The 62,059-nt window shown below is 35.2% G+C and overlaps 9 protein-coding genes and 1 long non-coding RNA gene across 20 annotated transcripts in view; 5 read left to right on the forward strand and 5 right to left on the reverse strand.

The window, feature by feature from the left end:
• The first annotated feature begins 9,389 nt into the window (after positions 1 to 9,389).
• On the forward strand, positions 9,390 to 13,194 carry LOC131011878 (filament-like plant protein). Of its 3 annotated transcripts, none has more exons than XM_057939763.1 (5): positions 9,390 to 9,708; positions 10,148 to 10,289; positions 11,051 to 11,243; positions 11,344 to 12,605; positions 12,700 to 13,194. In XM_057939763.1, the coding sequence occupies exons 2-5, from the start codon at positions 10,179 to 10,181 to the stop codon at positions 13,054 to 13,056; spliced, it is 1,923 nt and encodes a 640-aa protein (XP_057795746.1). In that variant the 5' UTR covers positions 9,390 to 9,708; positions 10,148 to 10,178; the 3' UTR covers positions 13,057 to 13,194. The 3 variants fall into 3 exon arrangements, with proteins under 3 accessions (XP_057795746.1, XP_057795747.1, XP_057795748.1); XM_057939764.1 differs by having other exon boundaries at positions 9,404 to 9,708; positions 10,005 to 10,289; XM_057939765.1 differs by having other exon boundaries at positions 9,404 to 9,708; positions 10,173 to 10,289.
• A 2,742-nt stretch (positions 13,195 to 15,936) lies between these two features.
• Positions 15,937 to 17,111, forward strand: LOC131011879 (uncharacterized). The gene is made up of 3 exons (XR_009097132.1): positions 15,937 to 16,162; positions 16,295 to 16,349; positions 16,623 to 17,111. It is a non-coding gene; the product is annotated as an uncharacterized LOC131011879 (long non-coding RNA).
• A 6,890-nt stretch (positions 17,112 to 24,001) lies between these two features.
• On the forward strand, positions 24,002 to 27,911 carry LOC131011880 (chlorophyllide a oxygenase, chloroplastic-like). The gene is made up of 9 exons (XM_057939767.1): positions 24,002 to 24,281; positions 25,061 to 25,297; positions 25,487 to 25,591; positions 25,752 to 26,030; positions 26,195 to 26,342; positions 26,423 to 26,607; positions 26,693 to 26,805; positions 26,972 to 27,266; positions 27,354 to 27,911. The coding sequence occupies exons 1-9, from the start codon at positions 24,204 to 24,206 to the stop codon at positions 27,531 to 27,533; spliced, it is 1,620 nt and encodes a 539-aa protein (XP_057795750.1). The 5' UTR covers positions 24,002 to 24,203; the 3' UTR covers positions 27,534 to 27,911.
• On the reverse strand, positions 27,886 to 31,303 carry LOC131011881 (BTB/POZ domain-containing protein At1g21780-like). Of its 5 annotated transcripts, none has more exons than XM_057939772.1 (5): positions 31,162 to 31,303; positions 30,185 to 30,484; positions 29,964 to 30,109; positions 28,799 to 28,914; positions 27,886 to 28,694 (listed from the first exon to the last, which is right to left on the reverse strand). In XM_057939772.1, the coding sequence occupies exons 2-5, from the start codon at positions 30,304 to 30,306 to the stop codon at positions 28,074 to 28,076; spliced, it is 1,005 nt and encodes a 334-aa protein (XP_057795755.1). In that variant the 5' UTR covers positions 30,307 to 30,484; positions 31,162 to 31,303; the 3' UTR covers positions 27,886 to 28,073. The 5 variants fall into 5 exon arrangements, with proteins under 5 accessions (XP_057795755.1, XP_057795754.1, XP_057795752.1 ...); XM_057939771.1 differs by having other exon boundaries at positions 27,886 to 28,679; positions 30,191 to 30,360; positions 31,162 to 31,302; XM_057939769.1 differs by having other exon boundaries at positions 30,191 to 30,360; positions 31,162 to 31,302.
• On the forward strand, positions 30,930 to 31,849 carry LOC131011884 (acetyltransferase At1g77540). The gene is made up of 2 exons (XM_057939774.1): positions 30,930 to 31,323; positions 31,600 to 31,849. Exons 1-2 carry the CDS (start codon positions 31,087 to 31,089, stop codon positions 31,669 to 31,671), a joined length of 309 nt encoding a protein of 102 aa, XP_057795757.1. The 5' UTR covers positions 30,930 to 31,086; the 3' UTR covers positions 31,672 to 31,849.
• On the reverse strand, positions 31,793 to 36,398 carry LOC131011882 (F-box protein 7). Its single transcript, XM_057939773.1, has 11 exons — positions 36,225 to 36,398; positions 35,786 to 35,872; positions 35,521 to 35,630; positions 35,251 to 35,367; positions 35,066 to 35,162; positions 34,505 to 34,578; positions 34,094 to 34,147; positions 33,886 to 33,993; positions 33,638 to 33,696; positions 32,198 to 32,408; positions 31,793 to 32,089 (listed from the first exon to the last, which is right to left on the reverse strand). The coding sequence occupies exons 1-11, from the start codon at positions 36,232 to 36,234 to the stop codon at positions 32,030 to 32,032; spliced, it is 987 nt and encodes a 328-aa protein (XP_057795756.1). The 5' UTR covers positions 36,235 to 36,398; the 3' UTR covers positions 31,793 to 32,029.
• A 4,953-nt stretch (positions 36,399 to 41,351) lies between these two features.
• LOC131011885 (uncharacterized) lies at positions 41,352 to 43,247 on the reverse strand. Its single transcript, XM_057939775.1, has 3 exons — positions 43,118 to 43,247; positions 42,523 to 42,946; positions 41,352 to 42,394 (listed from the first exon to the last, which is right to left on the reverse strand). The coding sequence occupies exons 2-3, from the start codon at positions 42,928 to 42,930 to the stop codon at positions 42,212 to 42,214; spliced, it is 591 nt and encodes a 196-aa protein (XP_057795758.1). The 5' UTR covers positions 42,931 to 42,946; positions 43,118 to 43,247; the 3' UTR covers positions 41,352 to 42,211.
• Positions 43,248 to 45,910: 2,663 nt separating this feature from the next.
• Positions 45,911 to 49,522, forward strand: LOC131011886 (uncharacterized protein At4g08330, chloroplastic). Its single transcript, XM_057939776.1, has 2 exons — positions 45,911 to 46,349; positions 48,815 to 49,522. The coding sequence occupies exons 1-2, from the start codon at positions 46,270 to 46,272 to the stop codon at positions 49,212 to 49,214; spliced, it is 480 nt and encodes a 159-aa protein (XP_057795759.1). The 5' UTR covers positions 45,911 to 46,269; the 3' UTR covers positions 49,215 to 49,522.
• Positions 49,523 to 53,129: 3,607 nt separating this feature from the next.
• On the reverse strand, positions 53,130 to 54,625 carry LOC131011887 (uncharacterized). Its single transcript, XM_057939778.1, has 2 exons — positions 54,152 to 54,625; positions 53,130 to 53,601 (listed from the first exon to the last, which is right to left on the reverse strand). Exons 1-2 carry the CDS (start codon positions 54,375 to 54,377, stop codon positions 53,360 to 53,362), a joined length of 468 nt encoding a protein of 155 aa, XP_057795761.1. The 5' UTR covers positions 54,378 to 54,625; the 3' UTR covers positions 53,130 to 53,359.
• A 1,480-nt stretch (positions 54,626 to 56,105) lies between these two features.
• The window catches only part of LOC131011888 (long chain acyl-CoA synthetase 9, chloroplastic), a 6,195-nt gene continuing 241 nt past the window's right edge, over positions 56,106 to 62,059 (reverse strand). Inside the window, exons 1-13 of one of the 5 annotated variants that reach the window (XM_057939781.1) lie at positions 61,918 to 62,059; positions 61,471 to 61,529; positions 60,558 to 61,024; positions 60,182 to 60,262; positions 59,643 to 59,921; positions 58,954 to 59,085; positions 58,657 to 58,830; positions 58,321 to 58,550; positions 58,026 to 58,143; positions 57,697 to 57,828; positions 57,473 to 57,607; positions 57,005 to 57,211; positions 56,106 to 56,403 (exon numbers count right to left, since the gene is read on the reverse strand). The exon at positions 61,918 to 62,059 is cut by the window's right edge and continues 138 nt beyond it. In XM_057939781.1, the coding sequence (XP_057795764.1) occupies positions 56,236 to 56,403; positions 57,005 to 57,211; positions 57,473 to 57,607; positions 57,697 to 57,828; positions 58,026 to 58,143; positions 58,321 to 58,550; positions 58,657 to 58,830; positions 58,954 to 59,085; positions 59,643 to 59,921; positions 60,182 to 60,262; positions 60,558 to 61,001 (2,100 nt within the window). In that variant the 5' untranslated portion in view covers positions 61,002 to 61,024; positions 61,471 to 61,529; positions 61,918 to 62,059 and the 3' untranslated portion in view covers positions 56,106 to 56,235. Of the gene's footprint in view, positions 56,404 to 57,004; positions 57,212 to 57,472; positions 57,608 to 57,696; positions 57,829 to 58,025; positions 58,144 to 58,320; positions 58,551 to 58,656; positions 58,831 to 58,953; positions 59,086 to 59,642; positions 59,922 to 60,181; positions 60,263 to 60,557; positions 61,046 to 61,470; positions 61,530 to 61,717; positions 61,734 to 61,917 lie in introns of those variants that run through there. The other 4 variants (XM_057939783.1, XM_057939780.1, XM_057939779.1 and 1 more) reach the window with 4 other exon arrangements.

Consider the following 62,059-nt stretch of genomic DNA (forward strand, 5'->3'; position numbering starts at 1 on the left):
ATATTCTAGACAGGTTAACTATTTATTAACAACCCTGGAGACTCCGCTCATTGCAGCACCATCATCACATCAGCTCAACCTGCACATTTAGAAAACATATGCAGGGCTGAGTACAAAAGCACTCAGTGGGCACGTATGCCTAGGTATAAAAATACATGCTTCAAAACTGTAAATTGTCATGCCATCATAAACAGTACAGCAAGGGAGTTTTTTTCGCTAAAAAGGCCCAAGCTTACTAAATTCATTTGTGATTCTTAAAGTTCGACTGATCAGTCTAAGTTCTCTTGTAATCTATCATATCTGGAATTGTGTGCCGGAGAGGTGGCCACCTCTCACGGTCACTTGACCGGCCAACCCGCTAGATGACTCACGGTCACTGGTGTACACTAGCCCTGGCAGGATAGCTATCAACTGCTCAGGACTCGAATTCGATTGCATCATTGGCAAAGCCAAAGCAGATAGATATCATACTAAAATTTAAACATTTTATGGCAAGACAACAGTTGTAATATTTTCCAGTTCAAAAATTTGTAACGAAATAACTTGTTCAAAGGTAACATTAAACTCATTTGATAGATATATAAAACTGAAATTTACAGTTAAATCATCTCATGCATTCATTCGTATAAGAGGCCTACGACACGCAGGGGATCTCTATATACGTATAGTAAAAGTAATGCCTACCTCATTCCGTTCCCACTAGGGGCGTAGAGTTACCTCCTTCTTTAGCTTTCACTTCCCGTCTGGACCTTTATTGACGAAGAGTCGATAAGTTCGAGAAGAAAGTCGTGTAAGAAATGAAGATAGGTCTCTAAACTAAACTATCTCCTTTAATGATTTTAGGGTTCTAGCATCCATATTAATCTTGTCTCGTTCAAAACCTTAAACTCAAAACATTTATCACATAACTATCATTTAGGTTCGAACTATTTATTCGAACATCAACATGCGCATTAATCATAACTCGTTCTATTTATGTCATCAAGTCAAATATTCCGTCATTTTAAAAACAAATCCTATAATATCACATAGATAAATTATATCATTATAGATCATGCTTTCTCACATTTAAAATCATTTAATCATTTTCACATAATCCATATTAATAAGCCATTTGAAAAGAATTCATTAAATAAGAGTTTAACTCAAAATATTTTATTTTAAAAGTCCACTTATAAAAATACTGGAAATAAATGAACTCCATTTAAATAATTAATTTAAAGGTTAATATACAATTAAATTAATCAAGCTCAATTTAAATTAATAATTAAGAGCTCAAATACTTTAAATGGATATAAGCCCAAATTAATTAGATAAATTAAGCCCATCATATTTTTCTTTGAATAAGGCCCAAACAATTAAATTAAAGAAGGCCCAACCGAAATAAAAATAAATAAAAATCTCGGCCCAAATACTCATAAAAATTCGGCCCATGACTCGGCCCAAAACTAATTGAAATTCGGCCCATGACTAATTGAAATTCGGCCCATGACTCGAGCCCACTCCAAACCCAAACCTAAAGCCCAACACTCAAGCCCACCCCAAACAAGCCCTAGCCCAACACCTAGCCTCTTCTCCCTTTTCTTTCCCCCCTCTCAGCCGCTCACACACATACACATCAGAAGCCTCACACACCCTCTCATCTCTCTCTCGGACGTCTGCCCGGCGCCGCCGGCGAGCGGCTGCTCCTCTCTCGCCCTCTCGGCTGATCCCTCAATCGCTCACCTCTCTCTCGGCCGCTGGACCCAAGCGCAGCAGACACCACCACCGCGGTGCGCCGCCATCGCCGGCCGCCGCCTGCTCCCTCATTCTCGCGGCAGATCCGCCGCGGCCTGAAGACCACGGCGCCGTCGCTCATCTCGCCATCTCCATTTCCTTCTCTTCTATTTATCTCTCTACACGCCCTGACCCTCTCCCTCTCTTTCCTCGATCTGCCGGAACAGGACGCACGTCGCCGTCAAAACGGTGCGCCGCCGCTGCTGCCTCCGTCGTCCTCGCCGGTGGCTCACGGCCAGGAGCCGTCGACCGCCGACAACCAGGTATACCCCATCTCCCTATTCTCCTTTTTCTTCCCTCATCTTTTACCCCCTTTTTTTTTTAAATTAAAAACTGAAATCCTTCCTCTCTTTCTCTCTTGGCAGAACGGAACCACCGCGGCTCCGCCGCCGTCTCGCCATCGCCAGAGACGGTGAGCCACCGAGGCTGCCCTCCCCCTGACCTCGACTCACACATACAAAAACAGGGGTTCAAGCTTAATATTCAGTTTCCTCTTAGCAACTATCATACTTATACTGTAATTGATCGATTGTAAACTGTACACAAACATTCATTCATGTAAATTAATCCTTCATGTAATTTTAGTTCACATGTCATATCTTGTAAACACATAGAGAAATATCAAGAAATTGTATGTGGCTTTGGTGGTTCGCTGCACAGATTAACTGAAATAAGCTTAAGGAGAAAAACCTTAAGATATGTGGCGTATGTTGTTGTCTCTGAATCTGTGAATCTGCTGTGTAAACTTAGGCTGCAGAATTTAGAAATGGTGAAGTGGTGGGGTTTTTAGGTGAAAAATGGTGTGGGTTATAAAAGAAAAATGGGGTGGTGAGGATCGTGAAAATTCTTCAGCTTTAGTATGAACATGGACTTTCTCTTCAGCTTGATAAGTATGAATATGGACTTTCTTCAGCATGCTTGTGGAATTTTTGTCTCGTAAATCTTGCTGATGAAAATGGTTTGTAGTAGTTGAATATGGTGGTGTGGTTGCTTTGTGAACTTGCTGTGGAAATTGAGTGTGAAGGAGAGTGAAGAAAAATGTGAAGTGTTGGGGACGTCTTTAAAGATATAGAATAGGATAATAGTCTCTTAAAGTTGGCTGTGAGAAATTGGGCTGCGTAGGTTGAAAATGGTAAAGTGTTGTGGAAGACTTTAAAGATATAGAATTGGATTGGTGGTTGATTTATGACCATGTATCTCTTAATCCCATTTAGCAAAATATCTAAAGACTAAACACATTAATAATTATCCACATAAGTAAGCTCAATCTTATATAAACAACACGTACCTAATTCCCATTGAAGCATAAAAATCTATTTGGGTTTGTCAATTTAATAAATCAAATAATCACATAGGCTCACTTTAACAATCAATTAAAAGATCTATATTTAACACTTCGATGTTAAATTCTCGATAATAAATTAATGGACTCAAAATATATTTTGAGTGTATCATCCATTGAAAAAAATAAAAATGAAAATAAATCATCACGTATATAAATCATCAAATTCATATAAGTCCGTATTTCGTATTTTATTAATGGATGTCGAACCCTACTTATCATAATAAACCCTTATATTAGTCATTAGAAGATTTTAAATCCTCAATTAAAAGTCGGGTCATTACACTTATTGAGTTGGTCTTGGATATAATTGGGTTGTACTCTCACTTATACCCTAACCCACACCTTTACTCGAACTCGTATCTTGACTCGAACCGTATAAATAACACTATTTTGGATACAGATCAACCTGATTGTACGGTACATCCAATTATATCCAAATTTTCATGTACCTTTATTTATGATACATATTTGATCAATCTTGACTTATCCTAACGGGATTACCAAACATGTACATTAATTGTGTACAAATCTGATATAATATAATTCTCATTATCTAATTATGTATTAATGATGAGGAAGTTTATCGAAAAATATATAATCGTTATCAAAAAGTGATGTTGTCAAAATTCAGTTTTCATTATCTAATTATGTGTAATCATTATCGATGAGCGATGTCCTTAAAATTCAATTCTCATTATCTAATTATGTGTAATCGTTATCGATGAGCGATGTTTTCAAAATTCAATTCTCCTTATTTAATTATGTATAATCGTTATCAATGAGCAATATCTTAAAATTCAAATTTTGTAGAATGCAGACACAATAGAAATCGGACCATTGTATTTGATAACATCATAAACTTTAGCATGTTGTTGTGTAAATGCAAAAGTAATACTATATGAAAATATACTCCCTCCGTCCCACGAATCTTGACACGTTTTCCTTTTTGGGCCGTCCCACGAATCTTGACACGTTTCCTTTTTTGGCAATAATTATTACATTCTATCTCCTACTTTATCACCTTTATTATATTCTCTCTCCTACTTTATCAATTTTATACTTTATTAATTACACACTTAAAACACTAATCTACAACTCCTTAATTCACGTGCCGAACCCAAACGTGTCAAGACTCGCGGGACGGAGAGAGTAGTAAATGAATTTAAGGAAGAATTAAGTCGTTTCTCGATCGATGTGAATGAAAGCACACCTTGGAATTTGGATCATGTATTTTTTATTTGTGATGTATCATTATCTGACATGAGTAAATTCAAATGATAAACCATCAACATTCATGTGCAATTTTTTTTTTTTTTTTGTGTGTTGATTGGTCACACTTAATAAAAAAATATAATCAAACACAAAATAAGAGGCACATTTCGGTACATTGTGATGAACAATGCGTTCGTTCTAATTAAATTATAACTGGGGATTAATGAGTATAATTTAAAATCGATAAAGTCTAATTAAATTTAATTGTGATACATATGTCGTACATTCAGATGTACATAAACTTTTTCTTAATAATAAATAAAAAATGGGCTGTTGGTATATCTAGAAAATGAATATTTTCTTTTCATAATATGAAGTCCAACTTTCTCTTCTTGTTTCGATCTAATTCGAGTTTTGCCAGTCTGGATCCCATACAGAAATTGGGCTAAGCCCATTACAAATTATGGGTTGCAACTTGCAAGAAGTCATAAATTATATAATTTCGAAATTTAAAGTTGACGTTCAAATTAGTGTCGCAATTGTCCACTTCAACTTCCATGCAATGCCAAAATAAGTAAAAGCCCATTATATTCCACACATGCAATACACAAATAATATTTTTATCATATAAATACTAACTCAATTATCATATAAAAATTATAAATATAATTGTATTATCAATATTTAAATAAGAGTTAACTATAGTAAAATCCATATATTTTCACAGAGTTGGGTTTTTTTATCATGACCTATAAATTTGGCTGAAAATCCATGAATCGAAAAATCCTTCTGGATTTTCCCATGTCATTTCCAAATAAAAAGACAAATGACACTAGATTATTTACAAGTAGTCACACGTAGATAAAAAAAAATTATACGTAGAATTCTGCGTCACTTATATTTTAAATTTATTATAAAATTTCAAAAGAAAAATTCAAACATTATGATGTTTTTTTTTATATTTCTCCAATTAATTTATAAGTGTTTTGAATAATAAATCACATACTTAATCAACATGAATAAGCCAAGCCTTACTAGTAATTTTTTCAATAATAGCATTTACAACACGGAAGGATGAAGAAAATAAAAAATAAATAGAAAAATACCTTAGTGACAAACATGGATTTCATATCGCAATATTGCATGAATTGTTGTCATTTTCTCCCATGAATTGAATGTTAATATGTGTTTGCACCCCAATCTTGAGTTTTGTTGAGATTTGAGGCTTGGTGTAGCTTTTGGAGTAATTTAAGGGAAAATCAATGATCAATTGGAGGATTGTGAAGACATAAGAGTGAAGTACGTCTCGAGAGGAATCCGTGAGTGAGAACGGCGCCGAAATCATAGCTCGGACGAGGAAGAGCGGAGCCGACAAAGCCGGCTGCGCAGGACCCCACGGCCGCGGCAGCCAGCCGTGGCTGAAGAAGAACGGACCGCGGTCCCACCCGCGGTCGCGGTGGTGACCGCGGCTTCTTGCGCCCGGAGTACAGAATGCATTTGGCCGGCACCCGCGGTTCGAGCCGCGGCCCCTGACCGCGGTCTCCTCCCCTTCCGGCCGCGGTTCATGCCATGGTCGCGGGGAAAAGGCGGGCGTAATAGGTTAGAGTTTGTCGATCTTTGAGTGCTTTTGGGAGTAATAGGTTAGAAGTTGACCGGGGACGTCAACTATGACCCGTAATCTACCGTTTTAGTCGTCCGAGAGGGGGCTAGAACTAATTGAGAGATCACTCTAGATAATTAGGAACATCGAGATTAATATTGAGCCAGTTGAAGTCCATTGATGCCTAGTCCCTAAATCACTTTCATCACTTGTCCATTAATATGGCCCGCAAAAAAATTTCGACGACTGGTATGTGATGTGTTCCGGCTAAGTGCCATGTCATTAGTACACGTCAGCATTAAAAAAATAAAAGAAAAAAACTTAATATCAGTTTTTGATCCATCGTTTGAGCGTTTTCTCAAATATATCCACCTTAATCATATTTACAAAACAATGCCCATCGTTTCATTTTTTTTTCTTATTTGTGACCCGCAAAAATAATTCGGCGACCGGTATTTGACATGTTCCACCATTTAACGTTTCATTAATATTACATGCACTAATATAAATAAGAATAATCGATATTGTTATTATTGTGGTTGTATCACTCTGTGAATAATAATTTGTGTGTTTGTGATATTTTCCTAGAGTTTAAGCGACTTGCCATCATCATTTCATGACTTCCAAAAGCTTAAGCTATCTGTTTTACCCAGTCTTGAGCCCCCAATCTTACCTGCTACTTTGACAGATTTGTCCTGGAGTGAGAGATTCATGTATTGTTCTCTCATTCATTTTTTTTAATTGTTATAAATTTCATTTGCTGTTGAGATGTGGAGTGCAATGTCTATAAATGATCTAGGTCAAATACCGTCAAATGATGGAACACATCAAATACCGGTCGCCGGATTATTTTTGCGGGTCACAAATAAGAAAAAAAATGAAACGATGGGCATTGTTTTGTAAATATGATTAGCGTGGGATATATTTGAGAAAACGCCCAAACGATGAGCCAAAAGCTGATGTTAATTTTTTTTTCTTTTATTTTTTTTAATGTTGATGTGTATTAATGACATGGCACTTGGCTAAAACACGTCAAATACCGGTCGTCGGAAAATTTTTGCGGGCCATCAATAAGAAAAAAATGAAACGATTGGTATTATTTTGTAATTATACTTAGGGTGAGATATTTTTGAGAAAACGACCAAACGATGGACCAAAAACTGATATTTACCCTTTTTGTTTTATTCGATTAATTTCTTATTCCTCTATCTCTTTTTCTTTTACCCATTGATCATTTTCTTCTTCTTTGAAAGTACTATTTTTTGCACTTCAACAAATTTGTTCAATTTTCTTCTTCTTCTCCAACACTTTACTTCTTCACCAACATATGTTGTTTGTTGCCTGTATTCAACGAAAACAAATTGGTTAAGAATTGTATTATCCATTAATCTATATATATGAGTTTCCATGAAAATAATGATATCAATGAAATCAAAATGAAGAACAAGAATGGCAAGACAACTATTTGGTGGTTACCTTACCAAGACCAAAATCGGTCGTTGTGGCGTGGAAATCAACAGCGATGGTGGTACGATTCAAGCACGTTGGACGGCGACGCATCACGATGGGGTATAGTGGCTCTAGACGACGGCGCTACTTGGCAAAACTGTGATTATGAGATGAAGAAACACGACAACAACAATATGAAACGAGTAGCAACAACATCAGCGGTGATGTAGGCGCAAATCGGCGATGGCGCTTGTCCGGCAACGACGTCTGGAGGGCTGGGGGCGATCAGAGTTCTAAGGATGCAGAGACTTTTAATTTTGATGTTAAGGTTTTGATTTACATTTACAGATTTTATCTATTATTATAAAAATTAAATTTAGATTTGTAGAATTTTGTTGAATTTTCATATTTTTAAATTTCAATTGTCTATTTATAGATTTTAAAAGATAAATATAAAAGGTTATTTTAGGTAGTAGTGGCCATCATTAGTATATTTTTATTTTTGTGGTTAGAATAAACTTTTACTTAAATAAAATGGTTAATATAATATTTGCCTATTGATTAAAAGTGGTAGGGCCTACACTTTTTTAAGAGTTAAATTTTTCTATTTATGGAAACAAGTCACTTATAGTGGGAAGACCCAAAATAGAATACAGATCATTTTTAGTGGGACGGAGAGAGTATATGATTTACAGTTTTCATCTCTTATATCTTTCATTGTGTTCCTGTTAGATACTCCATACCTTTGATTTTCGTTAATTGTCTAGATAATCTAGTTCTCGTTTATTGGTTTTCTCTATTGATTTATTGTTTTTCCAAAACTAGATTTAAAACCCTAATTTTATATGCATTCTTCTACTGCTTTTATTTAACTACTTTTTATCTATTGCATAGCTAATTTATACGCTTTCTTTCTATTATGCATTAGTTAATCGGGATGTGGAGTGACAGACCCAACCTATGTTTACAGTTGTTAGGAATTTACTGCTTTCTGTGTGTAACACGAGTGAACTCCGTGTTTAGCTTTCATTGAGAGTACGACTTGAGTTAGCTTACTTCACTAGAATGACCTCGTACGATTGCGAGTCAATTTAATAAGTGTTTTGAGCTTTGTCAAATTTTGGCGCCGTTGTCGGGAAAAACTTTAGGCGATTGTTTGTGTTGCTTTCTTTTCTGTGTTTTCATTTTCTTTTTGTTTTGATTACCTCTCCTCCCACAGGTGCGCTTGATCTTTTTTTGTGTTTTTGTTTGCGCAGCTATTACCACATCTTAAGGATGGTTCATGAGATTCATGCCTACAACTGCAGTTCTAGAGTTTGATTTATGAAATGGTATGATATCAAGGCAATACGTAGGGTTACACTTATCTTACAGTTGAGGAGGTTCCTGATTATGAAGCTCGCCTGATCGAAATATTTTTATAAAATATTTGATAATTGTTGTTGAGTGGAGAAAGGATCTCATCACATAAAAATGAGTGGTTATGGTTGAATTGAATGTGGGTGATTGTGGTTAAAAAGATAAAGTAGAGTCATATATCAATATAGACGTGATACATTATTATGAGACTGATAAAAATGAAAAAAGTTATACTCTTTTCGTCTTCAAATAACTTCCTAACTTTCTTTTTTGGATTGTCCCAAGAAAACTTTACTTTATATTTTTGGATTGTATTATCAATAATAATATCTCATTTATTTTTATTTTTGTCTTTTGTCTTAAAATTTTGTGTCCATCAGAGACGAAGGAGCAGCAGTAACTTTTATGGGAAATGAGAGAGTATTCTTTAATATTAGCCCTTTTTTCTTTTTTTCTTTTTATAAGAAATTTTAGCCCTTTTTTCATTTTACCTTTTTTCAAACTTTTGAATATTTATGAACGCCGAAAAGGTACCGTGTGAAGGAGTAATTAAAGTGCGCCTGACGCTCCCCTTATGTTGGGCGGGAATAAGACAACAGTGATTTCAAACAAATAAAACAACAAAATTCAAATTAATTTATTTATATATGTATATTTTTGGAGAAGCTGGATAATAGTAATAGTGATCTTAGCAGCACATGCTCTGGTCCTTGACGATTTGAGAAAAATTAACTGTAATTTTGAATTTAAGAAAGGGACTTATTATCTGTTAATAGCTTACAAGAAAATGGGTGCGTGGCTTGGAATCTCAAGTTATTACTGCTGATTATCTTCAGATCTTTTTCAAGATTCAATTTTTTCGCTGAGATGAATGTGAACCCAGAAAAAGATACTGATTTTTGATGTGTGGAATTTGGGTTTTTTGAGAAAGAAATTCAGATTTTTTCTTAAGGAATTCTTGTTCCAGGTAATGTTTCTGCTACTAAATTCTGATCTCTATCTCTAGATTAGGTCAATAATAATCTTCTTGTTTTATTATTTCCTTGATTTAATTCGAAAGCTCTAAATTGGCTTCTGCAACAATGGCTCTTTATTGTGCGAATTGCTTCGTGGGTCTCATTATTCATTTATAATTTTATAATTTATTTATATTCTTCATAAAAGTAGACTTCGGTTTAAAGGAAGATTCTCACAGGAAATGTTGGTTTGATTTCATTTTCGTAAATGTTGAGAAGGAGTGAAGTCTTGACTTAATTTATGTAGTTGGATTGGAAGCAAAGACTGCAGCAGTTCAATCCGAATTCATCTCTTGAAGATTGAATCAATTAGTGTTGATTCTAGTTCGTGGCTTCTCAATACCAGTTTGCATTTTGCCTATTAATTTCCTTGATTTGTAATGATTTTAGGATTTAAAGTAGTGTTTCATTGAAGATAAAGATGGAAAAGAAGAAATGGCTGTGGAAGAGAAAATCTTCTGAGAGGAGCCCTGGTGAAAGTGAAAGCTCAGGATCATTTTCTTCTCCTTCTGAGAGATACTCGGACGAACAGGTAGATATGCGTGCGTCCCAGCTTACATAGTTTAGTCTATTTGTTCTGCTTACTCTGTGTGTGTGTGTGTGTTTAATCAACTGACTTAGTGTTTGGAATGTTCAATTAGTAAGTCAAGCACAACTGGTTTCTGTTTGCTTCTTGGAAAACCAGTATGTTGGTATTGAATTGTCGTGTTGCTGTTGAAGCTCGAATCTGTCTGCTTTCTATGAGTTCCCATAAGCAACATTGCTTAAACTATAAAGAATGGTTAGAACTAGGATCACTATATTTGAAATTAATATACATTCGTCCTCAGCTGACATAGTTTATTCTACTTGTTATGCTTACTCTGTGTGTGTGTGTAATAAACTGACATAGTGTTGAAATATTCAATTAGAAGTAAAGCACAATTGATTTGTGTTTGCTTCTTTGAAAGCCAGTATGTTGGTATTGAATCGCTGTGTTGCTGTTGAAACTCAATCTGTGCATTGCTTAAACTACGATGGCTGGTTTCTTCATCTACAACATTGTGGTGAGCATGGTTATAACTAGGATCACCATGTCTGAAATTGTGATGTGTATATTCGTGTAGGCTCAAACATGTGTGTAAATTGCTTTGGTATTCGATGAGCATGGTGTATATTTGTTTCGAGAAAGGGAAATGGAAGTGGTTAGAAAGAGCTCGATGACAAATTGTGAAGGAAAGGAATTTGTATGTGTTGGGTTCTCTTAGTACATTTGCGTCGGCATCTTTTGATCTTTTTATTTATTGGAAGCAGGATGCATCGAGAGAATCTCCAAATGGTAGCGTACAGTCGCCAGAAATAACGTCTAAACTCTCATTTACTGACGACGAAGTGAAAGAAAACATGAAGAGGCTGACGGAGAAGTTATCAGCTGCTCTTGTGAATGTCAGTGCTAAAGAAGAACTCGTCAAGCAGCATGCGAAAGTTGCTGAAGAAGCTGTTGCTGGTGAGCTTTTACGTGACGCTTGTTGCTCAATTTTCTCTTTAGTTGCTCTTACAAATAGTGGTAATACATTTGTTTTTAATAACTAATTCTGCATAACAAGGGTGGGAGAAGGCAGAAAATGAAGTGTCAGCATTGAAGCAGCAGCTCGAGATTGCGTTGCAGCAGAATGTGAACTTGGAAGTTCGAGTCAGCCATCTCGATGGTGCTCTCAAGGAATGCGTAAGACAGCTGAGACAAGGACGAGACGAGCAGGAAAAAAGAATCTCTGATGCCATAGCAGAGGGAAATAGGGAGTGGGAGTCCAGAAAAGTTGAACTCGAGAAGCAAATTGTTCACCTCCAGGCACGAACAGAAGCAAAAGAAAGCGAAAATTCTTCTGTTAATAACCCCAAGTCTCTTCTAGTTCTTGAGAGTGTGGAGAAAGAGAACTTGTTTCTGAAGCAAGAGATGAAGGCTCGCTGCAAGGAGTTGGAAAGTGTTATAATCGAAAGGGATTTAAGCATACAAGCTGCAGAAACTGCGAGCAAGCTGCAGTTGGAGAGTATTAAAAAGGTTGCTAAGCTTGAAGCTGAATGCAGGAGGCTTCAATCTCTTGCTCGAAAATCATCTCCCGTGAACAATTTGAAGCTCGCCCCGACTTCCCATTTTTATGCTGAATCTTTAACGGATAGTCACTCGGATAGTGGGGAGAGGCTGAATGCAGTAGAGATGGATGCTTGTAGGACGTGTAATGTGGACAGAAACGGGTCTGAACCAAGCTGCTCGGACTCATGGGCATCAGCCTTGATTGCAGAGCTCGATCAATTCAAAAACGAGAAACTCTTGGCAAGTAGTCTAACGGCCTGCTCCATTGAATTTGATATGATGGATGATTTTCTCGAGATGGAGCGCCTAGCTGCATTACCTGATACTAAGAGCAACACCCCTTTTACAGCGTCTGAATCTACTTCGGGTGAATCAGTTTCCATGGTTAATCCGCTTAGAGCTGAGCTCGATTCAATGACTCAACGAGTAGCTGAGTTGGAAAAGAAGTTGGAGCAGATGGAAGCCGAGAAGGCTGAACTCGAGGCTGCTTTAGATGAAAGTCAAGGATTGGTCAAGGCAGCTGAAACGAAGACGGATGAACTCCAGAAGGAGCTGAAGGCCGTGAACGAGGCTAAGGAGCTGCTCGAGTCTCAACTCATTGGCATGGAAGTAGAAGCAAGGACCATGTCTGCAAATGTCGATCTTCTGAACACAGAAATCCAAAGCGAACGTACGTTATCAGCAGAACTATCGGTCAAGTGTCGAGAGCTGGAGACCGTAAGTGTTTTGCAGAAAAACACACCACCAAATTCAAATGGTGAACTCAAGATAAAACAGGTTAGGGCTGCCTGCCTTAGGAGTGCAAAATGCTTCGTTCCATCCACGTTTTTAATATGCTTTACGCAATGTTTGCTGTACTCTTTTGCTGCAGGAGGATCTAGCCGTGGCTGCTGATAAACTCGCGGAGTGCCAGAAGACAATAGCATCTCTTGGAATGCAGCTCAAATCCCTCGCGACGTTGGAGGATTTCTTGATTGACACGACCAACATACCGGGGTTCTCTAATGGCACGCTGAGTGGTGCTGACATGCCAAAGGATGAAACGAGCCATTCTACAAGGACGGGGGACGGGCCTGGTGGTAATGTGGGTAACGGGAGCAGCGAGGAAGCTCCGGCACCCTTTGCTTTGTTAACCAACCATCTGACTGCGGCCAAGAGCAGGAATGGTTTTGGGAAGTTTTTCTCTCGAAGCAAGAGCGGCGTCGAGCTTGTTAACAGGCAAGATTAGGGCAGCTTCTCTGTTTTTTAGGTATGAAGAGGATTTCTTTGCTGATTAAATCCTGTTTGATTGGCAATTGCTTTGTGAAAATGTATGGATTGCTCAAAAGCTTATTGAGTTCAAATGGTTTCTTCTTGTTTGTTCCAAGAGTATGCTGAGTATTGTGTTTTGTTACCATGTTTTTTTTGTTTGTGAATTTTCATAAGTGAAATCTGCTATTTCATTGATGCGTAACAATGATGTGTAGATGTTTGATAGAATATTTAGCTTGTGATATTCTACTTTTTTCAGTTTGAGCAAAGCCTCGTAGAGTCATACTATATGATTCTCAAATGAATAAACTAAGTTTGTCGATGATCCAAACGGAACTGCAGTCCACACAGTGCGGTGCTTTTTATTTTAATTCGATTTATTTAAATAAATTGCTAAATCATAATTATAATTACTAAATTAACTATAAGGTACTCCTTTGTTCCAAAAAATTAGTTCTGGAAGAAGAAGACACGAGTTTTAATCAAAGTAGTTTGAGTATATTGTGAATGGAGAAAATGTCTCATTTAAAGGGTAATGTTTTTTTTTTAAGGGAACCTAAAAGGTAATGTTAATGATGATAATTACTTGTATTGTGAGTGGAGAAAGAAGCTAACATGTAATAGAATAAATAAATAAATACATTGAGAATAATATGTTGTGGAGTAATGTCTATAAATAAAAACGAATTATTTTTTATGAATGTATTAAAATAACAAAAATTGACTATTTTTCAGAGACTATGGAGAGTAATTTTGAATTACTAAACCTACTTAAATTTTAATGAGGCCCTAATCCCAAGTGTTTGTCTTTCAAGTATATAGGTAGCCATTAACCAAGGGCCTATTTAATGGGGTCATAGAAGCAATTGTGTGGTAGTAGCACAGTAGTAGTGGTTGCACTATACTTGGCATTTTTTGGCATTTTCTAATTTATGGATCATGCCAATGATATTGATGGCCATTAATTGAGATGATATTTTTGTCTGTGGGAGAGTAAATCAAATTGTATGTATTATTACAAGAAAAATAAAATTAAAGATCAATAATTCAATTCTTTGACAATTATTACTTGCTTCACATAGAGAAACGAATACCGGTTGTGTTGGCAGTAAATTGGCTCTAAATTTTGCAAAGTTTAGTAAGCAATGATATACTACTATCCTAGTATATAGATTCCAACTAGCTAGACAAAATTAATTCATTAAAATAGGCAAAATTGGCTGTCAAAATTAATGGGAGGTTAGGTAGTCAGTTCGAGTCTTTTTTTTTTTTTTACTTGGGGGAGTTGGGGAGGGGTAACGGGGTTTGAACCCAGGATCTCACTGTTCACACAAGAGGTCGCACCGCTTGGTGTTCCCTTGAGAACAGTTAAACTTAATTATTAAATGTTGCCAAATGGGCTTCAAAGACATGTTAGTAGTACATTGACGTTTTAGCTAATTTACTTAATTTCCTCATATCTTCCATTTTCATGTATCACAAATCTTGATTTATATATAACTGGGAAGTGCTACCGTGAGAGTATCTCTTAAAATAAAAAAATTAGAATTATAAAAAGGGTAAATATCATGAAAACCCCTTAATTATACCCATTTTATCAAAAAAACCTTGAAACTTTTGAAATGTTCTCTAAAACCCTTAAACTATCAATTTTTTATCAAATATATCCCGTATCTATTTTTCGGTTACCAGAAACGTGATGTCGCTCGCTGGATGCCACAATGTAATTTATATTCTATTTTTTTAAATAACATGGAAAAAACAACTTCGTTTCGTATCATATTCTATCGTGTTTATCCCTAATTCTAGGTTATTAGCGTGAATTTCAAACACGATAGGAATGAATTTTAAATTTCAGAGTGGATTTTTTTAAATGATATGGTAGGAAATGACGTCATTTTTACCATTGCATTTTAAAAAAATAGAATATAAATTACATTGTGGCATCCGACAAGCCACTATCACGTTTTTGGTGACCGAAAAATAGATGCGGGATATATTTGATAAAAATCTGATAGTTTGAGGGTTTAAAGAACATTTTGAAAGTTTCAGGATATTTTTGATAAAGTGGATATAGTTAATAGGTTTTCATGATATTTACCCTTATAAAAAATGTATGAATTTATGTAGAACTCGTATGAATTCGTTGTATAAAGGTATGAATTGCGAAAAATAAATTTTTGCTACCTTTGAGATTCGAACTCAGGACCACTAATTCATCCAACATGATGATGAATCAACCGTAGATCTTAATGATCTAAGGATCTAAGGGTTGAAAATGATTCTTATTTTATATCTTAAAAAATGTACTTATTTTAGTCCTCCCCTATATAACTCATATATATATATACTATATATATATATATATATATATATATATATATATATATAGGGAGAGGTTCAAATAAGAACCACTAATAAAATAAGAACAGAGAACCATTTTAAGCCATTCGATCATCAAGATCTACGGTGGATGCATCATCTTGATGGATGGATACAGATGTTGGGTTCGAAACCTGAAGGGAGCAAATTTTTTTTTTAATGCATTAAATTTAATAGCGGATGCATTAATTTTGTATAGCAGATGCAGTAATTTTATTGGTTCTTATGTTCTCACGATAATTGTGGTTCTCACTATAACCGCACCCTATATATATATATATATATATATATATATATATAGGGGTGCGCTCCAATGAGACCCCCTCTTAAGTGTTAGGACTAAGATCATATAATAACCATAGGATTACATTGATCCAACCGTGTATATTTTTTGGGAATTATTTAATCTTATTTTTTCCTGGAAATTGACTTCTGCGTTCACACTAACAAAAGGGCTATTCAGTAAATTATGCAATAACGTGTATCAACTAATCCCACAAAAATCGGTGGTGAATTAATTGCTCCAAAATTTTCGTTGGTTTCATTTTACATTTTTTTCCTTAATCATTTGCAATTAGAGATTTCTTCCTTTTCATTTTATTCCCGTCAGCGGCGAAATACAAAGGCGGAACAAGCGGCTTCTTCAGATTTGGTCGAGCGGTGAAGACGAAGATCATCGTGGTAAACAAGCGGCATGAAAAGTAAGTTGCGATAAAAAGGAAATTTCTTTTTTCGTTTTTCAATCGTTTATTTATTCCAGAAGTTTCGAATCTCATTTTGTTCAACAAGATCTGTAGAATCGATTAATTGTGCTTCTTTTTTCACTTTTGAAGGAGTGGATCTCATTTAAAAAGAGGTGAAAATAGTGAGTTCATCGAAAACATGGAGGTTTGTTGTTATTAGTGTTGTATTTCTTTGTTGTTCAAAGTTCTGATTTTTTTCCGATTCTATGCAAATAGATGTGGAAAAAGAATTCTCTTTTTGTTGGTTTTATTTTTTTATGAGAATGTATTTTTTCTTTTGTTTTCTGATTTTGTACTGTATGTTGCATTTGTTTTTCGATTCTTTGCAAATAGGTGTGAAGAATGAATTCTGTTTATCTTGTTTTTGTTTTTGTACCAGAAATTTTCCCTTTCTTCTTTCTTATGCAATTTCCTCTAGGATTTTGAATAATCTCATCATCAACTTGTTGAAGAAGACTTCAGAACTTGGTTCTCTATGGAAAAGGTGTTGGATTAATTTTGTGGTTTAGCTGCTAGAGACCTAGCTTTGGAAAAAGATGTGATTCTCCTTCTGGTTTCGGTTCTTTTCCTTTATTTGTTGTAAACGCTCTTCTCTTTGGGGTAATTGGTACTATTGGTACCAAAGATCCTTTTATTAAAGTGCCTTTTTTACTGATCAAAAAAGCTTGTTGAAGAAGAAGGTGAACTTGCTGAACAAGCGGCGAAATACGAAGGTTCCAAAGAACATTATAAGTTTTTTGTTTTTCAGAACCTGGTTCAGGCAAAATCCGATGCATCACGTACGGCTGGAAAATGTAAAAGAAGGGTAAAGAAAAACTGATCGAAGATGTGTTATTTGACAGTAGTTTTGTAATATTCAGTTAAACATATGTATTATACATTAGAAAATAAATTTATTCATTCGACATCTTTTTTTTATGTATTATACATTCGACATCGCTTAGTCGATCCTAGCATTAGGTCATTGACCGACATTAGTTTGTTGTATATTTATTCATTACTGTAATTGTTATTTATAATTGTAATCACATATACATAAAAAAATTATCTATATTCACTACATGTTATGTTTTATTCTCATAAATATATACATTATTCATTAAATTATGAGCACGTTATTCAGTTCGGAGAAAGTCTTATTTATAAATATTTGTTATAAATATTACAAAGGTACACAATGATTAATAACTTGTTCATTACATATCATGTTTTATTCTAATGAATATAATTGTTATTCATTAATCATAATTCATAACCGTAACCACATAAAATATATGAATAAATAAACTAATTTATATTCACTACATAATATGTTTTATTCTAATGATTATACGCTTTATTCATTAACTGTTAGCATAAAATATCATAATGTAAAACTATTTTCCGCAACTTAGTTCTATTGTAATCGAATTCAATGCGTAAATCCGATCTTGTTCATCATGTATTATAATCTTATTCATTACGTATTATACAATATTCATTAAACATTTTGAATAAACGTGCAATGACTTACTATTATGAAATCACATAATATAAGAAAATTGTTGAATAAGTTATGTCTGGTGGATAAATAATATTATTGGATATTGTATTTTTAAACAATACATATGAACAAACATGACCGTATAGATTTGTAGTTAAATAGAGATACTTTTTCAAAATAACAAATAAAAATGTAACAATAAAAAATGAACTAACATAAATTAATGCAGTAGAATATAAAAAATTTACAGATTGTGAAAGAATATAATAATCTAATAAAAAAAATACGCATATATTTGTTTCATATTGTATAAGTTATATTTCGTGCATATATTCCATATTATTTTTATTAAAATATATGCGTAATATATGAGAGAGAAATCTAATAATCATATAAAAGATTTGGAATAGATATGGAAGGAATTATTTTCGGTAGTTATAAAAATGTTATGGACACATCTAACCTTTATAGAATTAAATAATAAACAAAATCAGAAAAAAAATCTAGCCATTGGATTGATAAAATAAACGCACCAGATCGTGCCCTAGATCTCACTAAAATTAGGGGGTCTCATTGGAGCGGCCCCCTATATATATATATATATATATATATATATATAGGGAGTGGTTCAATTGAGAAGCTCTATATTGTTGAGAAGTTAAGAAGCAATCTAATAGATGAACATGTCAATACATTTTTATGAACGCGGGTTTGAGAAGCTCATATATATATATTTCTTTTGTTGATAAAGTATACGAGTAAAATAAAGAAATTAAAAGATCATACAACAACCAACTAATGTATATCTAGTTCATAATTAGGAGCACTACATCAAAAAAAGAATATACTGTGAAATTCAAACGTTCTTTAATTTAACAACAAACACTCTCGATCATTAGTGTAATGGATCATGTTGCTGGGATCCATAGAAAATCAATTACTCTATACCTATGCATGAAACTTTTTGAAATGAGTTTTAATAAAATGTTCTTGAAAAAATTATTGAGGGTATTGATAGTGAAGAAATGATCTCACATTGAGAATATTAATTGATAATGAAGAAATGGCCTTTGATCAAGGATAAAATTGTCAAATTATGTGTGAGTAATATCTAAAAATAAAAAGTGCATATATTTCAGGGATGTATCAAAAATTGAAGAAATGTATAATTGTAAGGGAGAGTATTTTTCTGAAATTTGCTATTACATGCACTTTGATGAAGGAATTTTTCTCTTGTTGACTCATAGCATATGTTTTTTGTTCATATCGCAAACCATTTGTTACACTTCCCCCTAATAATTCAATGCACTAATTAGTTTTTTGTGAGCACAAAATGCATGTTTTCTAGAAAAATATATGTGGCTGTATTTTTGAGAAAATGCATCAATACATTTTTAAATTATAATGTAGATATTAACAATAAATTATTGATTTGGTATAGAATTCTAGAAAGTAGCAGTTGGCGATTACTAATTACAACTAATTGACGGCAAATAAACGTGTTGTTTCTATATTCAGAATCTCATCTACAATTGCTATAAATAATAGATGCCACAACGAATTGCATGCGCTTTCTATGGAGTAATAAATTTATACTTTATTATAACAATGTTAATTAAAATATTTAAAATTATCACATATATATTATATATACATATTGGAGGTGTTTGGTTTGAGTGATAAGACATGATTGATAAAATAATTCACCTTAATCAAGTGTTTGATTTGCATAATTAGGCTCGTGATTAATTATTCGGTCCGCATCTAATCAACTAATTAAGTGATTATTTATCATACCAAAATTGAGAGGATTATTTAATCACTGCTCAAATCCTATCAATCTTATCAAAATTGCATAATTGGTTTCTTGCTTCTCAAAAGAAATTAGACTCTGCTTTTATCTAATAATTACTCCATTCGTCCCATTATAAATGTCTCACTTTCCATAATGGGATGTCACATTGCAAATATTTTATTCTGTTTTTGTCAACCTATTATCTCTCTATACCTAATATTTAAATAATTTTCATCAATCCACTTTATCTACTAATTACACATTTCTTAATTTTCGTGCTCAAAAGTAATGAGACGGAGGAAGTAATATATACTAAGGGAGCGTTTACTTTGGAGGATTAATCTTGATAGATAAAAATAAAAAGGTCAATCCCTTGTTTAGAGCTTTGAGATATCCCAAGACCCTTGATTATTTTTATCATTTAGTTAGTTTGCTTGATTCTTATCTCATTGAAATGATGGGATTGGAGGAATCCTATTATTAAGGATAAAAATACTCAATCATGCAAAGTAAACGCTCCTTAAACTTGTAATGAGACGTTTGGTTTGCATGATTCACCCTGCACTCTACCTAATCATTTAATTGAATGATTATTTATCACTTCAAAATTAAATAAATTATTTAATTACCTTACAATCTTATCAATTTTATCCATCAAATAAAACGCTCCAGGAAAATGGCCCAACAAAAAGTGAAACTAATTATTCATCATTTTTAAAATTTTGGCGTCCGACGAAATTATTAGTAGCATATGAATTTTTAAAAAAACTGTCATACTTTTAGGTAATTAAACTTTAACAATTTTAATGCAATAGCCAATAGGGACATTGATGGTGTATCTTTTGAATTTTCGACATTGAGCAGACAATCGGATAAGTCAAAAGAGAACTAAAGTAATTGAAAAAAAAATAGTAGTAGAACTTTTAGGTGAACAAAATTTAGTAGACTTTGAAAATACTACTCCCTCCGTCCCACTCCAATAGGCTCAGTTTCCTTTTTGGGTTGTCCCACTCCAATAGGCTCAGTTTCCTTTTTGGGTAAAAAAGTTGTACTTAATTGGTGTGGACCACACCACTTTACTACCATTTTCCTACTAAAAAGTAAGTTTTCTTAATCTCCGTGCCCAAAAGAAGTGAGCCTATTGGAGTGGGACGGAGGGAGTAATAAATATGGGCACAGATGTAATATTTCATTATTCCTTGGTATGTGGAGTAATATTTTTTTATCGATAGAACACTTGAAAAAGGAGGGATTATATTTTTTTGATGCTATAAATATTAAAGGTTGGCTATGAAATTAATTTCTACCTCATCTCTCCTCACTTTCCTCTTTGGGCCTTTTTTTTATTATTATTAATTGTAGCCAGTAATTTCATTTAATGTTCGAATTCATTATGATTTATGAATGATCTTCTAGTCTCAAAATTCTAAATATCAGCCACAAGATATTTTTCATAAAGTCATAGTCTTATCATGCATTAAATTGGTAGAAGTACTATACTAAATGAAGCATCATGGATCATAAAGAGCTTTTCTTGCAATGCATCATATCTTAGACCAGCAAAATGCAAGAAACACATGTCCCATAACCTATCTTTCAATTTGCTTGTTTCGAAGCATAATTCAATTGATGTGAATATATATTAAGATAAGATATCAGCCTTGCTGAGTGACACAATATTGAAGTTTAATTTCTGCTTGCAACAATTTAGAACTGGATATGGCAATTTACCTCCTAAAAAAATTAGCCTTTATTTTTCAGTACGCTCATAATTTATATATTTTCGAATAAATGAGTGAATATTTTGCATGCCATGAAGAATTGAAGATGATATGCTAAAATCTTGATTCCTCCAAAGTTTAAAACCTCCACTATTCTAACTTTAATTCTTAATTTATACTCATTTTGATATTAAATCGTATGTATTACAAATTAATTACTCACTCTTCCTTTTACCAATTCCAAGCTTATCAATATTCTCAAATTAAACGACATTTACACATAATTTTATAATTTTTTTGGATGGTTGGGTTCTGAAAAATTGTTTACAAAGTAGATGTCCAACTCAACTCAGTCAAACATGGAGATATCAGATAAGCATAATTTCTTCAAGACTAAAATCGCAATATATATTTCTCACTTCAAATCAATCAAGGATTTTCTTTTCTCTCTTTTCTTCTCTCTTTTTTTTTTTGGCCTAAATGACATTTTGGATTATGAAATACTTTTTTCGCAAAGATTATTTCCTGAATTAATTGTCAACTGAGTTTTGAAAGCATGCATCTCCAGTTAAGTGCACTCTAAAATTCTAAAATGGAGTGCAAGATATTATTCAATTGCAAGATATTATTCAATCATATCGTACTCTACTTTGCCGTTTGGTTTAGAGTTTTGAACAGTGAAATTCAATAAAACTCTAGTTTACTATTTGAATTGAAGAGCTTGAAATGACAGTGATCAAAGTGAGAGCATAATTACATTTATGATAAGAATTTGAAGTTATTAATTATTTTTGTGTTATTTTTATGATACAAGAAGTTTTTAATTTCTTTAATTTATATATAATATTTCAAGAGTAACTATTTGTTACTTAATCTTACCTTAATTTAATATTTTCCCTATTACATATTGAATTACATACTAGTACGTACATTAAAATTCCCTACGATGTAGGACAAACATTAAAATTGAACGACGTATTTAAATAAATAAATATAAATATTAAATAGAATTAAAATACTCCATCTGTCCCATTACAAATGTTCCATTATTTTTTTGCACGGAGATTAAGAAATGTGTAGAAAGTAGATAAAATGGGTTGATGCAAATTATTTAAATATTAGGTATAGAGAGGTAATATATTTTCAAAAAAGGAATGTGATATCTGTAATGAGACATTTGTAATGGGACGAAGGATAGTATATTTTAATTAATAAATAAATATTTTCATACACAAACATAAATAAAATGTTATACGTAATGAGTAAATGAGGAGAGAGAAAATAAAATATTTTCAATTTTATATTTTTCATAACTCATTCGTTTTTAATTTATTTTTGATAATTTTTGTACCATATTAAAGATCTTGTCACGAACTTAATTTTAAGATGCATATTGAATATTTTTTTCAAAGATAGAGAAAAATAGTGAAAAAAAATTGGTGAAAGAAGGGAGAGAAAAAAGGGAGGGAAAAAATGAAGGGAAAAAAAAAATTCTTTTTTATTATATTGTATAAATTACATTGCATGATTTGGGATATAGGGTTAGTGGTTGAAAAAGATTTTTAAAATGTATTTTAATTTTTTTACCTTAGCTTATAGATATTAGATATTAGGTGTTTGTTCATATAGTCTTATTTTTTTTTCATGAAAAATAGTGATTTTCATTTGATTTATATATATATATAAGGGGTGCATATATATAAAGAAATATTTTAATGAAAATGTTATTTATAATGAGAAATGAGAATAAATCTGGAATGTGATATAAAATCAATATGATTGATATTTATTCGAATTAATTGTGTGAAATGAGGATAACAAATAAGTTGTTAACAAAATCTACAAATAAATCAATGTAACGCACGAATAGTCATTCTCACCCGAGTTCGAATCCTGTAGGGGGTAAAATTTCACCACATTAACTGAATAGGTTGTTCGTGTGTTACATTAATCTATTCATAGATTTTATTGAATTATTCATTATTCTCATTTTTCACGAAAAATAGCATTCTCACTGGATCTTAACCTTATTCTCATGTATGCGATAACTTATAGGTCATAGGATCGTTGATATCTTCCTTCCAGTTCTAACTACTTGATCTACGAATAAATCAATATGACGCACAAACAATCTTCAAATGTTAATTGCATATAAATTATTGAACTTTCAACAAATTCTCATTTTACACACAAATTTTAAAAATCATTATTAAAACTACTTAATTATTAATTTTTTTTACTCATTTTTCATATTTACATATAAAAAAAAGTACTCCCTCCATCCACAAAGAATGTGTGGTGGAGTGGACGGCACATATTTTAATAAAAAGGTTGAAAGGTGTGATTTTAGTGTTAAATGATAGTATTAGGCCCATCAAATTGTAAAAGCAAAAGGTGTGTATTTTATAAATATTGAGTGTGAATGAGGTTTAAAGTATAAAAGAAGTTTCTAAAAAAAGAAAAACACACAATCTTTACGGACACATAAAAATAGTAATAAACACATAATCTTTATAGACGGATGAAGTATTTATATTTGTATTCAAATCATAAATTTTCGTATTCAAATAGTACTAAAAATTTGAATCGAACATCAAACTAAATCAAAATTATTTGATTCATTTAAAAGCTTAGGCTGAAATGCACACAATGGCTACAAATTTTTATATAAAAAAATTACTATTAATAACCCACCCAACTAAAAGTAATGATATTATTTTTTTTGAAGGTTAAAAGTAATGATATTATGAGTACCTAAGTTGGCAATATAAATAAGAGAGTTGAAATTTGAAAATGATGAGAAGAAGTAGAATTATGAGATAGGGTGTGTGGTGTGGGAAAGCGAAGGGAGGCTGAATCGAAGCTCAGTCCACGTGGCAGCCTCTAGAAGGCATGCCGAGATCGCGCGAAATACCGACCTCTTATCCATTAATTAATCTCTCTCACTAAAACTACTCTGTTTTCCTTTCTCTCTCTCCTGGGCCCGACCCGTTTTCTGCCATGTCCGCCATTGCTACTGCTGCTGCTCTTTCTCTTCCCATCTCCCTTTCTCGATCCAACAACTTTCACGCCAGAAAGGTATTTTCTCTTCCTTTTTTTGCCTCGTATTTTCAATTTTTTGCTTGTTTATTTCTGTTTTCATGATTTTTGCTTTGGTTGAGGTGTTCCGTTATTGGAAATGAAAGTGTAACGATAGTTGGAACTTAATTGCTTGATTTCTTGCTTATGTTTAAGAATTAGGACTTGATTAGTTCTACGTGCATGGTGATGCGCACTTCATTTTTTCATATTAGCAAATTTTAGTTTTCTATTCTATTTCTATGTATGGCGTTTTGGTGGCAGTAGAGATTTTGATATCAGAATTGATATGTAAGTATTCTTTTCGAAAGAAAACTTGATGTTTGTTACTTTAAATGTTGAGTAGAAGCTTATTCCACAAAGACTTGCAATTTTTCAAGTTTTGCTAGCTCGACACACACACACACACACACAGACATGTGTCTATATATGAAAAATATTTTGAGAATCGTTTCTTTGATGAGTTTTGCTTTTGGAATAATAGAAGGAATAAATCTTCTGAACCTTTGAAGTAAAGCATTCTAGTTTAGGTTCTCACTATTTGAAGATGAGCATCAAATGAGGTTATAGATTTTCTTTAATATATGGACGAAATTGTTCATTAGTTTCTTGACTGATCAGATTACTATCATTTTGCACTATGTTGCCAATCTTGGTTTAATATAACTGACATTGGAGAGGGATTGATCATTTGTGTTAAGTATGTATTCATATTTGGTTTTATCTAGTAGTATGTGTGTAAAAATATCCTCAATTTTGTGCTGCATCTTGGATGTCAGTGTCTCAGGGGAGGGGTTGGGGTATTTGCTATCATTGGAGAGGAAGGTGGGCTGGTTGAGAGGAAAAGCCCTTGGACTTCACTCTTTGATGTGGAAGATCCGCGGTTGAAGGTCCCTCAGTATAAAGGCAAGTTTCTCGACGTGAATCAAGCTCTAGAGGTGGCTAGATATGACATACAATACTGCGATTGGAAAGCCAGACAAGACGTTCTCACAATCATGCTTCTGCATGAAAAGGTTAACTACTAACTCCTCTTTTACCATTTATGCTATATGGTTTAAGGATGTAGTTGCTGATCTTTCTCTTTAATGGTTGAGTTGAATTTAGAGTTCTGCAGATGCCATATGAAGTATGAAAATTGTGAACTGTATACCTCTTCTGTTATAGTATTTCTTTTCAATTCTGAAACCATAAGTTGCATATAGGTTGTGGAAGTATTAAACCCTCTTGCGCGGGAATTCAAATCTATTGGAACTCTTCGGAAAGAACTAGCAGAGTTGCAGGAGGCACTGGCACAAGCCCACAACCAGGTAAAGTAATACTTGTTGTGTGCAAGAATAAATTAGTGTATCATTTATCCTTTATTTGAATGCAAGGTGTAATGGAAATCAAAGTTCTTCATAATAGCAGATTTGGCTCTGCTGATTAAATTTCAAGGCTGATATGTGCTGCAATCTTGAATATGTACAGGTACATATATCAGAAGCAAGGGTGTCCACTGCTTTAGACAAACTAGCCTACATGGAAACGCTGGTTACTGATAAAATTTTGCAAGATAGAAACACGACGGGATCCGAATTGTTACTCCCTACTCCAAGCACTTCTTCCTCTCCATCTCTTGCACCTGCGAAGAGCAGGCAGCCCAAGAGAAGCATTAATGTGTCTGGTCCCGTCCAACCTTACAACGATCACCTGAAAAACTTCTGGTATCCCGTTGCTTTTTCTGCAGGCCTCAAGGATGACACTATGGTGAGCCTATCTACACAAACCTTGTTTTCACTCGATCTTCCTTGCAATTTTCTGGTTGTTATTTGTTGTCGGCCGGATCAGCCTTTACACAGTAGAAGTTCGTTTTTCCCACTTTTATCATCATTCTTTCTTCTTGATAGCCGGTTTTTGATTCCCTGTATCAGATGCCAATTGATTGCTTTGAAGAACCTTGGGTTCTTTTCCGCGGAAAGGATGGCAAACCAGGGTGTGTTCAGAATACTTGTGCTCACAGGGCCTGCCCGCTCCATTTAGGTTCGATTAATGAGGGCCGTATACAGTGTCCTTATCATGGTGAGTTTATGAGGACATTAGTGAACATTTATATAGTGTATTACCAATTAGAAGATTACTGATCATCTTTCATAAATCAGGATGGGAATACTCTACTGATGGAAAGTGTGAGAAAATGCCCTCTACGAAGTTCCTCAACGTGAAGATCAAGGCACTGCCATGCTTCGAGCAAGAGGGAATGATCTGGATTTGGCCAGGGAATGATCCTCCAACAGCAAACCTTCCTTCGCTATTACCACCTTCGGGATTTCAAATACATGCTGAGGTAGTTTATTGCTTACTACCTGTAACCACTGTTAATGTGAAAACACTTCGTTCTTGATTCTGATGCTTCTCGATAAACAAAACAGATTGTTATGGAACTTCCTGTGGAACATGGGCTCCTACTAGACAACCTTTTGGATCTTGCACATGCTCCTTTTACTCATACTTCGACGTTTGCTAAGGGATGGAGTGTTCCGAGGTTTGTGTTTCACTTATCTACACATTCATAGTATGCTCATCACCAGAAAGTGCTGGAAAAACTATCCAAAAATCTCATTAAATAACCAAGAAACCTCATATATCATGACAGACAAAGCAAAAGAAAATTGCACAGCACAACTTATTCTTGTTGTTTCTATTCTCAGCTTGGTGAAATTTTTGACACCGGCATCTAGTCTGCAAGGTTACTGGGATCCGTATCCCATAGATATGGAATTCCGACCACCTTGCATGGTGCTATCAACGATTGGGATCTCCAAGCCTGGGAAATTAGAAGGGCAGAGCGCAAGAGAGTGCTCGACTCATCTTCACCAACTTCACGTCTGCTTACCTTCTTCTAGACAGAAGACGAGGCTGTTGTACAGAATGTCACTCGACTTTGCTCCTATTCTGAAACACGTTCCTTTCATGCAACACCTGTGGAGACATTTTGCTGACAAGGTAAAGAGTCCCTATAACAAGATTGATCTTGAAAACACCTCATATCTTGCTCTTTGATCCATGAAATCCTCGAATTTCTGTATACAGGTTCTGAATGAGGATCTGCGGCTCGTACTTGGTCAACAGGAGCGCATGATCAACGGTGCAAATGTTTGGAACTTGCCAGTGTCCTATGACAAGCTGGGAGTAAGGTATAGGCTATGGAGGGATTCAGTCGAACGAGGATCGAAAGAGATACAGTCACAATACAACTTTCTTGACCAATAGACTTACTTGGTTTTCTCCCATTGATTGCTCCTTCTTCAACCATCAGCAGCCATTGGTATTCAAGAGCTTTGCCTGTGGAATTCTACAAAAAATTATCAGAGTTGAAAATCGGATGATGGTCTAAACACCACAGCCTTAGTTACAATAACAGAAATCACAGCCTTTGCATTTTTATAGATTTTTGTCCTTTGTACAGTTTTTGAAATAAATATTCCCCTCCTAATTTTTTGGGTTCAAACAGTGACAGAAATCCCACTGTGTCACTGATTTTTTTCAGCTTTGCCTTGTCACAGGAAATGTCAGTTGTATCATATGCTGGAATTGTGTTTAATATAGTTTGAGATTTACAATATGAAGAAATGAATCATTCTCTTCTCATACTATAATATAATTCCATGTTTCTGAATTACAACAGTCATCATAATATTACATTCATAGACTTCCCATCTCCACTCTTTTACCTCTGAGTATTAGTAAGAGTATTAATATATTACAACAGAGGGTACAAAACATAAGACACAAATACAACAATCATTTATTTTATGTTGGTTTCCAAACTGCAAGCAACTCTTGGAACATCTCCACAACTAGTTCTCTATCTGCCTGCCTGAAGAAATCATTCATTTCTTCTCTCACATCATAAATCTTGCCAAAATCAAGCAAGTAAACCAAGCATCCCTTCTTCAATTTATCAAGTTGGTAGAGCCAAGCTTCTTGCAGTCTCTCGAGCACGTTTCCCGAGTTGATATCTTCTAGCAGGCTCTCTTCGCAAGCATCCTTCAAGTCTATAATGCTGTACTTGTTTGCTGCGCTCAGCAATGCTAGCCGGTGCTTCCAGAAATCTTCCTGGCTTATCGTCCCATACAGGTAACGGAGAAGGGCCATGCAGGACTCGGATGTCATATCTAGAATGTCGATTGTTGAAGACTCTTTCTCCTTGAGATCATGCTGGAACATGCTCAGAAAGACGGGAGAACTAGCAGAGAGAATCGCTCTGTGAGCTCGTAAAGGTCCATCAGATAAGTTGATGGTGACGTCTGCATGAATCTCCTCATCAAGCATACGATAGAGACATCTGAGAGTGCTTTGGCTCGCTTGACTTTGCATCAGTCCGTCGCTGGGCCATATAGAACTGCCTTCTCCACCCTGAAGTTCAAGAGGCTTAATTTTTGACATTATTAGTACCTCTAACTTTCAGCACGAATCTCAAATCTAATTCTACTTATAGTTGTACTACTAATAGAAATATATGATGCAACACTCACATTTAGAGGGCAGATCTTAAGATCCAGAAACTCAACGTCAATGACAAAACGTCCTTGAAAGTTAATATCAATAGGACAAGCAAAGTCATCACTAGAACGAAGTAGTCTCTCGTGAACTGCAGGCATAGGATAACAAACATTAATAAAAAAAAAAAGGCACACTATCTATGTAACACACACAAAGGAAGGATAACAAAACATAATGGATGACAATATACAATCTATAGAGCTACAAAACTTCGCAAAAATGAAAGACATCACATTTCTTAATTACTAGTAAATTACATGATTATCTTACGCTTTTTTTGCTACACCGGAACTTGATCATTCTGTAGTAAATCAATAAAGAACAAAGAAGCATACTATTACAGAAGAGTTCACCATGAAGGCCGAGACAGATAATGTCGTGAATTTACAATCACTAACTTCTGTTTCCTTTGCAAGCCACGAAAACAAAGAATGCCTTTGAATTAGATTTCATTCTATCATTCTATGATGATATCGAAGTCTAAAAGAAAGAAAAGAGTCCTTGTTTGATACCATGGATGATCGCAGTAAATTCAAAAGTTTCACCATCTCTTCCCTTCTTGCATAATCTCTTTCCCCCAAAAATTTATCTCAAAAACTGATTCTCTTCAATGATTCCGTAATTTTCAGAAGCTAATTCTACAGCATTAAGTCTTAAACTAAAATGGTTTCAAAAGAAAAAGTCTTAAACCAAAATATCATTTTTTTCCTTTTCAGGAAAATATAATAAATTAGCATGATAAATGCCTGCATTTTCAAAATCTAAATAAACCAACTATTCACCAAAAACATAGCTGATAAATCGATTTTTTAATTTCCAAATCTAACCCGAGTTAAACTTTCCGGTGTTGATAAGCTGAGCTGGCAATCGTAATCACACATGTTTATTGGATAAGATTTGGAAATGCAACCATTAATGATTTAATGAGATTTAAAATGAGTAAATTTCCCCAATGAAAACCTTTTTAAGCTAAACATTGCACGATTTTAGCTATTCAATCTTCACGAAAACAGAGCAACCATAATAAACAAACGAAACAGAGAGAAAATCCGAGCAAATTCAACAAAAACTACACACAAAAAAAAAATACTGAATCGATCGGAAAAAAAAAATCAAGGAAGAGAAAGAGATACGCACTGGGCGAAACGTAGGGCCTGCGATTGGAGGCGGAGGTGGAAACACGAATGACGAAGCGAGCAAGCGGCGGCTGCTCCTTGGAAAGTCGAGACGGTTCGGGGAAAAGCCTGATGTAAACGGAGCGGTTTTTCTCCACCGATAAATGCCTGAAACAAGCGATCGAAAATTTGATGATCGCCGAGGTGTATACGCTTAGATATACGTACAAAGAGGTAGCTCACAGGTACCAGTTCCAAATGCCGATTTTGAAGGGGTCGGATCTCTTGTACGGGTTGGTTGGCCCGAAACTCTCGATTTTCCACTGCGCCAACCTTGCTATCGTCTCCACTTTCGTGTCCGCCATTGTGTGTGAGAGAGAGAGGAAACTTGACTTCCACTGTGTGTGAGGGGTTTTTGACTTAAATTTTTACGGAAGCATATGTCAGTCACTCCCCTCATTTAATGAAGCATAGTTACAGGCCTTTTAGCTTGTGAGGGGAGATCCGATTTGGGGGAAAAAGTGGACTTTTTTGGCTGTATTGCTGTCAACATGATATTATTGTATTTTCGTCCGTCAAAAATTGATGAAATAGAAAAAGAATTCTAAGTATTATCTTTAAAATTTCTCATTTTTTTATTACTCCATTTTTTATAAAAAATAATTTTACTATTTATATATCATCACACTAAAAATAAAAGGATAACAAATAAAAAATGATACTCCCTCCGTCCGCCAAAAGTGGACCATTTTTACTATATTGGGCGTCCGCAAAGAGTGTACCACTTTCCTTTTATAGAAATGGTCCCACCATCCACTTTAATCTTTTATCCTTACAAACACTCTTTATTTACAAAAAAATCACCCCAAATTCAATTTCAACCACACATATCATAAAGTAGTGGGACCATTTCTCCACTACATCAAAATCATTACCAATTTTCTTAAATCCCGTGTCTAGCCAAAGTGGTCCACTTTTGGCGGACGGAGGGAGTATGAAGAATGAAAAAATGAACCTTTTTTTATAAAAAATAAGGAAAAAGAAACGAAAAATAAATTTACACCAGAAGAGAACACACTATAGAAGAAAGAAAGATTGAGGAAAACTAATAGTGTACTGAATTTGGGTAATCGCGGGGAGAGAGGATGGCGGAGGAGAAGAAGAAGATAGTCTGGAACGAGAGAGAGAAGAAATTCGAGACGGAAGATAAGAAAGCATACCTTGAATACGAGATGAGGGGCAGTAAAGTAATGGACATAACTCATACGTATGTGCCGCCCAGCAAGAGGGGGCTAGGCCTCGCCGCCGATCTCTGCGCCGCCGCCTTTAATCACGCTCACAACCACTCCCTCTCCGTCATTCCAACTTGCTCCTATGTTTCGGTAAGCTCCTAATCTCACATTTTCTCAAATATCCTATCATTAGGTCACACCATCCCCAAACTCTACATTTTCTAGAAATTGAGGCCAAAATTATCAAATTTAGGAGCTCGCTACGCAAATTCTCAGATAATGTGTTTTAGATAGCCAGGTTGATTGTTCTTGCAAAATCAGAAACATTTTAGCTGTATCACTATTTTTTAATCCTATATAGTTTCACTATTTTATTTTTTTTGTCTGAAATTGAGTAAAAGTTGTAACTAATTTATGGATGGGCAGGATACGTTTCTTCCCCGAAACCCAAACTGGAACTCCATCGTGCACAAGGAAGAATCCAAGTCCAGCATCTGAATATATCTCGCCATATTTGAATCCCAATCTTCACCAACTTTCATGTTGCTTCTAATCATATTTTCGCTACTTCAATAATGTTATCCACAATTTGTGTCTTGCTTCATGTCATCACACACAATCAATGAAGATGTTTTTGCATTCTTAATAAATAAATAAAAACTTTAATTTATTCTTACATTATCACATCATCAAGTCTAGTTCTTGAATACTAGTTTTCCACAACCTTTGCATACAACACTAGAACACGTTTTAGCATATTACACAAGTGTTGGTACATACCATGTAGCAATAATTTAACTAACATAAAAACAATCCTTTCTATTTACACAAAAAGCTTCTTAGCATACGGTGGCGATCAACCAGGTACAAAATAATCCATCTTCTCCACAGGCAAGTTCAACACAGATTTTTCAACCTGTAACACACGTACAACATGTCAATGGAACAAACTTTCCTAGCTGAAATATTAAACATTATGGAATGCCCATCGATTTCTATGAGGAATAGATCGGGATTTACTTACTTCATCGAATGGGACAAAGACGAAGGGCGTGAGACCCCTCTTGTGCGAGACTGCAGGGACGTCGGGGTTGTGGGTTTCATCCTCCTGCCACCCTTCAACTACTCCGAGGATTGCCTCATCCGGCCCACTGGCCTCCGCATCGTTCACACCACTTGTAACAAGTGATATCAGATCCATTCTATTGTTAGCGCCTTCTATGGTCCCCCTTAACCTATTTTTAAGGGCATGAATCATAAAGATAGTACATACAAGGTTACATTTTTTGAGATATATGTGGACACTAAATAATTGGCCAACATTCAATAGTCTTGAAAGATGACCTACTAACATAACCTGCAGGACCCTAAGGTGGTGTTCATTTTTTAGGATTAGTCTAGATAAATAAAAATCGTATGGCTAATCCATTGTTTACTAAGATTGAATGGAACTTTACGATATCTCAAAGCCCTTGATAATTCCTATTATTTGAGCTAATTTTTCTTGATTTATATCCCCATTGAAAGGGTGAGATTGAAGATATCCTAATATTGAGGATAAAAATACTTAATCATGCATCTTACTAATCATGAAAAGCAAACCCCCCCTAAAGGGCTAATCACTAAAGACAATATGACTGTGTTTATAGTAAAAAGATAAGGACTCCCAATTACACTGCCGGAAGCATCACAATTCTAATTTCATTGGCATGGACCTCATTTAGCACCTGTACCACGCAGATATTTATCATCATGAGCAACATGTAGTTAACTCCCCGAGATAGAAGGAAAGGAAGGAATGTACAATCGATCATCACAACCTTAACTGCAAACTCAAGACCTCTCATTCTTGCTCCCATGAATAAGAAATAAGGTGCTAGACTCTCATTGCCTATTGCTCTAGACCTCTAGTGACAGTGATCTATAAAACATGCAATGTTCCTTGTATGAGAAAAAACACTCGCCAAACCCACAGCAGTTACTCAAACCAACAAATAGTTAGGAGAAATTTGCAAAGACTATAAACTAAACTGCATCTCTGGGTCAAATCTAGCAAATTGAGGGTGTTTACAAATGTGTTTTGGGCTTTACTTCTCCAAGAAACAGCTAAAATCTGGAGATAGCCCACCCCCGATATCTCCAGCTTATACTTCTTTGGTTTCAAGAGACTAAATTTTCTCAACTACTTAATTTAACACTTTTTATAGTAAACCAGTGGCTTCGAAAACTTATCACACAAAGGGTTGACAAAAGAAATAGTTTTCTCATAGAAGGATTGATTGGCGTATAAATTGGTCTTAATAAATTGAAGTTAATATGTACTCCGTATTAATTATATAAATGGCCTGATGAGACCTCAAAGATTGATAAAAATGTCCTCTATCTTGAAAAACTTATTAGGGGGTGGGTGCGCTAAAGGATCAATTAGAAAAAGAAAACTAAATACAGAGTAACTAGGAAATACCTCAAGCGGATTCTTAAAACAGTTGGGCGTAAGCCAGGATATAAAATAGCAGCTTCAACCTGCAAGTGGAACTACTAAATCAGATATCCAGTATCGAAAAGTTTAACCCAATACACATACAAGTAAATGAAAGTTCAGTGGATAGCTATATATCACATATCAGCAAAAGATGAAAATATGAAGTTCTCCTTCTTGGGTTACACCATTAAAAAACAATTAGAAGTGGATGAAAAAAAGTAGAAACTGACCTTATCTTCAGCAAGTGTGTACTGTCCACTAAAAACACTATCAGTATCAGATCTTGATGAACGAACATTCATGTATTTTGCAACATCTTTTACTTTTTGCGATGAGTTCTGTTGACAAAACCAGAGAAAATAATGGTAATCAGACTCTCCAATAATAAAGTAGTTCCGAAATTGCTAAGCTTGGAAATAACGAGTCCTAGATTATGACCTTATAAAGGAACCTTCCAGATGGATAAAATCGCATGTAGCGGAAATAGCAAACCTGCAGAATGAGATCAAAAGTTCCATTACACAATTACAGAAATAACAACAAATGAGAAATACGGAAAAACCACAGCTCTAACTTCTACAGAGACAATATTTTGATTTTTCTTCCTTCTAAACAAGGTTTCTAGTATTTTATATGTTTATGTGAAAAATATAACCATGTCAACCAAAAGTACTCATTGATTACTAGGTTCAAATTATATGCATTCTGCCAAACTTTCATTGGACTGAGATAAAACAGTATGATCTTACATTTGATATTAGCCATAGATATATATATCAATCCTTTCCGACATTATCCTTCCTCTCATAGAACTACAAATAATTTGATCAGAATCTCAAAATGACATACAATATGCACAGGATTGGTGGTTCTCCACTCTGCAACCCCAGCACGAATGTAGGTATTCCGACTGACATAAAGCCCTGGAAATCCAAATCACAAATTTAGCAGTATGTACAAAACTCAATCTAAGATGAACACATTGTAGAAGATTTATAACATTGGCATTCTTATAACACGTGAAGGAAACACTAGAACTCGCTAGAAGCAATTTTCAAAGTCTGAAGAGCGTAAGCAAAACCCGTACCAATCCAGATACCATTTAGGCTAACACATTGAAAGGTTTGATTAGTTCTTATGCTCAAGGTTTGATTAGGATCATCTACTTTCTTCTTGTGGTAGTGAGCAGTGATGGTATATCAACAACTGCTCTTTTGCATGGATGGAATGCTTCCCGTGCCCCTAAACCTAAAGGTTCTTACCAGCGGTTTAGACTTGGGAGCAACCCCTAGATTTGGATGCGATTCATTGAAATTTTTTACTTTTTCTCAATGTTATGGTGCAGACTGCAGATTTACGGAAAATTGGGAATATGATGCAAAACACAAAGTTACAAACAGAATACTTTACCATCAGTCCGAAGTCTTGGTCTTAAAAGCCACATTTTCCGCCATAAGCCATGATACATTGATTGGAGAATCTTATAATTTTCCACAATTCCATTCAGCTGCAACGCAAAGACAATATATAATCATATAAGAACAGAAAAAAGCACACGTCAATAATGAAAAGATAGGCAGTCACTATACAGTTACCTGCCAAGCCCTTAAGCATGCATTTCGCCAGAACACAGGGTTACGGATAGTATATCTCCATTTTCGACAGACACAAGTTGCTCTCCCAAGGGTATAAGGACTCATCTTTGAAAATATCTGCAGAGGGAGTAAATTACAATCACAATGTCCTCATTTATTATTAAAAGGGGAAAAAAACACTAGAAAAGATGAAAAGCTACAAAACCATTGATGACATCAAGAATCATCATCACTTAACAGAGATGGGTCTACTTCATAGCAGAGTCATACCTCAAAAAGCAACTCATCAGGCAAGGTGCGGTGTAAAAGTGATGTTTCAACAAACGGTTTGCTCAAGCTACGGAAAGGAGTAACAGGTCTGACATTAACCCCATAAAGATCTGCAGAGGAAGAACAAATTGTTTCAGTTGAACGACCAAAGAATAATCAATCAACAGTCGTGCAAAACAACACATAGCATAATTGGCATAGGAATTGGACTAATACGTGCCATTCAATTACAAAGAAAAAGAACAACTGAGAACAAATTAATTACCAAGCCACGGCCTCTGCGTCACCAAGAATTGAGCAGCTCTCAAACGCGAAGCTGATTCAAGCTCCGCTGCAAGTTTGACCGCATAATCTGGCAACAATCAAACTAGCTAACTCAGAATATGTACAATTCAACATAAACAAAAACTTATAAACTAAAATATACACCGAATTTACGATTACCGACATAATTCGTCTCAAATTCCAAATATCATGAAAATTGCCAAAAAATAAAATAAAAAATACACCGTAGAATTGAGGCTGCATCAATCAATATCACAACTCGCTAAACAGGAGAAGATCAAACCTTCCATAAACCGCAAATTACAGTGATCACATCCGAAACCAGAATAAATGGTATATACGGTTATGTAATTTCAAGGTTTATTGAATTTATTGCTGCAAAGACATAATTATTAGAAAATGAGATGGTAAGTTCTTACCAGAAGTCATTGAAGCAAGCTCGTGATTTATGTTTTTCTTTTTTGTTTTTATTTTTTTCTCCCATGCGCTTGTATGAGAGAACCGGGAATTTCGTGGTCCTCTGTTTCTGAAATGAGGAGTGAGAGAGAAAGAAGAGAGAGAAACAAGACTTGGTTATAAATGTATTTAGTAGCCGAATGAGTTTTCGGGTTTGGACCCATTTAACATTTATGGTCACGGGTGACCCGACCCGACCCGATACTTCCGAGTCGGTAACGCCGTAACCGACTCTACTCTAAATTACCGTTCTGTTCCAGAGATAAGACATTCTATTGATGCCCCCAAGGAATTATTATTATTATTAGTATATGTTTACATTTTATTTTAAATATTCAACACATTCATAATTTTGAATTAAAAGTTTTACGGTTTTTGTGCTTAACATTTTATAAGTAAACATAATCATGGAAGTATTTCAATTTTATTGATTAAGTGAGGTTATGTCTAACATCAACACCTGATTAATGACGAGGACTTAACTAAAAGAGTAAAAGCCTTATCACCTAACAATATACTCTAACTTGGGTTATGCGTCTCTAACTAATTAAATCATAAATCCAAAATGGGACCGAGTTGGGAAACTCTAAGCTCGTTTGCTCCCTCTGTAGGCAATTAAATTTATAGCCTATTAAATTCTGCCATGTGGAAATTATAGATTAAATATGAAATTATATATTTTATTTTATATTTTGGAATTAAATTAAATATAATTCCAAGATTAAATAAATATATAATTAATATTTGATTATGTGGATTTATTGACCAATCAGAAATAGACATGTGGAAAATCTACATAAAATATTAAATATTTTATGTAGATAAATACAAATATTGAGGAGCCAATCAAATCGCGCCACCTCAGCCCTAAAAGCCCAATATGACAGGCCAAGCCCACAGCCCACTCCATTCTTCACCTATAAATATGGGTCATTTGTGGAGTCAAAAGGGACAGAAATCATTTTGAGAGCTCAAGCATTGAAGGAGTAATTCTCTACGACGAAGTCATCTCCAACAATCAAGGCGTTCTACAAGGAAGTCAACGAGTTCTTCATCAAATTCATCCAAGTCAACGTTTGATTCAGAAATAAGGTGGAAGCCCTCTGGATTGACGCTATCAAATCAAATTCAAGTCAACATTCAAGTTCAAGGAGATAAAGAAATTATATTTCCCTCCAAGGATTTGATGAAGCTTGAAGAGGAGAATCAGAGGATTAAAGTAGAGAATCGCAACCCGCATCAAATTCATTTCAATCCACATATTTTGGATTTGTACACATTTTTGTATTTCATTTATTGAATACAATAAAATTTGTGTTTACAAATTTTGGCACGCCCAGTGGGACCTCTCTACCTCTCATCTCTCCTCTTCACCAACAACAACTCAAGCAAATTCAAATGGAGAACAAAGCTTCAAGTGCTGCTCTAAACATCACTTTGGAGAACATTGGTGTTATCACTCGAGGCAAAGCTAGGATATTGGAGGAAATTTCCAAGTCTGCTTCAGCAAGGGAGGAGTATTCAGCCGCTAGCTACTCTCTTGAAGCTCCCGTCATGGTGACAAATGCTTCTACTCTGGAGGAACAAATTGCTGGCCTAGCTAAGCTTGTTGAAAACATGAACAAGCATATATTGGAGCAAGACGCCAAGATCTCAAAGCTCATCTTAGAGAAAGGAGAAGGAAGTCGAGTGCATGATGAAAAGGATGAGGAGAGCGATGATTCAGAATCATTCGAGAAGCACCGTGAAGAAAAGACATCTCATAAGAACATTAAAGTTTCTGCCGACGGCTTCATTCAGATTGATCAACTCAAGGAGTTCATTGAAGGGACAATGAAAGCTAGTGGCAGCTCCAAGTCATCCATGATCTACTCTAAGCCTTATACTAAAAGAATTGATCAATTAAAGATGCCTCTTGGCTATCAACCTCCCAAGTTTCAACAATTCGATGGAAAGGGCAATCCTAGACAGCATGTGGCTCATTTTGTGGAAACGTGCAATAATGCTGGCACCTATGGAGATCATTTGGTCAAGCAATTTGTTCGCTCACTCAAGGGAAATGCTTTTGATTGGTATACAGACTTAGAGTCAAGCTCGATTGATAGTTGGGAACAACTGGAGCACGAATTCCTCAATCGCTTTTACAGCACTAGAAGAACTGTCAGCATGGTGGAACTTACCAGTTCTCGTCAATTCAAAGAAGAGCCGGTGATTGACTACATCAATCGGTGGAGAAATCTTTGCCTCAACTGCAAGGATCGATTGTCTGAATCGTCTGCCATCGAAATGTGTATTCAAGGGATGCATTGGGGTTTACAATATATCTTGCGAGGAATTCAACCTAGAACATTTGAAGAACTAGCCACTAGAGCTCATGACATGGAATTGAGTATGGCGGTAAGTGGAATCGAAGGGCCACCAATCCAAGAGCCTCGTAAATTCAAGCAAGAATTCAAAGCCAAGGAACCAACAAAAGAATCTATGACAGTGAAGGCAACGTCTGTGAAATTTTTGAAGAAAGAAGCTAGTCAGGAAGGCAACCAAAATTCTTCCCGGGATATGGGGCAAAGAAAGCTTACATTGAAGGAAATGCAGCAAAAACAATACCCATTCTTAGACTCTGATGTTTCAGGAATTTTTGATGACTTGCTCAAAGAAGGACTTGTCGATTTGCCAGAAATGAAGCGACCAAATGAAGCAGGACAAACGGATGACCCAAAATATTGCAAATACCATCGATTGGTTGGACATCCCATAAATGATTGCTTCGTCTTCAAAGACAAAGTCATGCGATTGGCTCGAGAAGGAAAGATAACCCTTGAAGAAGATTGTGCTGTTGCAAATGTCGCCACCAGTGACTTGAGTGACATAATAGAAGGTGTGGGAGCTTTGTATGATACATCCAAACCAAATACGAATGAAGATGATGATGTCTTGGCAATCACATTCTCCGATGAAGATTTGCAGCTTGGATCTGAACCTCATAACAGACCATTATTCGTGAGTTGCTACACCCAGGAGCAGAAGGTCAATCGAATTCTCATCGATGGAGGCTCGGCAGTCAATATTTTGCCACTAAGGACTTTGAAGCAATTAGGGATTCAAGTGGACGAACTATCAAGTAGCCGATTAATGATTCAAGGTTTCAACCATGAAGGACAGAGAGCTCTTGGCACTATAAGGCTGCGATTGCTAATGCAGGATATGGATTCGACGACGCTGCTTCACGTGATTGACGCTAAGACCTCCTACAACATGCTTCTCGGTCGACCATGGCTTCATGAGAATGGTGTTATTCCTTCAACATTGCATCAATGCTTCAAGTATCATCAAAATGGTGTTATAAGAAAAGTGGTTGGTGATCAAAAGCCGTTTACAGAAGCAGAATCACACTTTGCTGATGCAAAATTTTATTTGGAGAGAACTAAAGTCACAACACCGCATGATGAGTCGGGATCTTGCCAGGAGAAAAAGAAGGCAGAATCATTTTTGGAGATGGAAGGATTCACAATGCCTTTAACGAAGATTGATGCCAAGAAGCCAATTCTCCAATCGCTTGAAGAGTTTGTCCGACCAAAGAAAAATGGCACCACAGAGCACGGGGATCTCTCAGACAAAGAACTGTCAAAGCACTTTGGTCCGAAGGCATATACACTTCTTGTGAATGCTGGATACAATCCTCAAGAAAGCTCTATGTCAAAGTCAAAGACCAGTAACACGAGCCAAAACCCCAAAGCAGGCTTGGGGTATGCAGTGCAAAGTCCCATTCGTATTGCCATTAAAAGAGCTACTAGTAACTATGCCAGCACCCAACAAATCCAGGAATATTCAAGCATTCAAAGAGTTTCTGTTTTCAAAAGGATAGGTACAGGAGAAGTTCAGCGAGCACCTATCTTTAAAAGACTTGGCAAAGGCAAATCATGGAAAAGAGGCAAGACAAAAGGAAATTATGGACTGCACATGACAAAGAAGCTAAGGAGCTCGATCCCTTCTCGTATGAAAAGATGTACCACTTTACTTGTGACATGTGGGAGAGAATTGAAAGCCAGAATGAAGACTGTTATCCTTACAAAGACGGTCGAAGATGAAGAAGATAGAGAAAGTATAGATTCTTCCGATTCAAAGATGCTCGAAGACGAAAAAGATAGAGAAAGCGTGGCTTCATCTTACTACACTACTAATAGTGCTAGTAATCCAGTTCCTCATATTGCTCAAAGTCAAGTGCGTCGAGAAATTGCAAGTCTCATTAGAAGTGGGGTTATCACAACAAGCGTTGCAGAGAATATACACCAGAGAAATGGAAGAATAAGGATGTGTGTTGATTTCAAGAGTCCTCGCCAGCAAGATGAAGATGTTGCCACATCAAACCATATCACCTCTTGCGAAGAGATAGTAGTTGAAGAGGATAATGCACGCTTACACCTCAAAGAATTGGAAGCTTTGGATGAGAAGAGATTAGAAGCTCAACAAAGATTGGAATACTATCTAACCCATCTCTCAAAAGAAGTCTACGCCAATGGGGCATATAAATTGCTCTCGGAAGACAATATGAGAGTTGGACCCATAAATGGGAAGTTCTTGAAGCGCTACTATCCTTAAAAGGTGGTGGAAATTGAAGCATGTGCATATGTATATATAAAAAAAAAAAAAAAAAGCAAAAAAAAATAGAAAATAGAAAAGCCAAAAAAAAGAGGTGGAAAAAAAAAAAAAAAAAGTCAAGCCAGAAAACAAGAAAATCAAAAATGGAGCATATGAAGACAGCTCCGTGACGCACGAGCCTAAACTGCATGTTACTCCTGGCCCATATGAGTATAAACTATGTACGGCACCCACCAAAGAAAGTGTATGTGGTTAAACTGCTAAACTTCTCCCACCAAAAGGTAAATTATGTGGCTAAACTATTATATGCCCCACTTTGTCTATATAGTGGTAAAATAAATAGTCACTCCTGGCCCGCAAGAGTATAAACTGTGTACGGCGCCCCCCTATCAAAACTCAAATTGATCTTTGAACTACGTTCTGACTTGATTCCTTTCAAAAGGATACGTAGGCAGCTTAGATATTTCTAAGTTCAGTCATGATTTGGAGTTGTCTTTTCAAGTTGGATTATTATCATTCAAAGTTGGTGAATAAAATGAATGGTGGATGGTTGAAGTTAAATGGTACATTAATTCATAAGAAACAATGAATGTTGCTTGAAAGTTATGAAATAATACAAGTGAAGAGGCAAGTGACAAAACGGGTCCAAACCTTCGAAGCTTTTTCTTGATCAAATTTAAACTCCGCGTCTCCACATCTAGCTTCAACACACTTTGAAAGAGCTCTCTCCAATCTTCAAGATGATTCTTGGATGGTCTTTGAGCAGCCTTTGAGAGTTGTGTCTTCGATCTTCTTAAACTTGATCTTTGAGCTTTATGCGCCGATGCGGAGTGCTTTGCCTTGCTTCCAAAGTATGCGTCGATGCGGAGTGCTTCCCCTTGCTTCCAAAGTATACATCGATATGGAGGGCTTCGCCTTGCTTCCAAAGTATGCGTCAATGTGGAGGGCTTCGCCTTGCTTCCAAAGTATGCGTCAATGTGGAGGGCTTCGCCTTGCTTCCAAAGTATGCGTCAATGTGGAGGGTGGTCTCGCCTTGCTTTCAAAGTATACGCCAATGTGGAGGGCTTCGCCTTGCTTCCAAAGTATGCATTGAGCTTCGAGCTTTATAACACCTAGCAACGGAGTAGAAGCATGCGCTCGCCAAAAGTAACAACTCCATTGGAACTAGACTCGAGCAATCCTAGGTCCGAGCGCACCCAAGACCTATTAAAGAATTGAGTCATCTAGTCCACATAGAAGCACGCCAAGAGAAGATGTAACAAGCAATCTTTAAAGGTCGAACTCGCAATGGCCCAGATCCGAGCGCACCCAGAATCTGAATAAAAGCCAATTGAGCTGCCTAAAGTGCAAGTTAAACATCACCCGAACCATGTTGGAGTAGACGAGATAGCCCACGCAAAAGCAAAATATCCACGCTTCCAAGAAGAAAATTGTACCCAAGCAAAACTCCTTGATTGATGGGTGCAAAAGCTCCAAAGCTCCAAGAAAAGCTCCTTGATTGATGGGTGCAAAAGCTCCAAAGCTCCAAGAAAAGCTCCTTGATTGATGGGTGCAAAGCTCCAAAAACTCCAAGCAAAGCTCCTTGATTGATGGGTGCAAAAGCTCCAAAGCTCCAAGAAAAGCTCCTTGATTGATGGGTGCAAAGCTCCAAAAAAAAAAAACTCCAAGCAAAACTCCTTGATTGATGGGTGCAAAGCTCCAACAGCTCCAAGCAAAACTCCTTGATTGATGGGTGCAAAGCTCCAAAAACTCCAAGCAAAGCTCCTTGATTGATGGGTGCAAAGCTCCAACAGCTCCAAGCAAAACTTCTTGTTGATGGGTGCAAAGCTCCAAAAACTCCAAGCAAAGCTTCTTGATTGATGGGTGCAAAAGCCCCAAAGCTCCAAGAAAAGCTCTCCAAAAAAAAACTCCAAGCAAAACTCCTTGATCGATGGGTGCAAGGCTCCAACAGCTCCAAGCAAAACTCCTTAATTGATGGGTGCAAAGCTCCAAAAACTCCAAGCAAAGCTCCTTGATTGATAGATGCAAAAGCTCCAAAGATACCAAGCAAAGCTCCCTAAATTGACGCATGCAAAATCTCCAACTCCTAAAAAATAAAAAAAATAAAAAATAAAAAAAAAGGAGCCTGGTCAGGAATGCACGCAGCAGAAAGAACTTCAAGAAAACAAAATCCTCTTTCGAGCAATTTGTCGAACACATGGCATGCAGAAACGAAAAAAAAGGTGATTTTCTCACAGCAATGGAAAGAAGAATTCACCAAGATTTCAACACCAATGCTGTCAATGAAAGACAACCGAAAGAAGAAGAGGATTTCTGCAATTCAAGCTTGAGTTTGAAGAAAAATATGAGCTTTAACACCTTTATATAGGGGTGGTTTCCTATGTTGAATAGAAGTCTATTCCCACTGAACTACTTGGAGGTAACCTCCGAATTCTTATCAGAATTAATAGGTGATAACTCCAAATACACTGAAATTCGGAGTCAGGATTAGCTCAATGATTTCATATTTATGGATAATCATGAGTTGGTCATTGCTGCGTACGTACATTCACAACATGGATAAATATGAGATGTTACTGTTCTGATAAGATTAATGGTTATCCAGATGGGAGAGAAATTGAAACAACAAAGAAATCGTGTCATTGGAGAAGTCTGAAAGCGAAAGGCTTTGCAAGCTATCCTTCTGTACATTCGCGTCAAGATGGAAGTCTGTAGGTGCCTTCAAATTACTTAAAGAAAAGAAATGCTATTAAGTGGGCCTCTGATTTTCGACCATCAAGGCTTAATAGGGCCCAAACCTGACTTTGTTAAATTGATGAAGAAAGTTAACCACTAAAGTTGGTTGATTTTGATTTAATAAATGTTATGTTGCCCAATTTTTGGCTCAAATGGAAATGATTCATTGACCTACGTGGCTTTGGTATAAATCAAATGGACTATAGCTTGATTGTTGGCCAAAGACAAGTTTGATTTTCGAAAATTATTAGTAGAAATAAAAGCATTTCTTCAATTATATTTGGGGCAAAGTTCAATTGATACGAAATGAACTATTACAATTAATGGTCTCATTTTTGAATTAAGTTTGAATCCAAATTCAAGAACTCCTAAATACGAGTATAAACTATTTACAAAGTCAAATTCAAAATTCAAGAACTCCTAAATACGAGTATAAACTATTTACAAAGTCAAATTCGAATTCAAATTCAAGAACTCCTAAATACGAGTATAGACTATTTACAAAGTCAAAATTCGAATTCAAATTCAAGAACTCCTAAATACGAGTATAAACTATTTACAAAGTCAAAGTGAAACCCAAATTCAAGGACTCCTAAATACGAGTATAAACTATTTACAAAGTCAAAATTCAAATTCAAGAACTCCTTAATATGAGTTTAAACTATTAAATAAGTTCGAGACTCGTCCATTTCCAAAGACAAGATGTTCATGAACAAGTCTCGATGGGGCAATTTGTAGGCAATTAAATTTATAGCCTATTAAATTCTGCCATGTGGAAATTATAGATTAAATATGAAATTATATATTTTATTTTATATTTTGGAATTAAATTAAATATAATTCCAAGATTAAATAAATATATAATTAATATTTGATTATGTGGATTTATTGACCAATCAGAAATAGACATGTGGAAAATCTACATAAAATATTAAATATTTTATGTAGATAAATACAAATATTGAGGAGCCAATCAAATCGCGCCACCTCAGCCCTAAAAGCCCAATATGACAGGCCAAGCCCACAGCCCACTCCATTCTTCACCTATAAATATGGGTCATTTGTGGAGTCAAAAGGGACAGAAATCATTTTGAGAGCTCAAGCATTGAAGGAGTAATTCTCTACGACGAAGTCATCTCCAACAATCAAGGCGTTCTACAAGGAAGTCAACGAGTTCTTCATCAAATTCATCCAAGTCAACGTTTGATTCAGAAATAAGGTGGAAGCCCTCTGGATTGACGCTATCAAATCAAATTCAAGTCAACATTCAAGTTCAAGGAGATAAAGAAATTATATTTCCCTCCAAGGATTTGATGAAGCTTGAAGAGGAGAATCAGAGGATTAAAGTAGAGAATCGCAACCCGCATCAAATTCATTTCAATCCACATATTTTGGATTTGTACACATTTTTGTATTTCATTTATTGAATACAATAAAATTTGTGTTTACACCCTCTCAATTATATAGGTTTTTTTCCTTGTTCGAATGTTTCAATTACATAGGATAGTTTCAATCTATTTTTAGCTCATTTACTAACACACTCATATTCAACTCTTTAATTAATTTTAACATTAACAAATTATCAAAGGATAAATATAAATATATTAAAAAGTTACTTGTATAATTTCTTTTTTCCAATGACTTTTTTAATCTTTATGTAAAATTCACTCAACCTATATAATTGAAACGAATGGAATAATATTCATCATTCACTTAAGAGTGAACCATTAAGACTTAAATCAATATCTCTAAGCGTGCCTTATTTTTAATTATAAATTTATCATAAGAAAATTAAGGATAATAAAGAATAAGAAAATTTCATCAAATTTTAGTAGTCATCACTTTTTTTTATCATATTTTTTCTAAAGTGAAAAAATATGAAAAAAGTATTACTCATTTGTCCGTCCTACTAAAGATGATTCGTTTTTTCATTTTGGGTCGTTCCTTATCCAATTTACAGACTATCGTTAATTTTTGTGCCAAAAAAAAAGGACTGAGTGAATATGTAATATCTTTATGATATTATTATCATAAATTAGAGAGATAATAATAAAGAAGGAACTGCCCAAAATTATTCATCTTATAAAATATGTAAAGAAATTAAGAAAATAATGAAAATATATAAATTTCATACTTTTCATCAAAGAGAACGAACACTTTCTGAATGGATCCGATGCTTCAAAAAGAAGAAGAGGTAGTAGAAAAAGGTAATGTTTAAAGATAAAAAAGGAACTAAAAAAATTGTTAACTATATATGCAAAATAATTTAATTATTTTCTAAAAAGTGCTTTCCTCAACAATATTAGAAGACCTTTTTTTGGTAATAATATTGCAATACAAGTAAAAGGTCACCTCCCAAAATTTCAGGCGAATCAAAATTAAATCCACCGAGATCGAGGCAGACACATATACCATCACAGGCATAGTCAATCCCAAACCTCTCTCCGGTTAGCTCCCCTGCAGTGACTCCAGTGGCACCTACAATCGCCCTACAATAACACAATTATCACAAAATAGTCACAGTAGAGAACCCGCTCTGGATTCTTACCCAGGTAACTGTCATTGGATCCTCTTTGTTTGTTGCAATAGACGCCGTCTTAATTTAACTGTCGCTTTTAACCCCAACCAACGCCGCATCGGTTTCTCCGCCGCCGCCTCCGTCTATTACTACTCATGCAGACTTCCGATGGTTATTCTTCGAATTCTCAGTTTTCAGCCTCGTTCGCAGGTTCGCGGCGAGATGTTACTTACAGGTCAGCGATGACTGCAATTACTTGTGTGTTGATGATATTTTCATCTCCTTTCAATTAGATTGAGTGAGAATTTGGGGTATTGTCATTTCAAAAACCGGTATTTTGGTCTTGGTTCAGGAATTAGAGTCCTGATTGTTATCGCTGGATACATTATGACCGTGATTTTTGAGCAGTTGTGCCCTTAGCTTGCTTGTATATGAATTATGAATATGCTGGAGTGCTGAATAATTTTTTTTTTGAGGTTCTAGGTTTGAATAATTAGTTGAAATGAGATAAATTTTACTGAATTGCATATCAAGGAACCATATTGTTGTTAGAAATAGTGCTTAACGTCACAACGTGTACTGCAGTGCAAACGCAGATGATACCAAACACAGAACTAGACGCACTTGAGGCCACATGACACAAGTGATTCGAGTACATAGGAATTGGTTGTTATTATTATTATTGTTGTCTCAAAGGAAATCTGGTTTTGGGTCAATTTTCTAAAGCCTAAGTGTACTATAATATTAATGTTCTTGGTTGGAGCATGTAAATGGTGGACCATGGCCAATGCATTAAATTATGAACTTAGCTATGTTTTCTTTGAATGGTCTATCAAATAAATTTGGGGATGAGAAGTTATTTGATGGTTTGATGTGGGGTTCTTAAGCAACAACGTGTAACTGATGTTTCTTATTTTTACCAAAATGTTTTCTTTCTCAAAAGCTTGCAAGTATTCTAAAATAACTAGCATATGTAAGTTCAATGCCACACTTTCTTCAAAAAGTGGCCCATTCTCAAGATTTAGCTTCTTCGGTTCTTCCTAAGAGTACAACTGAGTAAAATTTGAGATGATGCCAGACACAAGGCTATATAGGTGGTTTTGGCTCCAGTGTTAACATGGGCAGCATAATGTGTTATTGAGTGAGTGGTTGTGTGTGTACGTTGGGGAAGGGAGTGTAGAAAGTGGGGACCGTCAAATTAAGCACATTTGGTGTCAAAGTTGAGGTTTTGTTGTGTCATCTGGGAAGAGCGTTGGTTTTTTTATTTTCTTAGGGCCACAGTCCAAATTCCGGTGTTGGTGTAAATTGAAATACTTGAAAATCATTTATCTTGATGTTATGAGCTAAAAGAAAATTTTGAATGAGACAACTTATAATGTGTCTTAAATTTGGATCATACTGTTTGATGTGTCTCATATCCTAAAGACATCAAAAAATGAGTCCATACCTTCAGACCTTTCTTGTGTCTGTGTCTACTGTATATTTTAGCTTTGTTTCCACACTGTTTGAATGATGTGGACTTTGTAACATTGATCATACTTTCACGGAAAAAACTCATATGACATCAGTTTCTATGTAGAAGCTTTAGAGGGTACATATTCTGGGAGCACCTTGCTATTTCAAGGTCAAAGTTCTGTTTTACAAGCTCCAAGTCATCTCAGATAATATAACACTAGTGAATCGTACATGTCATGTGGGAAATTGCTGATTCTTTCATTTGAGAGCAAAGAAGAACTTGTATCAATATGCATTGTCAGGATAATGCATATTGTTTGTGAAAGTAGAATAGATCAGTGTTTACAAATGTGGGCTACTCTGCAGTGGTCAAAGGTTGGTAAGCTATGATAAGTTATAAGGGTGAGAGATTTTCAAATTCCTTTGAATTGATGTCTACATGGATGCAGAATATATGTCATGAAGTGTGGCCACTGTGCTCATATTAAGAATGAAATAAGGCCCAACAAAGACGAGGATTGAACTTCTGGGCATCAGAAAGTTGCAGTCTGCTGAGATTATAATTTTTTTTTTGTTTTGCCTATATTGATCATCCATTCATCCTGAACTTTTAGGAGCATTTTTTGGATTGCACAAAATGCCTACTTTGTTAGTGAAATTTATAGTTATGAAGACAACAGCTGGATTTTCCCAATCTGATAATGAGCTTTACCATATCCAGTAGTTTGTAATAATTCTATTCAATCAGTTTCATCATAAAATTTTCTTTTCCAGTCATTATGCAGATTGGGAAAGAAATTTTCATATCTACTATGCGTACCTGCACAAACACAAACAATCCTCTTTCTCACAAATAAATGTATATGTATGTATATGTAATATGTGTATGTACATACTGTCCGTTTGGTTAAGTTGATTTGTTGAAGATGAATTTCTTCCATTCTCATACTTCAGAGAAGATTCTGTTTCTAACTAACTAACTAACTAAGGTTTTATAGTATGAGAATCACTACCTAACTGGACAATTGTGTTTGTTGCTTTAATTTTCTTTTATTTTAGTGAGTGGTGACCATTAATCAATTGTTCAGGAAATGTTTCAATTGCCAACTTGAAAAAATTGCATACTTTGCTTTGAAAAGATTACCTGAATGATGCATTCGTAAGCTTTTATCTCAATTGGGTTTCGCATTTGAGCATCGCATGTGATGCATTGGGTTGAAGTGACATTACTGTTTTCCTCTGCAGCTGTGGTTCCTGTGGCTATGATTTAAACCTGAATTCATCCAGTCGGAATACATCTACCATTGGTTCCAAATATGGTAAATCTATCAAGAAAGGGATCATATCATTTTTCTCAATTGATGAGAGCCGATTCAGTCAGGTTGAAGAATTTAGTTGTGTACCCTACTTCATCTCCAAGCACTCTTGGGGTATTTTCCGTCGGAGAACAAAACTCCTATGCCGGAAATGTGGGAACCTTATTGGAATTGCTTCTGACCTGAACAACGCTTCTTCCATCCACCTCATAACAGATGGGTCAGATTCACCCTCTAGCAGTGAATTCTCCAGCAAGAGAAAGTATGACATCAGGATTCGTTCCTTGCAACCTAGTTCAGCTGGTTTCGGGACGCCTCTTGTCTCATGATGGTCTTGTGATGAACTGTAACCATATAAGCATTGAAACAAATGCTTTACACGGTGAAGAAGTCATGTTGGACCCCCACAATCCTTGATGACAAATTTTTTTCTGCGTAAGTACGAAGCAGAAGGTAAGTTGCTTGTATAGAATTTGGGTTTTTCCGTATTTCTATTTCTGCTTAATCATTATTAGCAAATTCATATGTGGTCGAGTTGAATGAATGATAGCCGATGTGTACAAAACTATGAAACCTGCATCAGATGTGGGGATTATGTTGATGGTTGGAATTCAGTGATTTGTTCATTGTTTGTTGATTCAATGTTTGTTGATCTACCTGTCCAGAACGTCGATTTGTTGCTTTCGTTCGACTTGTCAATTTTGGTCTCGATTAATGGCATGCGCAAGCTTTGGTCTTTCTTAGGGTTCTTAATCTTGTAGGTATAACCGTATAAGGTGCTTACGAATTCGAACTAACTACTAATGAAGCTTATTATGTTGTATATGCCAATGATTTGGTGATGAGATAATGAAACCTCCCTCACACTATCTATTGCTTGTGTGTTACTTCACTTTGAGTTTATGAAAGGTGATTTGTATTCTATGTAAAGACAAAGTGATTGCTACATACTTGATATCAAATTGTTTAAAGTTTTCGAAAGATTTAAACTGAAAGTGACCTTTTTTTTTCTTAAATCCAAGCACCAAAGATTTCAAATCACTATTTCTGGCAACAATAACGTTTCAAGACCTTATAAATTAATAATTCTCTAACTTATAAGAAAATTATGAGTTAGAGTGAGAAAATTGATAAGAGAGGAAATGTTGAAAATCATACTCATAATAATAGTGTTAATTATTTTGTGAACTGATTGTTTCTTACAAAATTCTAAAAGAAAAAATGGGATTTATTGTTGCTTAAAAGATGGGACTGAGAAATTTATGTTTTTGAATAGCTTAAACTATTGAAGCTTATTTTGAAAGCTTGTAAGTTATTTTATGAACTTATTTTGTTAAGCAATTCATAGAACATATGCATCCTCTAAAAAGTTGGTTTAGATTTGATAAATTCCATTAGATAATGTGATAATATTTGTCCAAATTTATTTTGTACTTGACAGACAATGTTGTGATGTTAATGAAGTTGGTAAAGACCGAGAACTTGTTCAGATTCAACCATCTCTGGGAAATAAGTGAATCATCAATTCATCAGGATTCACTGAAAGGCCCCCACTTCTTTGCTAAATTAACTGGACTATTTTATACTTGTCCAACTAAAAAAAAAAATCTATTTCTTTTTTTTTTTTGACGAAAAAAAAAATCTATTTCTATTTATGGGCGTTAGATTTTAGCCATTAAGCTTCATATGGTTGATAAATAAACTCCTAATTCAAGAATTTCTCCAAGAGTAATCATTGATTTCTTATGGTACAAAGGCTGACACAATCTTGTTTTTTATTTTATATTCTTCATCACGTAATCTCGAATAGTATTTTTCTGGCAGGGAATTAATAAACATAATTTTTTTTTGTCGTGAAAATATAATCGGACCGGGACAAAGATTGCAGCTATTTCAGACTCAAAGAAAAAGATGGATGAATGGTGCAGCACAGCATGTGGACTGTTTCGAACACTTGATAAATAAAGGAGGCTTGGAAAATAGATTATTCCAATCTTGTTTGCCACCCAATTTGGTTTCTCACATATCACATACAAATTTAAATATCTCGTCTAATTAAATCCAACTTAAAAAACAATAAAAATTAAATAAATTTATTGTGTACGTCAATAACCATTGTGTTGTGGATCAAAGTGTTTATTGTTTTAGCTCATCATCTCATTACCGAATTAAACAGTCGAAATTGTTGCAAGTTGTTATATTAATCGACGCTTTATAGAAATAGGGATAACATGCATAAAAGTTAGTTTGACTTGGATGTAGCAAAAGGATCTCTTTAAGGAGGAGATTGAGATGAAAAGAAAGCAAAATAAAGGTAGCGCCCTTTATTGTGCAGCCCACATTTTTTGAAGATGATATATATGGGGAGGGGTCCCCTTCTTCACCAACTCTTTCCTCATCTCACTATCTTTTTTTCTCTATACAATTTTTTTGCACTAAATACAAAGCATCTATAATTCTATATTCATGCATGTAATATTTGTGTCTAGATATATAAATATTTTCAACTTAGAGAAATGATCCAGTGAAAATGATTAAATGTAGTGACAAATAAGAATGAATATGGAATGTGAGGTATATATTAATTGAAATTATATTGATCATATTTATTCGAATTAATCGTGTGAGAATAACGAATAAGTCAATAAAATCTACAAATCAATCACTGTAAACACAAATAGCCTTTCTCACCTGAGTATGAATTGAAGGGGACGGAAATTTCACCACATTAACTGAATACGATTATTGTTGCATTATATATTTCACCATATTAACTGAATACGACTATTGTTGCATTACATTGATTTATTCGTATATTTTATTGATTTATTCGTTATTCTCATTTCTCATGAAAGATAGCATTCTCACTAGATCACAATCCTTCTGAATTATATGTATGTAAATATAATTAAAACCAAACTATCAAAATTAAAATATATATCCCAAATTTTAATATTCTGTCAAGGAAAGATTATCGCATCGCTTGTTATAAATTGTTATTTCCTTTGTCCATAATTTTTTTGCCACGATTTCTTTTTTGGTTCGTCCACGAACTTTCATTTATAGTTTGGGTTGACACATATTTAAAAGTGTTACCCTTACACTAACAACTCCACTCATATTTTATTAAAACTCGTGGCATTTATAATGTGATAATTTTCTTAAGGACGGAGCGAGTATTTTTTAAGTTTTGAATAACGAAACAATGATGCTTTGATGCTAGCTCATTTTCAATATGTTTACCTACGTGTTTCTTTATAGCGAGCCACATAAGCTTTCCATGATTGAAATTTGAATTTTGGAAACTTTTGTTAGTAATTGTGTGATAGTTTGGGTATCAAGTGTAATTATGTAATTTCCGTTTAAAAAAAACAAGTGTAATTATGTAATTTTCTTATTATTAGAAGCCAATATTAGATCGAGTATTTGATAGTACTTATGTTTAAATATTAGCTAGAGATATTTTCGTTAAATTAATGTCAATAGTTGAGAATCTTTTCTTTTTTTTTCAAACTATAACTTTTCGATGCACATGCATGTTACAAAATACTCAAGTATACATGAGGAGAGACAAACCTAGTGAGACCAAAGATGACTCAAAATGATATATATTATTGAGACAAAGAAAAGAACAAAACAAGTCAGAGTTTTAGTTTCATCCCTTCATAAACCAATAACTATATGTGCAGATCAGGTTCATACTTATAAGAAACAAATTAACATGAAGTAGGCATCATACAATCAAACCATATTAATGAAGATGATATAATGTAGGTGGATGGTCAAACAAATTAAAGTAGGATTTTTCCAACAACAAAACTCAACTAAATGAAGCTGTGTATTGAATTTTGATGAGAATAAAAGTGATGTGAATAATGTCCAAGAATTGTGGTCCTGTGAGAATTGTGGCATGGAAGCTAGAGCCCAAGAAATGGCCACCAAACTTACTACTCACTGATCACAACTAATCTAGGGCCAACTCTTTGTCCTTTGCACATGCATCCATCCCATTTTTCAAAATCTTTGTATACATTAAGTTAAGACAGCAAAACATAATTAATAAAACCCATGATTTTCTTGTTAGTACATACTATACAATCAACATGTTTCATCATCATATTCATGCTCATGCATGTGTTGTATATATATATGATGAACTGAATTCTTGAAGATTAATTATATTCATGATTTTGCATTATATTTTTCTGGCCCTCTTGCTTCCTTGATCATTGGAGCACCTAAAATTAATTAATTCAAATTTTGTTACTTCTTTTCAAATTTCATATACAAAACAAAAGCATATATACATTCACTTGCATTGCATGTTCTAGTAAAGAATAGAATTTTGCTCTTGTACTTAACCAAAATGCCTTTTTTTTTTGGCAAGATGCAATTTTGATGTGATGAATCCCTTCCTACACACAGATTTGTTTTGTAGGTGTGAAAGAGAAAAAAGGAAGGGTGTCTTTTTTCTTTATTCTTTCCTCTTTGTGAGAATCCTTATCCACCCATATTTAACCTTCTTCTCTGTTTCGACCGACCTCTTCCGCTTGATGAGGTGGATGAGGTGGCCAACCCGCCTCCGCCACCTCAGCGAGCCGCCTGGCTTCGTGTGCTCGATCACACTCTTGCTCGACATTTCATTATGTGATGAGATTTTCCCTTTGTCCCATGAGGCAACGCCATTCTCTTCGAACTTTATTGATATGAATGACTCTGCATCATTCATTCCATTCCAACTTAAATTATATATTGCCAATCAAAGAAGATGTATTTTGCTAACAAAAAATATACTCTAAAGATATACTATATCAGTAGCAGATGTGAAGACAAGGTTTCAATCTCCCAACTCAAAGCGCACGCAAATTTTCAACAAAATCAAATTAGTAAACCACAAATTGAAGTTGTTATGTAAAACATGTTCTTGTTGCTTAATTTATATAATATATCGATCTTGGATATTACTGTTTTGTAATGATGAACATCTTGTCTTGATTACATCAAACGACTCACGATCCAAAACATGTTTCACTAAATACAATGTAACCATAAATTTATAAATATTTTGTCTTGGAAAAAAAAATTAGTCAAAAAGAAACCACAAGTGGATATGTAACTGCCCAGCAAATCGTTTCTGTATATATAAAAATTAGAAAAACTCCACGTGGCTTAGATATCACACACACAGAGAGAGTAACGGCATTGAGCGATCTTCTTGTTGTTGTTGTGTTGATTGATGGCAGAGAGGGAGAGAGAGAGAGCTGACCTTCTGGAGTGGGTGATGAAGATTTGTGGTGCTTAATGTCGGAACGAGTGATGAGAGCAAAGATTTTGGGTAGGACCCTCTTTGCTCCAAAACTTCTCTTATTTTGTTGCTTTGATTCAGCCACCACTACTAACAGCCTCTCATTCAAGCATAAGGCGCAGATTCCAACTACCATTTCTCTTGGATGAAAACAGCACCATCTTCTCTCATCTCTGCACTCCTTCATTCTCTCTCTTTGTTGTGCAAGAATTGACTGAAATGAAAAGATAAAAGAGAAACTATAGTATTCTTGTGTGTGTGTGTGTGATGAGGCAAGAAATTAAATTCAAGAATTTGGTTTGGGATGCCTAATGTGAAGATGGGAGCAAGAGAATATATATATATGTATATAGTTTGTGTGTGTGTGTGTGAAAATATGCATATAGAAGGAGGGGTTGATGGGAATGATTGGTCCTACCAATTTATTGTGATGTTACACTATTTGATTAATTAGTTGGTGATTAAGTAGTCATCCTTTTCAAACTACTTGGACTCATCCCATCTCAAAATTGACCATCACTTTTTGCCTTCTCTAATTTTTTATTCATTAATTAGTGGCCTTTTAGTGTTTTGTTCCAGGATTTTATCTTTAAACATTTCATTTTCTTTGTGTTAATATGTGTGAATTTGGTAAGTCCACTTGCTTAAAAGAGAAGATATGGTTTAGAATGAGTGGATTTTTGTACTCAAGTTCCAAGTGGGCATCATCCTCATTCCCTATAAACTATAAAAATCTCAGAATATTGAGATGAGTTGGTGTAAATAAATTGAGGATTCTGCACTTTGGTGGATTTAATTATCTTCAAGAATATTCTTTCGACGTGTGTTTTTAGTAACCCTTCGTTTATTTATTCAATAAAACGTAGATGGTATTTTGGTTTAAGGTTTTGTTTTTTTTTTTGGTTAAGTTTAGTGAAAGGAGTTTATACACTCTTGCTTCGTGACTCCATGATTGTCCTACTCATAAAATGCCAATTTTACTGTAAAAACCAGTTGAAATATACATGATTGATAAAATTTATAATTGAATACTTTTATTATTAATTATAGAATCTCTTCGATCTCATATTTTTAATGAGATATGAATAAAACAAAACTAGCTCAAGTAATATAAATAAACTCAAAATTTCAATCCATCTAAATAAACAAAGATTAAACTTATTATTTTTATTAATAAAAATTAATCCTAAAAAATAAACTCTCTTTTCGACCAACCACCATCTTGTGCTTTAGTAGAAAAGAAAGAATGAGGAATTTACCATCGAATCAAACGAGATAAGCCCATTGAAAAGTAGGCACGTGAAAGAGCATCTTACTATTTGATTATAAAGAAGTAATAATAATTTGAATATCGAACCTCTTATTTTTTGTTCATAAAAAATCACTTATCACATATACAAACTTTTGTTTTATACATGACACAATCAAGTCTTCAGATTTTTTATTTCCGAATGTAAGTACGCAAGATCTTTTCTGTGTTTTTTATGGAGTATAATTTAACTGTATAAGCAATACTGTATACGAATAAGTTTATGAATTTTCACACTTATTATAATTGAGTTCTTAATTCCCATTTGGTTCAGGTAATTTCTTGAATTGAATTTGTATGTCGTAGTTGAATTTATAGAAGTACAAAGTTTAAGATCGTAGCTAACAAATAAATTTTAGGGACTCAATTGTAACATAACACAAAATTTCACTTGAGATCCAGTGAAATTGGGTCCAAGAGTAACTCATTTTTCTCATCATTTTTAATTTCTTTTACCAAATGGGCTGTAGCTAACTACACATATACCCATAAAAGAAACGAACACATTTCCATTACGCCACAGTCATCAATTTTCTTGAAATATTGAAGCTCTCTCACTCACACACACACACACATAAGATTTTGGTGGTATGAAGAGAGAGCAAGTAAAGGCCAGAAACAGTACTTTAGTGCATCAAAGTGAGTCTTCTCTTTTGAGAAATGAACAAAAACAAAGAAAAACAGCTCTGCAAGATTTCTGTGAACTCTACAAAAAAGGGTATTTCTGAAAAATGGTTCATGAAGAGTATAGCTTGGAAAGATCATCAGAGAAGGTCTTCCTAATCACCTCTCTCTTGAGCTTCAGAGCTGCAGTGACAAGGCCCGATTCTGGTGTCCAAGCTTCCGACAGCAGTTTGATCTTTGCAGGAACCTCAAACTTCTCCAATCTAGCTGCCTTTGCTTCCTGCATTCATATCAATTTAAATGGAATTGTTTCACTTAGGGGTGTTTAATTACCGGTGGACATAACAATTTTGAGCTTGTTTGCTTGTGTACTCCTTCAAATGTTCAATCACATGTACTGTCAATCTAACCTATCACATAAAGTCACACCCCCTTGATTGACTCCATGGGAATAGAGGATTTGTTCGATCAGAACAAAAAGAATAATATATATATATATATATATATATATATATATATATATAGGGAATAGTTCCAATGAGATCCCTCATATATAGTGAGATCTTAGATTGATTTGTAGCTATTGATTTAATGTATTCTATGGCTGATATTTATATGGTCAGGATCAGATAGTACCCTTCCCTCCCATAGTGTATATATATAGGGAGTAGTTCAAATAAAAACTTCTTAGAGAACTGTTTCACATGACCTAAATAACTACACTAAACTCCACACTCAGCAAATATCGCGAATTACTTATAAGTTCAATGCAGAGTTCTCACAAGAAAAAGGTTTTTGTTTGAACCGCACACACTATATATATATATATATATATATATATATATATGGACGTGCATGTGCTACAAGAAAGCGAGGAGTACCTTGAGTAATGAGTTGGAGACTTCCTTGAGAGTCTCCTCCTTCTGGCACAAGTCAGCAAAATCAGAATATTGAATTCCTTGTTTTGTTGCCCAGGCTTCCAATGTGTGCTGTGAAGCCACCACCAAAGCCACACAGTAATTGTATAGGGAATCAGCATGCACCATGATGTTTTCCACGTACGGACTGACAATCAGAGCAGCCTCAACCTACGTACGAAAACCATCAGTTGTCTGGCTTGACAAGGGACATAAAAATTGGAGACAATTGCCGGAAAATTACAATACATTTTAACAAGTTCGGAATTTCCACATGACTTTTGAAGCGTTGCAATGACAAGGTGGTGTCGTAACTGCAACGTTTTAAAAGAACATGTGGAAATTGCAAATAATCGGCAGATATTGTGTTGTTTCCAGCAATTAACCCTAAAAATTGCCAATACTGGCACATTTGAACGTTTTACTTTGTACCTTCCCCAGAGAGACATATTCTCCGTGTTGAAGTTTAACAATGTCCTTCTTACGATCAATTATCTCGAGGCAACCATCGGCGTGGAACTGCCCGATGTCACCAGTGTAGAACCATCTTGTTCCTCTCTCATCCACCTTTAGGCATCGGATTAACAAAATTTGCATGATGTCAATCAGAGGCTTCTATTGGCAAGATGCAAAAGTTAAAACCACAAATAAATTACCTTGTAAACTTCCCTTGTCTTTTCATCATTCTTGAAGTATCCAAGAGTAACATTAGGTCCGCCAATGACAATCTCTCCACGTGGCTTCGGAGAATCACTAATTAAATATCCGCCTTCTGGCCAATCAACCAACTGAAAATTTGTTCAGAGAATATTATTGAAGGTGGCCATGTGTAAAGACTAAAGATTGAAAGGATAACAAAGAAATTGTGCTGTCATTAACTTCAACAAAGTAAATGCAATATGTTTTTAATCTTTAAGTTATCAGCCTTCGCACAAGGATGAGAGTATCGTTGAGTGCAGGTACCATCAAAGTGGACTGCAGTTACCTTAACAACTGAGCAAGGCAGGGGAGCACCAACACGACCAACAGATGGATCGTCATATTCACTAAAAGTGCCACCAGCACAGGTCTCGGTAAGACCGTACCCTTGACCAATTGGAGCACTGAAGATAACAAACAAGTCGAATAAAGTGAATTACTAATCAAATGATTGGAAAAGAAAGACAAAACCTCATACTCAAAGTGACAGATTATAAACAGTAGTCCATTTCTGAAGGCTAATACATTATATAAAATCTAAATTATTTTTCAGCAATCAATTTTCGTGGAAAAATACTAACCCGAGGCATATATTAATAAATCTTTGAGTGTCACCAGAAAGAGGAGCTCCTCCAGATAGTATGAAGCGAATACGACCACCCAAAATGGCTCGAACTTTTCTGAACACCAGAAGGTCCCATAGAAACCTCTCTAATCCCCAAGCCCCAAACCAACTGCCATTTATTGCAGACAATCGGCGAGAATATGCCAAATCGAATAGTTTCTTTGGGAGTCCACCAGTAGCATCTATCTGAAGTTTTACCAGTGAGTTTTAGTGCACACGAATTTACTCCAAAATCTCATTAGAAACAAAAAGGAAAGGAATTGATTGCCGGTTTGTTTGAAATATTGCATACTTTTTTGCGCACACCATCTCTAACGCGATCAAGAATGGCAGGTACAGATGCCAGCAGTGTTGGCATTAGTACTGTTGCATCCCCTTTTGTGCCCCTCTTTATCTTGTTCGAAGTATCGGTGAGAGTTAAAGGAGATCCATATCCTATAGAACTTCCAATGGCTGGCATAATATTCTACAGTAAAAATGGTATGATGGAAAAAAAATCATCAAGCAACGGACTAGCATTTATGACGTAAAAATGAGGTGGGAAATTTGACTTTCAAGAATTAGTCCAGTACTTCAGAGAAGGCCATACCTCAGCTGCTAGTTCCAGAATGTGAGCCAGTGGCAGGTATGCTAGATAAACATCGTTGTGTCCTAGTCCGGGAACAATAGTCATCACAGCAGATGCTGTAGCTAAAATGTTACCATGTGTCATCATCACACCCTACATGAACAGAAAAGGAGGGGAAAAGGAAAGAAAGAAGTCAGTTACATAAACTTAGGCCTCTTCCAAGCTTGCATGAACAAGAATAGTGTTTATTTGCGTTGAAACCACCAACAATAAAATAGAATATTGCCAACTGAGAAAATTGTTGAATTAATTATGAATAGTGTTTCTTCGCATGAATGGGCAGAGGAGCCATAAGGAGGATTGTGGCAAACACATATGTTTTAGCATACCCTTCACAACAAACATATTATAATTTGAAACTGCAGTTGTAAAAAATGAACTTCCTGAGCAATTTCATATCTTCCTAACTAGTGCCAGTTTGACATGATATGTATTTCCATAAGAATTAAATCACTTTTTTATTCCTTTCGCCCGTGAAGTTACTGAGTCAATAAATAATTATTAAAAAAAAAGAGTGATCAGCTTAGCTTGATTTACCGTGTGATGCTCATGGGAACATATCAGAGGATGGTGAACAGTTACGAAAACTGAACCAAGAGCATACGTCAAACTTAAAGTGTTGCTCAAATAGCAAAAGTCATACTACTAACCTTGGGCATACCAGTACTACCACTTGTGTACATTATCACAGCAATATCAGCTGAAAGAGGTAAGTCTGGATCAACTGAATTTTCACGGCCCAGCTTCTCTACTTCCAAGAATGAATTGACAGTCCAGCCACTGCTTCCAGAAACCAGACTTACCAGTGAAGCATCTGACTGGAATTCATCATCCATGCATATAATACGCTTGACAGTGTCAAGCTGCCCACTAATGTTTGCTATTTTCTTCAGTTCCTTATGTCCGCAAATCACAGTTGTGACTTCTGTCTAAAGAACACAGTGGAAAATATGTGTCATGTCACCAAAAAGGAAACAATTAAGAAAGTGAAGAAAATGAAGCTGAATGTATTCAGCAATTTAGCTAGTACAAACATTAGGGAAAAAGTTGAATCTAAATTGTTTAGCGAGCTTGGTATAGTTACTAACTTCAACCTCGTAAGTGTGTTTATGTGTATGAGTAGCATGCTTGCGCACGTGTGTGTGTGTGTGTGTGTGTGTGTGTGAGAGAGAGAGAGAGAGAGAGAGACCTCGTTAAATGAGTGACATAAGGCCTCTTCACCTAGAGATGCATAGATGGTCACAACCGTTATATTGCGCCTGAAACAACCCTGATCAAAGAAAATACAAATTATGTATTAGTGGTTTCGACATGGGGGTGCACTCATCATAAGGTATATCCTCCACGAACATTTATAATCTTGTGATCAGTTATATCAAGTTTAAAGCATACACATACCATCAAATAGCTAAATTTAGAAGTATCAACGATGATATCAGATGACATTCATGTCTTCACTTGATGCAAGGGTTCAAACGCTAAAATGTATATAGTGGGTTCCCGGGTAGGAGAATGAAAAATAAATTATTAACAGAACGTCTTTCATAAAACATGACATGACATACCTGCAGAGCAATGAACCATTCTTCACGTGTATCAGCAAAGATTGCGGCACGTTCTCCCTTTTGATGTCCAAGTTGCACTAAACCAGATGAAAAATGGCATACAGATTCAAACGCTTGCCCATAACTTAACCACTCATATTCACCCAAATGGAGCTTCTCGAAAGACTTCCCATCAGATATCTCTACTGATCTCGCAATCAATTTCCGTGTCCCTAGCAATCTCCTGTTAGAATATTTTTTGCATGACTGCTCGAAAAGCTCAGCAAGAGTCGTAACCCCGTCCCAGGCTGATTCCACGGGTGAAGTGAACCTGTAGTTTCTGATTGCATAACCCTGCTCTCCACCAACATCCGCAGGCAGACCCCTTTTCTTCTCCTTCTTCGTGCTACGAACCAGAAGTGTCAACAGAATCGGAATGATGGCACCAACATAATACGGACCCATTCTTCAAAAGGCTGCCTGAAAGCCTAAGGCCAGGAAATCAGAGACTGTTGACCCAAACAAGATTTCGTCAAGAAAACCTTAATGATGCTTATGAGAGACTAACACAGAAATGACAGGAAACTAACTAACAAGTAAAAATGCACCACCAGCTGAGTATTTCAAATATTAAATAGATTTGGGGGGGTTTACTATTGAGGATTAGCCTAGATAGAATAAAATAGTATAGACAAATCCATTGTCTACTAAGATAGATTGAAACTTTGGGATATCCCAAGACCCTTGATAATTTATATCATTTCAGCTAATTTGCTTGATTCATGTCCCATTGAAAGAGTAGGATTGGAGAAATTCTAATAATGAGAACAAAAATACTCAATCATGTATATTATCAATAATTAAAAGTAAACGCCCCCTTGGTGTAGAAATACAAAAGTTCAATGAAGAAACTGTCACATAGAGCAATTCTTACTATCCTCAGCAAGTATGATATTTTCCCAGATAAAGTATTTTTCAGCATCACGTCATCATCTGCAAGGTCGTTTTCACTAGAGATCAATAAGCCTCGGCATTCATTCAAAACCCATTCTTCCAAAAATAGCAAAACACCAAAATACAACAGATCAAACACAAGCAAAAATCCAGCATCCCAAAAAAGTCCAATAAAAATTAAAGAAACAACACGCGTCCATATCCATATTGCTCCAGCATTTTCTCACCATTGAAGGAGACAACCTTCGAAAAGTCCATTAAGAGAGAGGATGAAACAAAAAAAGGAAACAATCACATATCAAGAAACTGAAGAACAAGGCATAAGCATACAAAAAACACAAATTCATACAAAATGCAATACAAATTCGAGCACCAAATGATCCATATTACGCGAGATCAAAATGTATGGGGTGAGAAATATGCAGACCTTGAAAAGTGGGTTGGCGGAGAGAACAATGAATAGAGAGGTTTGGAGTTAGAAGAAGAGTGAGAGCGGTGGTGCAGCTGCATGAAGTTATTGTTGTGGGCTTTTTGGAATTTTTGGGGCTTTGGCGGAGGTTTTATTTAGA

Source organism: Salvia miltiorrhiza, chromosome 2 (genome assembly GCF_028751815.1).
Source record: "Salvia miltiorrhiza cultivar Shanhuang (shh) chromosome 2, IMPLAD_Smil_shh, whole genome shotgun sequence".
NCBI lineage: Eukaryota > Viridiplantae > Streptophyta > Magnoliopsida > Lamiales > Lamiaceae > Salvia > Salvia miltiorrhiza.

Bases quoted from the DNA above. Each gene is read 5' to 3' on its own strand.
- LOC131011886 (XM_057939776.1), top strand. From the start codon at position 46,270: ATGCAGACTTCCGATGGTTATTCTTCGAATTCTCAGTTTTCAGCCTCG. The intron at 46,350-48,814 runs GTCAGCGATGAC...TTTCCTCTGCAG, and splicing joins CGGCGAGATGTTACTTACAG to CTGTGGTTCCTGTGGCTATG.
- LOC131011882 (XM_057939773.1), bottom strand. The intron at 35,163-35,250 runs GTAACTGTATAG...TTTGCGTTGCAG, and splicing joins CATGCTTAAGGGCTTGGCAG to CTGAATGGAATTGTGGAAAA. The intron at 34,148-34,504 runs GTATGTCATTTT...CTCATTCTGCAG, and splicing joins CCACCAATCCTGTGCATATT to GTTTGCTATTTCCGCTACAT.
- LOC131011881 (XM_057939768.1), bottom strand. From the start codon at position 31,206: ATGAGTTATGTCCATTACTTTACTGCCCCTCATCTCGTATTCAAG. The intron at 30,110-30,184 runs GTGAGCTACCTC...CGCTTGTTTCAG, and splicing joins GGCATTTGGAACTGGTACCT to GCATTTATCGGTGGAGAAAA. The intron at 28,915-29,963 runs GTGCGTATCTCT...CTATGCCTGCAG, and splicing joins CAGGCCCTACGTTTCGCCCA to TTCACGAGAGACTACTTCGT.
- LOC131011880 (XM_057939767.1), top strand. From the start codon at position 24,204: ATGTCCGCCATTGCTACTGCTGCTGCTCTTTCTCTTCCCATCTCCCTT. The intron at 26,343-26,422 runs GTGAGTTTATGA...TTCATAAATCAG, and splicing joins TATACAGTGTCCTTATCATG to GATGGGAATACTCTACTGAT. The intron at 26,608-26,692 runs GTAGTTTATTGC...TAAACAAAACAG, and splicing joins GATTTCAAATACATGCTGAG to ATTGTTATGGAACTTCCTGT.
- LOC131011885 (XM_057939775.1), bottom strand. From the start codon at position 42,930: ATGCGTCAATTTAGGGAGCTTTGCTTGGTATCTTTGGAGCTTTTGCAT. The intron at 42,395-42,522 runs GTTTTTTTTTTT...TCAATCAAGGAG, and splicing joins ATCAAGGAGTTTTGCTTGGA to CTTTTCTTGGAGCTTTGGAG.
- LOC131011887 (XM_057939778.1), bottom strand. From the start codon at position 54,377: ATGAAGGAGTGCAGAGATGAGAGAAGATGGTGCTGTTTTCATCCAAGA. The intron at 53,602-54,151 runs GTCAGCTCTCTC...TGAATGATGCAG, and splicing joins TTCATCACCCACTCCAGAAG to AGTCATTCATATCAATAAAG.
- LOC131011884 (XM_057939774.1), top strand. From the start codon at position 31,087: ATGGCGGAGGAGAAGAAGAAGATAGTCTGGAACGAGAGAGAGAAGAAA. The intron at 31,324-31,599 runs GTAAGCTCCTAA...ATGGATGGGCAG, and splicing joins CAACTTGCTCCTATGTTTCG to GATACGTTTCTTCCCCGAAA.
- LOC131011878 (XM_057939763.1), top strand. From the start codon at position 10,179: ATGGAAAAGAAGAAATGGCTGTGGAAGAGAAAATCTTCTGAGAGGAGC. The intron at 10,290-11,050 runs GTAGATATGCGT...TATTGGAAGCAG, and splicing joins AGAGATACTCGGACGAACAG to GATGCATCGAGAGAATCTCC. The intron at 12,606-12,699 runs GTTAGGGCTGCC...CTTTTGCTGCAG, and splicing joins GTGAACTCAAGATAAAACAG to GAGGATCTAGCCGTGGCTGC.